The sequence below is a fragment of the Lactuca virosa genome, chromosome 8 (genome assembly GCF_052849685.1).
Source record: "Lactuca virosa cultivar CGN04683 chromosome 8, Lactuca_virosa_CGN04683_v6, whole genome shotgun sequence".
In the NCBI taxonomy this organism is placed as follows: Eukaryota; Viridiplantae; Streptophyta; class Magnoliopsida; order Asterales; family Asteraceae; genus Lactuca; species Lactuca virosa.
In genome coordinates this window covers 3,682,701-3,754,789 of record NC_136433.1, presented here as the reverse complement: position 1 = coordinate 3,754,789, position 72,089 = coordinate 3,682,701, and the positions used below count along the sequence as shown (strand labels likewise).

The 72,089-nt window shown below is 38.6% G+C and overlaps 4 protein-coding genes across 9 annotated transcripts; 2 read left to right on the top strand and 2 right to left on the bottom strand.

The window, feature by feature from the left end:
* Window positions 1–38,068: 38,068 nt before the first annotated feature.
* On the top strand, window positions 38,069–48,862 carry LOC145132257 (protein METHYLENE BLUE SENSITIVITY 1-like). Of its 3 annotated transcripts, none has more exons than XM_079066974.1 (3): window positions 38,069–38,543; window positions 39,760–39,812; window positions 48,536–48,862. In XM_079066974.1, the coding sequence occupies exons 1-2, from the start codon at window positions 38,227–38,229 to the stop codon at window positions 39,782–39,784; spliced, it is 342 nt and encodes a 113-aa protein (XP_078923100.1). In that variant the 5' UTR covers window positions 38,069–38,226; the 3' UTR covers window positions 39,785–39,812; window positions 48,536–48,862. The 3 variants fall into 3 exon arrangements, with proteins under 3 accessions (XP_078923100.1, XP_078923099.1, XP_078923098.1); XM_079066973.1 differs by having other exon boundaries at window positions 39,760–39,817; XM_079066972.1 differs by lacking the exon at window positions 48,536–48,862 and having other exon boundaries at window positions 39,760–39,938.
* LOC145132256 (phospholipase A(1) LCAT3-like) lies at window positions 46,707–50,555 on the bottom strand. 2 transcript variants are annotated; one of them, XR_013717961.1, is made up of 11 exons: window positions 50,279–50,555; window positions 49,467–49,558; window positions 49,192–49,319; window positions 48,973–49,108; window positions 48,722–48,874; window positions 48,420–48,599; window positions 48,195–48,352; window positions 47,908–47,962; window positions 47,673–47,726; window positions 47,285–47,543; window positions 46,707–46,916 (listed from the first exon to the last, which is right to left on the bottom strand). XR_013717961.1 is itself a non-coding variant. In XM_079066971.1 (10 exons), the coding sequence occupies exons 1-10, from the start codon at window positions 50,496–50,498 to the stop codon at window positions 47,379–47,381; spliced, it is 1,341 nt and encodes a 446-aa protein (XP_078923097.1). In that variant the 5' UTR covers window positions 50,499–50,555; the 3' UTR covers window positions 47,191–47,378. The 2 variants fall into 2 exon arrangements, 1 of the variants encoding a protein (XP_078923097.1); XM_079066971.1 differs by lacking the exon at window positions 46,707–46,916 and having other exon boundaries at window positions 47,191–47,543.
* Window positions 50,556–52,519: 1,964 nt separating this feature from the next.
* Window positions 52,520–55,001, top strand: LOC145133570 (uncharacterized). Of its 2 annotated transcripts, none has more exons than XM_079068501.1 (3): window positions 52,520–53,315; window positions 53,387–53,853; window positions 53,924–55,001. In XM_079068501.1, the coding sequence occupies exon 3, from the start codon at window positions 54,189–54,191 to the stop codon at window positions 54,846–54,848; it is 660 nt and encodes a 219-aa protein (XP_078924627.1). In that variant the 5' UTR covers window positions 52,520–53,315; window positions 53,387–53,853; window positions 53,924–54,188; the 3' UTR covers window positions 54,849–55,001. Both variants share the same exon structure in this region, with proteins under 2 accessions (XP_078924627.1, XP_078924628.1).
* Window positions 55,002–58,005: 3,004 nt separating this feature from the next.
* LOC145132254 (phospholipase A(1) LCAT3-like) lies at window positions 58,006–61,581 on the bottom strand. Of its 2 annotated transcripts, none has more exons than XM_079066970.1 (10): window positions 61,215–61,578; window positions 60,787–60,878; window positions 60,523–60,650; window positions 60,278–60,413; window positions 60,003–60,155; window positions 59,716–59,895; window positions 59,461–59,618; window positions 58,657–58,711; window positions 58,407–58,460; window positions 58,006–58,293 (listed from the first exon to the last, which is right to left on the bottom strand). In XM_079066970.1, exons 1-10 carry the CDS (start codon window positions 61,429–61,431, stop codon window positions 58,120–58,122), a joined length of 1,347 nt encoding a protein of 448 aa, XP_078923096.1. In that variant the 5' UTR covers window positions 61,432–61,578; the 3' UTR covers window positions 58,006–58,119. The 2 variants fall into 2 exon arrangements, 1 of the variants encoding a protein (XP_078923096.1); XR_013717960.1 differs by having other exon boundaries at window positions 58,239–58,293; window positions 58,576–58,711; window positions 61,215–61,581.
* Window positions 61,582–72,089: the final 10,508 nt, after the last annotated feature.

Here is a 72,089-nt window from a genome sequence, read left to right as displayed (position 1 = left end):
TTAGTAAAGATAACAGATATTGGCATATCGTGCACTCACACGTTCTACTTATCTTCTCTACTTGCCACATTTTCAGGTTTCAAGGCTTCCTGTTGAGCCTCCTTACTTTGTGTGGAGAGATTTGAATGGGTTATCATAGTCCATGATTAGCACTATGACCTGGGTACTCTTTCCGACTTAGGGTGTCAGCTACTATATTGGCTTTTTCGAGATGATAACGAATTTCAAATTCGTAGTCATTTAGTAGCTCGACCCACTGTCGTGGTCTCATGTTGAATTGTACCTGGTAGAATACATAATGCTGGCTTTTGCTCCGAAGTTCATGATTAGACTCATACTTGGCTTATCCACCAATACCTCGTGTATACAAGTCGTATATAATTTAGATTTCACAAAACGTTCGGATGGGTGACTCTGCCCCAGGTCCACAACCAAACAAGGAACAGGAGATGGGGCGGAATCACACATCCTTAATCTTGTTAAGTCTAACTTATATACCACCCTCGTGTATACACTTAGCAGCGATAGATTAACTCAATGAGTTCTTAGTCTCTATTCTTGAACTTGACCTATGGTTCGATGATTTTCCTATGAGATCTATTGAGGTACTTCGGTAGTTACTGACTTCCAAGACTACTTCGGTGCTTTTCGTTTGAAGTTTCCTGTCTACTGAGTAGGCTAGAATGGTGTAGTACTCTTCGCATGGGTACTTCTGAAGTTTTGAAATGTGAGACAACCTAAGGGTTTTACGTTAATGATTGGAGGAATTTCATCTTATGGCTGATTAAGGAAAAATTTCTCTTATACAGCATAAGAATTTTCACATGGTAAGGACCATGCCAAACCAAGTCGAATGAGGATGTCAGAATTTTCTCGATGAAATAGGTATTAAGTCGTCCTGGGACGAATGATTACTAGAATGATATCCTATGCACCTAAGTTTTCAGCGCTTCTGGTTTTATTCTGTTATTATCACTACGAACTCCTTTTTGATTCGAAATTGGCGGGTACTACCAATACGAGAGTTCTGATAATTTGAAATTATGAACTTTCATGAAACGATCCTTACTAGGTGTCTCTATAATCGCTTGGTGTATACAAGTCATGTATAATTAAGATTGGTAAGACTTTTAACTGAGCAACCCTGCCCTAAATCCACAACCAAACAAGGAACAGGAAATGAGGCGGGATTACTCACTCTAAGTCTACAAATCTTAATTATAAATGACCCTTATGTATACACTAAGTCATCATAGCTTACCTGTTAGGGTTTCAAATTTTTATATAAGCGTTATGATTTAATTTAAACGGAAGAGTAATCATAATTATAAATATTTATCGGGGTTTGGAAGCGTACCAAAATATAGCAGGGTTCTTTGATGCTTTCCCATGTATTGGGATCAAAATCCTCCTGCTCCCCCGTCGTTCTTCTCTGTTGGACAGTCCCTCTTGTAATGTTCTATTTCACTACAAAGGTGACATATGGGAATGGTTCCAACATCGGTAGTTGAAGTGATGAACTCGACCGGAGTTCTACAGATGCGGGCAGTATGCCCCTTCATGTTGCATCTATTGCAATGCAGCTCTCGGCAAACTCCATGATGATGATAGTTGCACTTGCTGCAGTGTGGGAGATTTCCTAAGTACGACTTGGTTGGTGCTAGAATAACAGGGCTGACGGGGGTATTGACTGCCCCAGTTCGTTGCCCTCTGTTAGGTTCTTGAGTTGAACAACTCCCTTTCGTGTTCTCGAAATTTCGTTTAAGGATATTAGGCTTAAGGTTCGAGGTGTCCATACAAGTAGGTGCTCGTTGTTGTACTTGGCCATCACCACGATCGGGGTTACCGATAGCATTACTACTAACATTTGCATTGTTAGCATTAAGGTGTGCCATGACAGCTGTTACAGCTGCTGTGACCGCAGCTTGAAACGTAGCCGCATCTATCTGAAGGATTGGTGTTTCGCTGGTAGGTTGGTTACACTTCTTTGAAGGCATGATTCTGTTACATGATAAGAAAATGAGCTCGTGAGCGACTATCGTGTCTCTAGATGTATTCTAACCATTTGTATCTATGTATTAATCTTTTGTTTTGTTATATTGTTCTTAATGATTTGATCTGCATCCCTATGATCCCGCCCTGGTAAGGAACATAATTAAGTTTCTAGAATGGTTAGAAACCGAGTATCATCCGAACTAAGTTACCTTCGTTTGGTGGATATCGTTTCCCAATTTTTGAAAATATTCGAAAATAATTCATAACAGTGTCTATATAAAATAGACTTATGAATTTGAGAAGTAATCACTATCAATTAAGATTCCGTGATCTGAGTTATTGTTATTAGCTGTGACCGGAAAAGAGGATGAGCTCAAAACCTAATGTGAGTAATGAAATCACTAACTCACTAGGTTGAATCGATTTACTAGTTATTACTTAGATGAAAAGATGCTTAAACACTTCACATGAATCATGCGTGGATTTCCTTTGTTCTCTGTTCTATTCTGAGTGGTAATGATTTGCTTCCTCCTGGTATCTATAGGGTGTCCTTCTCCTCTGTAGGTATATTGAATTCCCGGGCTGTCTTACTTCCGATACTGATACTGATCCCCATTACTTCGTAATGAAGATATTGAATCTCGAAAGTTCATGTGAATCTCTCATTGGTGTCCTTAATAGGGTAAGGGCACTAAATGATTTCCATCGGATAAGTGGTTTAATCCATAAACCGTTCTCTTTGTATTACTGTTTTGTATTTGTATTCCTTTATGAAAACTTGAAAATGAGAGTGTGCCTGGCTCCACCAGGTGTTAATGAAAACTGTATTAAACCATTGTATTTTGTATTCTATAAACTGGTACTTTGAAGGTGTACTTTCGTTTATTTATTTATACACTAACGTATTGTTAATATCTTTTTAATGAGTAGTTATTATAACCATACTATGACGGATGGCCTGAAACAAACGCTTTGTGGGCGTTTAAACTGGTGATAACAATTGTCACTCATCGGCGTGTACGCCGAACTGTAGCTAGCAGCCTGAGTGCGGGGTTGTCAATCCCGATATAGATCTACACAAACTTGTTTCGATCCCCGGCTGGAGATTCTGGTTATGATGTCAGGACTTTCCTATGTTGTCTAAAATGAATTAAACAGCCTGAATATAGAGTCTCATAAAAAGCATATTAAACGTTACATGTATATTAGTTTTGAAAACCCAATCATTCTGAAATAATGATTGACAGTATATTCTTGAATCAAAACCCTAGTTTCTTGTAAAACAATGTATTCTAGTATACTTGAATTATGAATTATTACCTCGTGTTTGCTAACTCGGGTACTCTGTATAGTACCTTTGCTAATGCAAACCCGGCAGAATGTATTATTACCTCGTGTTTGCTAACTCGGGTACTCTGTATAGTACCTTTGCTAATGCAAACTCGGCAGGATGTATTATTACCTCGTGTTTGCTAACTCGGGCACTCTGTATAGTACCTTTGCTAATGCAAACCCGGCATTACCACGTGTTTGCTAACCCTGCTACTCTGTATAGTACCTTTGTTAATGCAAACTAGGTATGATGTATCTTTACTTCTTTAATATGTTGTTCGTATATTAAACGTATTATACATATCTTGGTATAGTTGAATGAATTTTGGTAATTTCCTTGGAAAGTATACAGTTGTGAATCATACTTGTATATTTAGTTTTGAATCATAAATTATACCTATTATAATTTATATGTTCTATCTGTTTAGCATGAATTCTTATGGAATATCACCTTTGCTCAGCCTGATACAAAGGTAATGATACTAAAATGAGTAACCTTTTAGACTCATATATGTATAATATATATATATATATATATATATATATATATATATATATATATATATATATAATTAAGAAGGAAACGACCTTCGGACAAATAACACAACCTTAATTCCACATCCAAACAAGGAAAAGGATATAAGATAATTCATTAGTCCTAAGCCCTTCAAGTCTTATTTATATATTTATACATATATAAACATGACTTTGGCATTTATATTTTGAAATAGCTTATAAAATATTTTTCAAAGAATTTAACATGGCTTTACGTTATTTTGGAAGTATTTGGTAATTCTTAAAAGCATACAGAAACTTTTTGTGTGATTATTATCACACACAGTTATTAACACAATTTAATATTGTGTTAAACTTGTATTCCCCCCCCCCCCCTAAAAAGCATATAAAACCATTTAAAAAGGTATATTAAAGGGGTATGAACTCACTTTGATAAGCGGTGATTCGGGCAGCGTTTCGTTTCCCGTAAAGAGTTTATTTAACGAGAAACCGGCTCAAACCGGCCAGAGTTTCGACAGGAGAGAGGATGAATTCTCGAGAATTCCGGGGCTCCGGGGCTTGCTTCGGGCTTTAGACGTGATACCGGGTCCTTCGGGGGTCGTGAGAAAGTCGAGGGGGGTGAAATGGTGCAAAATGGGTGAAAAATGGGGTGAAAAACCCTTCCATCCGAGAAGGCTCGCACCCTTTATATAGGGGTGCGAGGGTTCGGCCGAAGGGGTAACAGGTGGCGAGGCTCGGACAGCTGGCGAGGCGAAGACGAGTCAACAGCTACGTGGCAGTCAGCAGCGAAGCCACGTGCGAAGTCTGAGGCGGTGCAGCTTCGGACCATGTGCGAGGCACCTGATTTCGGACACATGGAGCCTCCTGAATGAACCGGACTTCGGTCCAATGGGGAAAAGAGGTGACGACTTCGGACCTATCAGGAGACGACACACGAGGCTGCGGTCTAATGAGAAGCGAACACGTGGAGGCCTCGCATGCGAGGTGACGTGTCCGAGGTGACTCATGCGATTTTGTCCGGTTTTCCACATTTTCTTGATTTTTGTGCCAAAAACTTGCGAAAATCATAACTTTCGCATACGAGCTCCGTTTTTGGCGTTCTTTATATGCACGCGTAGGTAAAATCATACTCTACGACTTTTTTTTAGACTTCGTCGGCTAATTTTGACTTTATTTTTAATATTATTATTTTAAACAGACCGGGACGAGAATCCGTTAAAAATTCATAACTTCTTCATCCGACGTCCGTTTTTGTCTGTCTTTTCACCGTTGTGCTACTTTTGACGAGACCTTCGATTCTCGTTTAAGTTGCGTCGGCTAGATATCGATCGATTTATATTTCGAATTTTATGAATGTTCTTGGTTTAACATATTCTACAACTTTCATTTAGATTGTTAAGGCTAAAAATCCTTTTATCGAAAATTAATTTTTTCACTGGACAATGTTTTGCCGGTTTTATCGCGGATTTTCGATTGGTCATAACTTCTTCGTTATAACTCGGATTTCAGTGTTCTTTATGTTTTTGGTAGCCTTGTTACAAACTCTACCACTTGGTTCATCCCAATTACGATTATTGATCAATTTATTTTTGACCAAAATTTGACTGGTGTCACACTTCACCTTGACTTCTTCAGGGCATCTGCATATCTCGAACACCGATTCCACCTTTTCAATCCATCTCTTCAGGGTTATCATTCCCCCTGTGCCAGTAAAGGTTGATGGTTTGGCGTTGGTGAAGTCTTTGTAAGAGCATGTCTTGGTAGGTCCTTGGTTCATCCCGTTGTTTGAACTTCCGGCCCCCTGTCCGTTGCCTCCACCATTGTTCCCATTGTGGATCTGCGCCAGTGCTGCTGTGACTGCAGCAGATACAGCTGCTTGAAATGCAACTGAGTTGATTTCCGGTGGTGTCGGTGGTTGATTGTTTCCACGGTTTGGTCTTTGCGGCATCTTGTTGTTATGGAACAGAAAGATGTTGAGTACGTATTGTATTTAAGTTAGGAATTCCGTGAATCGATTGTGCATCCAAGTGATTCCATATCTTTACACCAAACAATAAGAATATAAAACACATAGCAGATAACAATATCACGATAAAACACATAATATTTTCTACTAATATTATACGTACTTTGATACATGATAATTTGCCCGGAAGAGCATACATAAGGGTACAAAGTTCGGCAGCATAACGACTCTATGAGTAGTGTAATCACTTAAACATGGAGTCGGTAGTACATAGCATGGTAAACATAACAGAACACAGCACTAGTAGGTAAAGCTGATCCTAATCACAACGAGATGTATCAGGGGTGGTGTTGTAGACGTGGATGCTCCCTGAAGTCGAGCCACCTGTCGCTCCATGTCTCGAAGTCGGGCCTCCCACATCTCCTGTATCATGTGGAATTCCCTGATAACTTCCTGTGTTTCCTGCTCGGCCCTTGCAACCCTTTCTTGCATCTGATGCATGTGGTCAACAGTGTTCTGAGCTAAGTTGCCGGTATCCCTCAATCGTCTTACCACAACAGGAAGTGCTCGGTCTGCCGGTCCTCCGTCCCTCAGATCATAGAATTCCCTCGCCATGCCGTATGGGGGTCGCTGACCTTGCTGCCTACTCCATCTCCAAATGTCAACTCCCCATGGGGGTGTAGGGCCATTAGGGCCCATCCGATGTGCTGGCACCCTAACTGGAAATGGTGGGTTGATGACTACGGACTCTGCGTCCGAGTCATTGTCACTATTGTCGCTAGATTCTTCCCCTCCAGAGTCAGCCACAGGCTCCGCAGGTCCGTCTTCGATCCCATCCTCTTGTTCCTCCTCGGGTTCCTCCTCAGACTCCTCTTGTTGGGTCAAAAATATGGTTTATACTTTACTTTTCTAGGAAAATGTATTTTTGTGTCTTGGACCGTAAACAACTTGGTGTTTACGGTCGTATACGTGTTTACGGTTGTGTTTACGGTCGTGAACAGGTTTACGGCCGTAAACCCATTCACGGCCCATGTCTACTATATATAGGGTGAGGAGTGCATATTTTAAAGTAAGGTGGAGAGCTTAAGTGTGTGAAACCCAAAGTGTTATAGAGAGAGAAACTAGAGAGAAGTTTTGTGTGTGTGAATCTCTTGTATCTGGATCTTCATTCTAATCAATTCATACATAGATTCATCATATTCTTCTTCTTCTTCTCTTCTATTTTATCTGACATCATCCGTTTGATTGAGATTCCGCACCATCAAACGGATTTGATTGATACACAAGCAGATTGGGGACTTACAATTGGTATCAGAGCTTGGATTGTATCAGTCAATTTTGTCAGATCTGGAGCTTATTTGATCGTATTTTTGAAGGATTTCTGCGTTTTTGGATAGATCTCTGAAAATTAGGGGGGGTTTTGTTCTTCGTGTTTTTGATAAAAAAGGGTTTTTGATCGAGTTTTGGAGCAAAAAGGGTGAAAAACATTGTTTTTTGTCGTAACCAGCGAGGGGGTGGCGGCGTGTACGGTCAGCAGCTAGGGTTTCCGAAGTTTGCGGCCAGAGTTTACGGCCTCGGAGTTTACTGTCCGAGATTACGGCCCTCGGTTGCGGTCCGAGGTTTTCGGTCAGCATCGCACGTGTACGGCTCGGAGTTCACGGCCAGCAGCAGCATCGCACGTGTACGGTCGACGTTTGCGGCTCGACGGTTTGCGGCTCGGACGTGTGCGGGACTTCGATCTGATCGTCCGAACTTCGCAAGCAGCTTCCTCGCAGCACAACAGCGTCAAATAAAAAGGAGGCGAAGTTGGAGGTGCCGGGGATCGAACCCGGGTTCGATCCCTACTAATCCACGCGTCTTACCAAGTCTTCTAGGCTGCATCTTGGTTCATCCCTTCCGATTTTAATTCAAACTAGGAAAGAGCCCATGCTTCGCATAGGTTGGAAATAATTTAAAGTTCCTAAAAAAAATGGTTGGAAATAATTTAAAGTTTTCTAAAAAAAATGGCACAAAAGTGAATATTTCTAAAAATATGTAACGACGAAATCCAAGAGTATATAATAAGGTTGATTACCCATTGACCAAGGAAGGGCCAAATGTGTAATAACGGAAAAAGTATGTGCAAAAAAAGTATTGAAATATAACAATGTTGGAAAAAGTATCGAAATAAAACAATGTTGGAAAAGGAAGGGACCAAATTGACAATTGAACATACTTTTGTGGGAGGAGATTGTAGTTGTAAAAACTGAAGGGATTAAACTGTAAAGCACCCAAAGAGTGGTGTCAGAAATGTAAAAGTCTAAACTTTCCTGTTGAAAGTTACCATGAGCTTTAATATATATATATATATATATATATATATATATATATATATATATATATATATATATATATATATATATATATATATATAATACACTCCCATTCGCACCTAATTTCGTCAATTTCACACTTTTAGCCCAAAATTCAAATTTCTTTTAATTTTAAATTCCATTTTCAACCCAACAATTTTATTTTTTTAATTTTTGTCTTTTAATTTTGACTTTTTACTTAAAGTTTGACTTTGACTTTTAAGTTTGACCTTTGACTTTAAACTTTGATTTTCTCGTTTAACTTTCAAATTTTCAAATTTAGCTTTTCGGTTTGACTTTTAAGTTTGACTTTTGAGTTTGACTTTTTAAATTTGACTTTTAAGGTTGACTTTTGAGTTTTTAAGTCAAAGGGCATTTTTGATAAACAATGAGTTCTTCAAACATCAATGTTAATGAACTTTCCTTGGAGAATTTACGTGAACATTATGAATTACTTCGTAGAGAGAACGAGGACCTAAAATACGAAATGTATCAACTTAGAAAAGGACAGAAACCCCTGAAGGCTGAATTAGAAGCTAAAACCAAAGACTTTAGAAAACTTCAGGAAGAGTATAGTATTAAGAGTACACATTATAGATATGTAACTGAATAACTTGCTGAGGTAACTGCTGAGCTTGACACATTGAAAAACAAATTTAAAAATGCAGATTTTACTTTTAGAAAATTTGATGTGCCAAGTGAAGTAGTTGCATCTATGATAGAAACTAATCTGAAATTCAAATAGAATCAGCAAAAGGGTTTAGGATATGACAAAGTGCCTCCTCCTTTTAATCATACCTATTCTAATAACCCTTTGACAAAAGAGGAAATGGACAGAAAGCCACATCTTAAATATGGATTTGTGTCAGGAGGTAGTATTAATGTTGAAAATACTAACGTTTCTACTTCCTATGCAGATCAACCTCTAAGTCATTGCAGGCAAGCTTCTGAAGAGAGTGTGTCTGATAATAAGATTGTATCAAAGTCTGATGAATTAAATTTTTTCGATATATTTGATGATATCTTTGATAATTCTGATGTGGTTGTGCCAGAAAGTGTTGAGCTGAACGATTCTAATGCTTATACTTCTTGTGCAGGTAAAGTAACGGAAGATGAGAACAAAGAGAAAACTATTGAACAAACAAATGTCTCCTTGAACTCTGAATCTGTTGCTTCGAATTCAGTTGCTTCTGATCAACCTGCTGTTGAGAAGTACAGGCCACCAAACCAAGTGAAACAGCCGACTTGCTGCAAGTGTGCTTGTGGGAACAATAAGAGACAAGGCAAGGATACGCCACTAGGGGCTGGAAGAAACAATTCCTACGTGAAGAAGCAGACTTGCTTTCACTGTGGAACACCTGGACACATTGCCAGAAATTGTCCAAATCGCGCATACTTTCCCTACTATGCACAAGGGTGGAAGAACGCGCCAAGAGGGAGATTTTACAAAAGAAACCCCTCAAGGTCACGTTCAGACAATGGCGACTGGAATGCCCAGAAGGCCAAGAATCAAACCCATAAGGCCAAGAATCAAAATCCAGAGGACAAGAAGGGAATGTCGGCCCAGAAGTCCAATCCAAGAGATACTCCAGTGAAATCAAGACCGGTTAGGTCAAAGTCATCTCGAAGATCGGCTTTAAGTTCGAAAGCAAGTGTCGAGGCACCCATCCGCTCGAAAAAGAAATGAGTTAAACCCGACTACAGATGGGTACCAAATGGTCAATCTCCTAAATATCCTAATGAGTCTAATATTTCTTCATCTTCTGTTTGTGATAAACAGAATATGTCATGGGAGAGAGTTCCTTGCAAAGATGAAAAAGGTCGATCCAGTTTTTCAAAATGGAATGGGTTCCAAAGATCAACTGATCCCGCTCGGTGTCGGAGCAGCTATGGAGGCATATCTTCAGACTTCGGTTTGTTGGTAGTGGTTGTTCCAGGCACATGGTAGGAGGCATCTCTCAACTGTACAACACTCAGAACATAGTTTGAGAGTATGTGTCCTTTGCGGGAAAGGAAGAAAGGAAGGGATCACTCATGGGGTTAGTGCTTAACGATGTGAAGAATTTTCGGATCTGTTCTGAGATTATGCTTGCTGTTCTCAGACCTTCTGGATGCAAATTCAATCGGCGACTTACGGTTTGAGTTTTCTTCTGGATACTCCTAAGTTTTTCTTAAGCCGATTCGCTTTAAAGACTAATTTTTGTTTTAGGATAGTTTAAATTTGTGCATTTACTTTCGTTTCTCTCCTATGCACAAATTTAGGGGGAGAAATAAAAACAAAACAAAAATTTAAAAATTTAAAAAAAAATCCAAAAACATTAGAAAATCAGAAAATCCAAAAATATGTTGGTTATGGAATGTGCTTGCAGGTGATGTGATGGGAAGTGATATAATCATGTGATACCAGACAATCTAAATCTGTGTAAGGGACTGAATTTGAATTGTCTAGGCTCTGTGTTCGATGCGGTGGTAGGCACGAGAGATTAAAATGGACTTGACTAGGCATTAATGAACTTAAGGAATCTAGAGACTTGAAAAATCTTGACCTAGATAGATTCATTTTGCCTGACAATACGACGCTCAGATAGGTTGAGCAGGGAGATATACATGATAATCCACCGGTCACATTAAAGTAATCCGTATCTAGAACTGTGGTTTAACTCTTCCTCGATGTATGGACTCTGTCCTTAATTCCGGTATTGATGGGGTGACTGGGGAATTCCGATAAAGTAGGTCTGTAGGAAATTATTTTCTTGCTTTCTTTCTGTTAGTCATATGTTGCCTCCTCTGCGTGATTGAAATACATCCGACCTGGACTGCAACATATGTAATTCTATTTCTCTGCATCTTCTATCTATGCAATTCTTCCTGTCTGTTAGTCATATGCTGTCTCCTTTACGTTATTGAAATACATCCGACCTGGTACACAGCATATGCACCATTCTACTTCTCAATCCCTCTAAATCTGGTTAGTCATATGTTTCACCCTCTGCGAGATTGGAAGAGATCCGACCTGGGTGTACAAAATATGCATTCTAAATCTGACTTCTTCCTTAATAATTGTCTGCTCATCTGAAGTAAGGAGTATTCTGGAAGTCCTTGATTATTGGGGTATACCAGGAAGCGGGAAACACGTTCTAATACAATTAAAATTGAACACTTATAGGTTGTCTGTAGATTTCGCTGCTCAATTTAGGTGGACAACAATATCTTTGGTCGTCGTCAGCTGAATGGTCCTTTAGGAATATTATCTAGGAACACAGGATCACATTGTCTTGTCACTTGTAGTATGTCCTAATTTTTTCACAATCTTTCGTGTTTAAGTGGACCATAATACCGGCGATTGACCAGATGTGTTCATGAAGGGAAAGGTACTGATAAACGGATAAAGGCTGTCTAAAAACTTTGATCCCAAATCACTCTTAAAGTTAACAATTATTTTTGTTAAATTTGTTCATAGTTTTCTTCTAAATTAAATATTAGGGGAGAATTAAAAAATTCAAAAAAAAATCAAACAAAAATCAGAAAAATTAAAAATCCAAAAATAGTGTTATTTCTGTTTTAATGTTTGTTCAGAAAATCAAAAATCCAAAAATATTTTCGTTTCTGTTTTATTTTTTTCAGAAAATATGAAAAATCCAAAAATATTGTGTGCTAAGTTTTATTTTAGTTTTGTTTCTATTTTTAGCTTTATTTGTCTTGAAAAGTGAACTCAGATGTAGATGAGACTCGTGGAGACTGTATCGAGAATTTCTGAGCCAAGGCTTCATCCGTGAGCATCGAAGAATTCTCATTCGAAGGAGCAAGAAATGAAGATTATTCTTTCAACATTCAATCCTTTAACCCCTGAAGCAAGGTGAAGCTGACTTGAAGATTATGTGTCAAGTTGCATTGAAGCCTCCTCAATCAATTTGCTGCTATCTTGTACCTGCTGAAGTGATCCAGAAGTTTCGTTCTCTATTCTCTCTGAAGATTCTCAAGCTGAAAGCGCTATCTTTCAAGAATCTAATCAAGAAGCCTCCTCACCCAACGTGCGTTTAATGTCAAATTTTGAAGAAAAGTCCAACCGCTCAAGATGAAGTCATTCATTGAAGATTCATCAAGTTCATCTTGAAGTTGTGAAGATTTGAAGATTAATGCTGAAGTCAAGCACCCAATGAAGATTAACAAGAAAAGCCAGCTACTTTTTAGGGGGAGCTTGTTGGGTCAATTAGAAAAGAAAGCTATAAACCAAGGGGAAGATTGTTGGGTCAAAAATATGGTTTATACTTTACTTTTCTAGGAAAATGTATTTTTGTGTCTTGGACCGTAAACAGCTTGGTGTTTACGGTCGTATACGTGTTTACGGTTGTGTTTACGGCCGTGAACAGGTTTACGACCGTAAACCCATTCACGGCCCATGTCTACTATATACAGGGTGAGGAGTGCATATTGTAAAGTAAGGTGGAGAGCTTAAGTGTGTGAAACCCAAGGTGTTCTAGAGAGAGAAACTAGAGAGAAGTTTTGTGTGTGTGAATCTCTTGTATCTGGATCTTCATTCTAATCAATTCATACATAGATTCATCATATTCTTCTTCTTCCTCTCTTCTATTTTATCTGACATCATCCGTTTGATAGGGATTCCGCACCCTCAAATGGATCTGATTGATACACAAGCAGATTGGGGACTTACACCTCTTCAAGTTCCTCCTCAGGTTCCTCCTCAAGCCATCCGGTATTCCCCTGATTAGGGAAATACGGATCTCCAGGATGATGGAATCCAACCATACTGTCTGCAAGAGGGTATATAATTAAACCATTATTATTCCTAAGATATTTTAGTTGTTATTAAAATTGGATTGATGTTCTCCTCTTGGTTAACAAAAGGGGTATGCCTTAGGTTTACTGACCATCGCGATCGCCCCAGGGCATGTGATAGTTGTATTCTGAAGGAAATGTAGTTGATCAGGCTACATTCATCCCTAATACAACTGTGAACAGTCCTGGCTTAACCGAGATGTCAGGATTTTTCCAAATGTCTCATTTGAATTGTTATTATGTTTATTTGTCTAAGTCGCGCAAGTAAGAGTGTTTATTATTATATTTTATTTGTTTTGTTCAGAGTTATTTAGTCCCTCTTTGGCGTTTATAGTTGCATATCAATGTGTGGTTAGATATGTCAGTTCACTATAAACAGAGCTCTGATACCAACCTGTCACACCCCCAAACCAGACGGCGGAAACGTCTGAGGGCTCGTGTGACTTAAATTGAAATATCATCACAATGAATATACATGAAACATAACATAAACATCACCATGCATTAATACATTACAATCGTCATTGTTCACATCAAGTACATTGTTTACATTACATAATCCAAAACATAAATTGTTTATCGATTGACATCACACAAAAGACGTTCAGAAACACACTTGATAATTCTTCATTCTAACGGTTACCTGAGAACACAAGTTATTTTGAAAACGGTCAATATATATAATGTTGGTGAGTTCATAAGCAAGTTTGATGTGTAAATGTTTTGTATCGTTTGTAAAACCCAGAAAATCTGATATTTTCTGTAACAGAAATTGTTTACGAAAAAGGTGTGATGATCCATAAGTATGCGTGTATATGATTACAAACCATGTAAAAGTGAAATGTCTTTCATATCAGTTTCTTGTATTATAGTTATTGTAAGTAAAAGTGAATAATGTTGTTCCCCCGAAAAGCCCGATGTTTTCCGATATAAATAGTATGATAGTTTTGTATTATTGTATCGTCACAGCGTATGAATATGATTTCTCATGATTACTTAGATGGTAATAGATCTCTATGTGAGTCGTTATAACCATGCATAATAATGACTAATTCGCCTGTCTTGGCATTTTTTCGAATGCCGGTCTTGAATTAAGATTTTGTCACCCTAGACTGGTCGAGTCTAACTGTAGCGAACAACTCAGGTGTGGGGAAGTCAACCCCGTATAGATCTATACACAAACTCTCGCTCTCCCTCCAGGAGACTCTGATTATAACTACAAACTACGACCGACACTTATTGGTGCCACCCGTTATTTCTCACTAAATCCAAAAGAAATTAAATAACATTGTTTTACAATCCCGATTTATGTTTACGCGAATATAAGGTAAGCCTAACAGACAAAGAAAAGAGGACAACGGAGGCCCACTAACTTTGTATGTTAATACAGGCTGTCGAGCATGCTATGGACACGTTATAGCCCATTAAGCACATGATGGATATTTAGGACCATATTAGCAATGCAAATGGTCCACTAGGGCCCAATAGCATATTGAAACTAATAAAGGCCCGTCGGGCATGCAATTGGGTCACCGGAAGCCCAATAAACATGTGTGAAATATATTGGGCCACAAAGACCCAATAGCACGAACAAAAGATTTTTGAGCCCAATCATTGGATCATTTATAGTTTATCGATTTTAAGTTCGTAGTGTAGGTATTTGTTGTAAGCTAAATGTTTATTCGAAGTGTTAAAATACTTTGACGTTTGATTTATAACGAAGCTTTGGTTATACGTGTATATATATATATATATATATATATATATATATATATATATATATATATATATATATATATATATATATATATATATTAAAAACCATGCGTTATAAACTTGATATTTTTAACCAAATAATTTAATATTTGTCTATTTGGCCCAAAAACATTTAGTTTGACATTTCAGCCCCTTTATCTATAAAAATGGCACTTTTAGTCCCCTTTTATGAAAATTGACATTTTTGGTCCTTAAACCGTTTTTCTTGACATTTTAGACCCAAACTTTATTTAAAAAATAATTTCAGCCCAAAACTATTGTATTTGCCATTTCCAGCCCTTAGTTGTAAAAAGTTTACATTTTTGGCTCAAATTCCGTAAGTTTTACAATTTTGACCCCAAAATCAAAAACTTTGCATTTTTAGTCAAATGTTTGCATCAAAGTCATTTTCAGCCCCTAAAATAGTTTATTCACGTTTTAGACTTATATTTTGATAAGTTTACCACTTCATCCCCCAAACTCCCATTTTTTGCAACTTTGGGCCCTAAAACCCATGAGGCCTAAATGTAAGCCCATTTAGCTATAATTTATGTTTTTGTCCCCTAGAAAAGTGTTATTTTCATAAAAGTCACATTTTTATGTGAATAATACCATTTTATCCTTATAGAACTGAAAAGATCATATTTTACCCAAATCTTTGTTATTTTTGCAAAAATGACACTTATAAGGATTTTTGACTTTGTTTTCACTTCTTGAGCCTAAAGACCCTTAGATCTTTGAAGTAAGTTGTTTATTATGTTATTTGTTTATGTATCCTTCACACTTTAGCCATAGATTTCAAGATTTAGCAAATAATATCATATTTTCTCAACATAACCCAAAGAAATCACATATAACAAGCATACACACATAGATCAACACATAGTACTTGTATTCTCCCCCAAAAACATGTAAAAACCGAAACCAAGGGGTATGAACTCACCTTGGGTTTGTTGTTTTGGTTTTTGTGAAGAAAAGATGGAGGTTTCGGCCTTGATCACTTCTTGAAGAGAGTTTCGAATCCAAGATGATCTTTAGAAGCTTAAATCACGAATGAGAGTGGTTTAAAGAGAGATTTCTAGACTATACTTGAATCAAAAGTATTGGAGTTACACCATAACTTACCAAATATTGGAAATACTTGATGAAGATCCTTAGAACTCTAGCAAAATTTCGAGATCTTGGAAGAAGAAGAGAATGATCTTTGAGAGTGTTTGGAGAGGATTTGAAAGAATGTATGTGTGTGTGTGTGTTTGGTTCTCGGCCGAGAAGAAGAAAAAGAGAGGGGATAGAGGGGTGAGGTGACATTGCATGGGTATATGAGATAGTTACCTTGTTACATGGTGGATAATATGGAGGTGACACCTCCAAAGTCAACTCCCCTCCTTCCATTTCATTTTTTTTGCTGAATAGTGTTGGGCCGAAATGGGCTAAAGAAAGAGGAAAGGAATCATCTTGGGCCCATTCTTGGTCTTGCTCGTAAATGTGAAGTCCATAGAAAAGTTTTCGGCCCATTGGGCCTTTAGGGTAGTTCACGGCCCAATTTTTGTATAAAAGAATGGATTTATGGCCCATTAGGGCTAATTAGATTTGTTATGGCCTAATAAGGCTTGTTGGAGTAGTTTATTCCATTTTAGGCCCAATATGGCCCAAAATGTTAAATCTCATGAAGGTGGGTTGAATTAGAGCCCAATTAAGAGTTCTAAGCCCAAACTAGTCAAATTGGAGACTTATGGGTCCATTAGGCCCAATAAGAAAATCCTAGTCCATATTGGACTCAAACCGGGATTTTTAGGGTTTCCAATCATTTGTTGACTATTTGAAGTGTTTGTATAGAGTGTTTGATGGAATTTCGTTGTCATTGAATAAACATCATGCATGATTTCAAGTTTTAGTTACAAATGTTATCATTATTATTGTTACAAAAGCATAGAATCCCTGGTTGTGACACTAAGGCACCAAGGCCGACCCATTGGATATGTTATCCTAGCAGTGGTTATGTTGAGTATGAGTTAGTGTTGCATGCTAGTGGTTATGCAAGTTAGGTAGATCTGTAGGACTACCTGTGTTGTTATATGAATATTTGCATGCTCAGTAGTTATGTTATATGTTGATATATTATGTGGGATGGGTTGAGGTAATACCGCTCCGTGCGGTAACCAACAAACCCAAGAGCATTCCAGATACGAGCTAATGGAGACTCATACTGTGGGCTCGATGGCAATCCAGATGTGAGTTGTGGGCCCGGAAGGCAATCCAGACTCACACTGTGGCCCCAGTGGAAATCTAGTAGGTGTAGCATTCGAGATACGAGCTGAGGGAGACTCGTACTGTGGTCTCGATGGCAATCTAGATGTGAGTTGTGGGCCCGGAAGGCAATCCAGACTCACACTGTGGGCCTAGGGGTAATCCAGTCTGTAAAGTTGTGGACCCGAGACATGTTGTTATTTGTATATGTATTATGTGCTGTGTATCGGTATTTTGGGGGAACTCGCTAAGCCTCGGGCTTACAGTTTCAGTTTTATTGTTTCAGGTACATCATGGGATCGCGGCAAGGAGAAGGCGTGATCGTACAGCTCCTCGTGTTTTATTTATGTTTCTGGGATGAACTCTGATATTAGGCTATTTTGAAAACAAATTTGTAATGACTATTGGTTTTAAATGTTTTGAAAAGTTTTAAATTGGCTTGAATTTTTATGGGTGTTTCAAGTTGGTATCAGAGCCTTGGTTTGAGTGAATTGGAGGAACACTCATGTAACTCCAGTCTCAAATCAAGGAAAGGGTTTTCAAAATGATTTTTTTCAAAAGGTTTTCAAAATAAGTAAAGGAGGATGCAGGGTGTACGATCAGCCAGAGCCAGTAAGTAGATCCCAAAATACCATACAGTTAATTGATATTGCAATGTGTTAGAACATCATGCTAGTACTAGGCTAGGGATCTTCAGTAATTGCATGATAGAATTGCCTGATTGTATGATGCCTGATAGCCTAGGGTTTTCCTTATATGAAATTAACATCATTATTGTAGTTGCTTAGTGTATGCATTACGGTTGTACATAATTAAGATATTATAGCCTGAGAATATTTGGTTTGGCCTTATTTCCTGTTCTTGTTTGATGAAGGGCTTAGGGTAGGATCAGGTATTCGAAAGTCTATAGGGTCCAGCGTTATGTATGGTTAGCATACACGAGTGCTACGGGGTTGGTGGAAGTTTCATGGGTGGGTCGTGGGAGGCCGGGAGGCCAGTTATGAGATATTCAGTATTGATCTAGGAGTGAGGATTGAGGATTGAGCGCTTGCCAGATTATGTATACATATAGGGCGTTGTGGTGATACTTGAGACAAATATGGGTAGGTGTGGAATGTAGTATGGGCCCGTACTACTGAAAGCACAGGACCCATACGCGTATCAAGGAAGTCACAACCCCTAGGGTTTAGTCGGGAGTTGGTTTCCAGTTCTTATATGGATTATCTGATATCTTGTGGTATGTTTCAGAATGATGATGACGAGACGCTTTGTGACTGGATCCAGTTCAAGATCAGGATCAGGAGACGGAGGCCAGGAGGGGCCAACAGCACCTGAGCCTGTTGTGCAGATGGGTATAGAGGAGTTGGATGCCAGGATTCGAGAGATCCTGCATGATGAGATTGCTGCCATGTTCCGGGCACAACTACCGGAGATGTTTGTGTCTATTAAGACCGCTATGGTTTAGTACTTTGACGAGCGTTATGCAGCCCTTGCAGAAATAGCTGCCGCTGCAGCTGCATCGGCTGTAACAACGGCAGGAGGAAGTGGAGCCAGTCGGGGCTTCCAGTACCGGGACTTCGATAACACGAAGCCCCCAGCATACGATGGTACCCAGGATCCGATTAGAGATATGAGATGGTTATCTGACGTGGAGGGTTGTTTCTTCACGTGTTCATGTCCTACTGACCAAAGGGTCAGATGTGCCCTGAACATGCTGAGGCTCGAGGCCAAGCACTAGTGGAGATTGACGACAGGGACGTACACTGATGATCAGAGAGCTGTTGTTACGTGGGAGCAGTTCAGGGATATGTTCTGCGCTCGATACATTCCTTGGGTTGAGCGGGAATGATTGGCACATGAGTTTTTGAGTTTGAGACAGGAGGGAGAATCAGTGACGGAGATCACCCGGATGTTCATGGAGAGGGCGATGTTCTGCCCGGAGTTCGCATCGGAGCAGGCCCAGATGACTCGTTATCTGAGTATGCTCAAGACTGACATTCGCCAGTTTGTTGCTACACAGCGATGTGATACTCTGTTGGAGTTACAGGAGGCCGCTAGGCGGTGTGAGTTGGAGATTGAGCTACAGACGAGAGAGCAACGACAGGCGCCGACACAGTCACAGCCGGCGCCACAACGGCCTAAGACCGCTGATTCTAGGGTTTAGAGCCAGCAGAGCCGCACTTGTGGGAAGTGCGGCAAGGGTCGTTCTGGGGTTTGTCGAGCTGGTAGTGGGTGCCACAAGTGTGGCAAGGAGGGGCATTATGCGAAGGATTGTCGCCAGCCTGTCACTGTTCCGAGTGTGAGGTTGTGTTATCACTGTGATCAGGTTGGCCACATGAAGGCCAACTGTCCATTGCTTGCCGCTAAGCCGGCACAGGCTCCTGCTCCAGCTACATTGAGGATTATGGATGGGAGGTCAGGTAGAGCAGAGCCCCCGAAGGCTCAGGGGCGCGCCTTTCAGCTCACATCAGAGGAGGCCAGGGCCGCACCGGATGTGGTTGCTGGTATGTTTCTATCCCTTATCTTATTGATCTTATATGTTTTATGCTTATCTGTTGTACCTGTGATTAGGTACGTTTTTAGTGAACTCCTTTCCTGCATTGGTTTTATTTGACTCAGGGGCGAGTCGGTCATTTGTATCACAGAAATTTAGTAGGGAGTTCAGTATACCAGTGGGCGAGCTAGAATGTCCGTTGCGAGTTTCGATCGCCAACGAGCACGAGGTTTCTGCTTCTTCGGTCTATCGAGGATGCGAGTTGGAGATCTTCTGAGTGTCCTTTCCGATAGATTTGATACTGATTCCCATGGGGGATGTGTGCGTGATCGTAGGGATGGATTGGCTTAGCCGTTTTGGTGCCATGATATATTGCGAGGGCCAACGAGTGGTAGTTCGAACCCCAAGTAGGGGAGAACTGATTGTATATGGCGAGGGCACCAGAGTGGGATCAGGGTTTTGTTCAGCTGCCATGGCTCGGCAGTACATTCAGCACGGGTGTGTGGGTTATCTAGCGTACGTGGTTGATATGTGGGCCAGGGGGCAGGTTTCAGTTTCAGAGGTTCCGGTGGTCAGAGAGTTTACTGATGTGTTTCTGGAGGAGTTACCCGGAGTGCCTCCGGAGAGGCAGGTCGAGTTCAGGATCGACCTAGTACCAGGTGCGGCCCCTATCGCCAGGGCGCCGTATCGGTTGGCACCACCAGAGATGCAAGAGCTGTCATCACAGCTGCAGGAGCTGCTGGGAAAGCAGTTCATTCGTCCGAGCAGTTCCCCATGAGGAGCACCGATCCTCTTCATCAGGAAGAAGGACGGCTCGCACCAGATGTCCATTGATTATAGGGAGTTGAACAAGTTAACGACGAAAAACCGTTATCCACTCCCGAGAATAGATGATCTTTTCGATCAATTGCAGGGTGCGTCTTGGTTCTCTAATATAGATTTGAGGTATGGGTATCATCAGGTCAGGGTCAGAGAGGAGGACGTGGAGAAGACCGCGTTTCGGACTCGTTATGGTCATTACAAGTTCGTGGTGATGCCGTTTGGGCTCACCAACGTGCCGGTGGTATTTATGGACCTGATGAATCGAGTCTGCAGACCGATACTGGATCACTCGGTCATCGTATTTATAGATGATATCTTGGTGTATTCCAAGACTCGAGAGCAGCATTAGGAGCATCTCAGGGAGCTGTTGGGGGTTCTGAGATGAGAGCGGCTATATGCCAAGTTCTCGAAATGCGAGTTTTGGTTACGAGAGGTCCAGTTCCCGGGACACCTCGTTAACCAGGAAGGGATTTTGGTCGACCAGGCCACAATCGAAGCAGTTATGCAGTGGGAGGTTCCGAAATCTCCCTCAGACATCAGGAGCTTTTTAGGATTAGCAGGGTACTACCGGAGATTCATACATGATTTCTCCAAGATTGCAGTACCTCTCACTCGTCTGATGAGGAAGGGGGTGGATTTCCGGTGGGGCCCTGAGCAACAGAGGGCGTTTGAGACCCTCAGACAGCGTCTATGCGAGGCTCCAGTCTTGACTCTTCCGGAGGAGTCGAGGATTTTGTGGTGTTCTGTGATGCATCCATCACGGGACTAGGAGCGGTCCTCATGCAGAGGGGACGGGTGATAGCTTATGCATCGCGACAGTTGAAGCCGCATGAGACGAGATATCCTACTCACGATTTAGAGTTGGGAGCGGTGGTGTTCGCTCTCAAGATATGGAGGCATTACCTTTATGGGGTCCGATGTACCATATACACAGATCACAAGAGTTTGAGACACATCATGGATCAGCTGAACCTGAACATGAGGCAGCGCAGGTGGCTGGATGTAGTCAAGGACTACAATTGTGAGATCCTTTACCACCCTGGTAAAGCGAATGTGGTTGCGGATGCTTTGAGTCGCAAGTTAGTTGGGACTTCCACCCCAGCGAGATGTATGAGGATAGCAGTGGATTCCCTGCTGGTGAGTTTGATCAGAGATGCTCAGGTGAAGGGCATGCGACCATAGAACTGGAAACTGGAGAGGATCAGGGGCGAGAACGTCCGGTTTGTGCAAGATAGTCGGGGGTTGTTGACCCGATGCGGTCGGGTATGGGTACCGATGTCTGGTGGGGTCAGACAGACAGTCATGGAGGAGGCTTATAAGTCTCACTTCTCTATTCACCCGGGGGCCACCAAGATGTACCGGGATCTGAGTTTGAGCTACTGGTGGCCGTGCATGAAGCGAGAAATCGCTTAGTACGTCGAGAGATGCTTGAATTGTAGGATGGTCAAGGCCGAGCATCAGAGGCCGCATGGAAAGCTGCAGCCCCTTGAGATCCCCATGTGGAAATAGGAACATATCACGATGGATTTTATTACCAAGCTGCCAAGGACGACGAAGGGGTTTGATGCCATATGGGTCATCGTGCATCGATTGACCAAGAGTGCCCATTTCTTGGCCATACAGGAGAGTTCATCGGCCGAAAAGTTGGCCGATGTGTACGTCCGCGAGATCGTTGCTCGCCATGGGGTTCCCGTCTCCATTGTCTCTGACCGGGATGTTAGATTTACCTCCCATTTCTGGCAGAAGTTCGACGAGGAGCTGGGCACGCGGTTGCATTTCAGCACAACATTTCATCCTCAGACAAACGGTCAGAGCGAGCGGACCATACAGACCCTCGGGGACATGTTGAGGGCTTGTGTTATTGACTTCGGTGGGAGCTGGGATTCCCACCTACCCCTTGCAGAGTTCGCCTACAACAACAACTACCATTCCATCATTGACGCTCCGCCTTTCGAGCTGTTGTATGGTCGGAGATGTCACACCCCGGTTTGTTGGGGTGAGATCGGACACAGGGTGATGGGACGGACGGAAGTAGTCTTGCAGACCGCTCAGAGTCGACAGAAGTGTTACGCTGACAGGCGCCGATCTGAATTGGAGTTTCAGGTGGGCGATATGGTACTCCTGAAAGTCTCACCCTGGAAAGGTGTGATTCGCTTCAGGAAGAGGGGGAAATTGGGTCCCCGCTACATCGGACCATTCAGGATCATTTGTAGGGTGGGCAAGGTGGCTTACAGGTTAGAGCTACCAGAGGATCTGAGTCGGATCCACAACACTTTCCACGTGTCGCAGTTGCGAAAGTGCATTATGGATCAGGAGGTAGTGGTGTCATTGGATGATATTCAGGTCGATGAGCGCCTGAATTATATGGAGCGACCTGTGGCCATACTGGAGAGGAAGAGGAAAGATCTACAGAGCAAGGAGATACCTTTGGTGAAGGTACAGTGGGAGCATCGGAAGGGGTCCGAGTGGACGTGGGAGCCAGAGGCAGAGATGCGGGAGCACTATTCGGAGCTGTTCGCCGCGGCAGACTTCGAGGACATATAAGGATCGCTTATTCCCCCTTAGCCTCTCTTACTGCTCCCCTCGAATTCAAGAAAACCCTAATTTGTGCTTGTACTCCATATTGGTGTCCTACTTAGCTTGGAAGAGGGATTTTTGGTGAGGAAAGGTTTGAAGATCAAGAAGCTTGGAGCAAGGAACAACTGGGGATCTGAAGTTTACCTCAGTTTAGCATCATTTAGAGGTATCTAGTCATCACCTTGAGCTTTTTCTAATTATACCCTTCTATATTTGAGTTTTGGGACCATTTTGGGGCATTTGGTGTTGCATTTCGAGTGATGAACCAAGATCTGAAGTTGCAACTTCAGATCTAGGCTCATCTTGGCCCCTATCATCATAAAGTCTCAGTCTTTGGCAAGTTGCAACATAAAGCCCCAGCTCCACTTCGAGTCTTTGCCATTTCGATCTATACACCAAATTAGGTGGATTTAGATCTTTATTCACGATAGACGTTTAATGTCCCCTTATCACTCCGAAACGTTACATGCTAGTTCTAATATCGTACTCGTACGCTTAGAATCCTAAACACATAAGGTTTCCAGATCCGGTCGGCAACAGACCATAGATCCGAACAAATAATAGCACATAAGGAAAGTATAAAGCATTTAGCACATAAAAGCATTTTAGGCATCTTTCCTAAAATAAACTAGTGTTCGTGTCTAAAATATGGAAGACACTCATCTCACGATCATCGCTTAGCATTCTAAGTTTAAGTCTAGAAATCCTACAAATTCCTAGTTCGCTTAAACTAATGCTCTGATACCAACTGTGACATCCCCATTTTTACGGCCAGAAAAGACCGATTTCGTTTATGCTTTTTAAATAAAAATCAGAGTAACTTCTTAAGAAAAGTTTTGCGGAATTTGTTCCCAAAACAAAATATTATATAAATTTTATCAAAGGATTTCTTAAAGAAATGTATTTCCATTACATTGCAAAAGCTCGGGATGTCAATCATCGATACAGACCATAAGCATAAACTAAAAAGAAATAAACACCTTAGGCCACAAAACACTATCTGGCCTCAAATCCGTAATCTCTTGCCAAATCATCCAACTATGCTTTTGCCACTACCTGTAATACAAGAAACTGAGTGGGTCAGGCTGGGGAGCCTGGTGAGCATATAGGGTTTTCAACCCACAATAATAAGTTCATTATTTTTTTTTCATCAAATTGCTAACCCGATTACCCGTTCCCGTTATCCTCACTTTACGTCCCTAAAGCATCTATTATAAGGGACCTTATCCTAAGGAATTTCATCGGGATGGACACTACTGCTAAGGAGATTCCTCTGCCATATGTGTCCGTAAGGCAACCATGGGGGGGATGGAGTACATCTTCAAAAACACCTACAGGTTGCGAGCCTGCTAGCGTTCCACTGGACTGCCTAGAAAAGTCCGTGGTCGTCATCTATACTCCGCTAGACGACTGGATCATCTTAAACATTGTAAACATCGAGGCCTCTCATCATTTTAACACACATCATCTATTTCATCTACCCATTGTTCTAGCCAACATATTTGTAGATACAAAATACATACATGATCCAGATCTGTAAAACAAAGCTTACATCTTTCATCCAACATACTTTCAAAGCATAAAATATTTATACGGTCTAGATCTGAAAAATAATGTTTACATCTTTCATCCAACATGACTTTCAAAGCATAAAATATATATACGGTCTAGATCTGAAGAAAAAGTTCAGATCCGAAGGAAATAAGTTCAGATCTTTCGTAGATCTCAAAGTACACAGTTTAGAACTAAAGAAAAAGCTTAGATATGAGGTGAGAAAGTGTCAGATCTGAAAGAAAAAGTGTCAGATATGAAAGAAAAGTGTTAGATCTGAAAGATAAAGTGTAGATCTGAAGGTAAAAGTTTCAGATCTGAAAGAAAGAAGCATAGATCTTTCATTCAGCAACATCTCAAGTAAATAGCTAACATATACCTATATACATAGCACATAAAATACTTCATATCTATGTGTAAGATGAAAGTGACTATACACTCACCTGATACGGAGTGATTCGGACAGCACTTCGCTTCTAAAAATAATCTTCTTTGACGAAACCGGGAAGTTTGCTTGAAAACCGGGCTCCACGCGGCCAGAGTTTCAAACCGAAAAACTCTTTTTCTCGGAGACTCCGGGCTCTCCGAGGCTTTCTTCAAGTGCTAGGGAAGTTTCCTAGGCTTTTGGGGGAGTTTGGGGAGTTAGAGAGAGAGTTTAGAGAGAGAAAGTGAAGGTTGAAGGTGTGAGAGAAGTGTTGAACCCGGCACCTCTATTTATAGGATGTGAAATAGCTCTACTCGATGAGTTGGTACTTCTACTCGTCGAGTCCAGGCTAGGTGTCACCATTCTGGTGGCAGAACGCGGGTGGCCTACATTGTGCCACGTCACCCATTTCGATGCAGCACCCTGCCGACTTCTAAACCCCGTAACGTTTGCATACGCGCTTCGTTTTCGACGTTCTTTATATCCACGCGTAGGTAAAAATAAGATCTACAACTTTCCTTTTGACTCCATTGGCTAATTCTCGACTGATCTTTAATTTAACAGTAGGAGGAGATTATACTGTTAAATGACCGCGTAAAATTCATAACTTCTACATACGGGCTCTGTTTTCGTCTGTCTTTTTACCACTGAGTTCCTATTAATGAGATCTTCAACTCTCATTTAGGTCGCGTAGGCCAAAGACCGCTCGAACTAAAATTCGAGTTTCGGGCCGTGCACTGCTATGCCGAATCTTAGAAAATTCATAACTTCCTCATACGAAGTCAGATTTGGGCGCTCTTTTTTATGGATGTTCTCGGTTTAACATACTCTATGACTTTCGTTTAGATTACTAAGGCCAAAAAGTCTTCTATCGTAAATTCACTATTTACGCTTTCCGGTGCCGTGACGGTTTTGCCGTAAAACTTCGACGGGTCATAACTTCTTCGTTATAACTCGGATTTCGGCGTTCTTTATATCCTCGGAATCCTTGTTGCGACCACTACAAATTTATGTAAGGATATCGGGCTTATATCACACTTTAATTTTAACGCTTATTTTTATCCTTATTAATTATATCTTTATAATTAAGTATAAAACACATAAATTCACATAATTCATGTAATACGTAAATAATTCATCTTTATCGCTTCAAAAAGAGTTACAATAGTTGACCTAGATTATTACATCATCTACTAATGCTTAGCCCCTTAACACGGGCGTTACAATTCTCTCCCCCTTAGGATGATTCCATCCCGGAATCATGCGTCAGCAAACAGATGCGGATAGCGACTCATCATGTCACTTTCTGTTTCCCAAGTGAGATTCGGCTCATTCGTATGTTTCCAACGGACTAGCACTAAGTCGACCATCTTGCGTCGTAACTTCTTAGTCTTACGGTCAACGATAGCCTCGGGCTCTTCGATTAGCCTCTTATTCTCATCCATCCTTAACTCTGAGATTGGAATTATGTCGGGAACTTCTCCTGTAAATTTCCTCAAATAAAACACATGGAAGGTGTTATGAATATTGTCTAGTTCTTCGGGCAATTCGAGCTTGTAAGCTTGGTTCCTAATCTTCTGAAGAACTTTGAACGGTCCAATAAACCTTGGACTCAGCTTTCCTCGTTTCCCAAATCTTATAAGTCCCTTCCACGGTGAGACCTTAAGCAAAACTGAATCCCCAACTTCGAATATCACCGGTCGCCTCTTCTTGTCAGCATAGCTCTTTTGACGATCTTGAGCTGCTAACATCCTTTCCCTAATCACCTTTAGCTTTTCAGCAGTCCGATGGACTATCTCGGGGCCCATAAACTGCTTTTCTCCGGCTTCAAGCCAACAAGACGGCGTACGACACTTTTGTCCATATAAGGCTTGATAAGGTGCCATCTTGATGCTCGAATGGTAACTATTGTTGTAGGAAAATTCTACCAGAGGTAAGTGTTCATCCTAGTTACCTTGGAACTCTAGGGTACACGCTCTTAGCATAACCTCCAACGTTTGAATCGTTCTTTCGCTCTGACCATCGGTTTTGCGGATGATAAGTTGTACTAAAACACAATTTCGTACTCAATTCCTCTTGTAGACTCCTCCAAAACCTTGACGTGAAACGAATATCACAATCTGATACAATCATTAAAGGAACACCGTGAAGTCTTACCACCTCCATGTAAGCATTGGCGAGCTTATCCATCGACCATCTTTCATTAGCTGCTATGAAGTGTGCACTCTTAGTGAACCGATCAACGACTACCCAAATCATGTCGTGAGCGCCCTTCGTTCTGGGCAGTTTAGTGACAAAATCCATGGTAATGTCTTCCCATTTACCCATGGGTATAGGTAAAGGTTCTAAACTCCCATATGGTTTCTGATGTTGTGCCTTAACTCTCGCACATGTCACACACTCGGCCACATACTTCGCAACATCGAGCTTCATCGTCGGCCACCAGTAGTAGGGCTTTAGGTCCTATACATTTTAGTGCTAACGGGATGAATCGAGTACATGGTCTTGTGCGCTTCCTCTATCAGAAGATCTCTTATTCCTCCCGTCTTAGGTACCTAAATCCTATCTTGGAATACCTTTAACCCTTGATTGTTTGTACCGAACTCCAACGTTTTGCCCAAACGTTCTTCCTTTCGGTCATTCTTATCTGAAGCTTCTTCTTGAGCTTTCTTAATACTTTCCACGATCGTTGAGACAATTTCAATTCTTAACGCTCTTGGCCTTCTCCTTTCAAGGCTCACTTTTCGGCTTAAAGCATCGGCTACGACATTTGCTTTACCAGGGTGGTAAAGTATCTCGCAGTCGTAATCCTTAAGCAACTCCAGCCAGCGTCGTTGCCTCATGTTCAACTCTTTTTGATCAAAGAGATACTGAAGACTCTTATGATCCGTGTAAAGCTTGCACTTCGTGCCGTAAAGATAATGTCTCCATATCTTTAGTGCAAATACCACCGCAGCCAACTCCAGATCATGAGTGGGGTAGTTCTTTTCGTGTTCTTTCAATTGTCTCGATGCATATGCTATCACCTTATCCCTTTGGGTCAGAACGCAACCTAACCTAACTCCAGATGCATCGCTATAGACTGCGAAGTCTTCAACTCCATCGGGTAGAGAAAGAATCGGTGCTTCACACAACTTCTTCTTTAACTTCTCAAATGCTTCTTCGTGTTTCTCATTCCAAGTATAAGCGGCTCCTTTATGGGTCAAAGCTGTCAATGGAGCAGCTATCGAAGAAAATCCTAGGATAAACCTTCTGTAATATCCGGCTAATCCCAGAAAGCTTCGGATCTCTGTAGGACTTTTCGGTCGTTCCCACTTCATCACCGCTTCGATTTTTGCTCGGTCAACCATTATCCCTTCTTGGTTAACCACATGACCCAAGAACTGGACTTCTCGGATCCAAAAATCACATTTGGAGAACTTTGCGTACAGCTTCTCCTTCTTCAAAACTTCTAGCACCTCTTGTAGATGCTTGCCATGCTCCTGCTCTCTTTTTGAGTAAACCAGAATGTCATCTATAAAAACTATCATAGATTTATCGAGGAATGGTTTACAAACCCTGTTCATCAAATCCATGAATGCTGCTGGAGCATTGGTTAGTCCAAACGACATAACCAAGAACTCATAGTGTCCGTATCTTGTTCTGAACGCGGTTTTCTCAATATCTTGTTCTCGCACCTTTAGCTGATGATATCCTGACCTAAGATCGATCTTCGAGAAATAGCTCGAACCTTGCAGCTGATCGAACAGGTCATCAATCCTCGGCAATGGGTACTTGTTCTTTACCGTTGCCTTGTTCAGCTCTCTGTAATCTATGCACATTCTCATGCTTCCATCTTTCTTCTTCACGAATAACACCGGAGCTCCCCAGGGTGATGAACTAGGTCTAATGAAACCGTTGTCCAACAAATCCTGAAGTTGCATCATAAGCTCCTTCATCTCCGTCGGTGCTAATCGGTATGGTGCTTTTGCTATTGGTGTCGTTCCTGGTAACAAGTCTATTCGAAATTCCACTTGTCTATCAGGCGGTAATCCGGGAAGATCTTCGGGAAAGAATTCCGGATAATCACACACCACTGGTATTTGCTACATCTCCTTCTTCTCTTTCTTAGCATCGATCACAAATGCCAAGTATGATGAGCAACCTTTGGACAAACATTTTCTGGCTTTCATCAGGGAGATGATTCCAGAATTTACTCTGCGTTTGTCCCCATACACCACGAATGACTCTTTTCCAGGCGGGTTTACTCTTACTATCTTCTTCTTGCATAGTATATCGGCATCATTGGCGCTAAGCCAATCCATTCCCAGTACGATATCGAAACCATTCAGCTCAATAGGTAACAGCTCCTCATGGAATTCGTTTCCGTTTAAGTCGATGACGATATTCCTAATGCAATTGCTAACAGGTATGAATTTGCCACTAGCAACTTCTACAACCAGGGAATCATCAAGTTTTTCTATAGGCAATGCTAGTCTTCCACCAAATTTATGTGATATAAAGGAGTAATTTGCTCCAGAATCAAACAATATATTGGCAGGCAATCCATTTACAAGAAAGGTACCTGAAGCGACATCTGTTGCTTCCTTCGCGACTTCCAGGGTTATCTGGAAAGCTCTGGCTTTTGGCTTCGGTGGGACATTGGGCTTTGCCGCCTTCTTCTTCTTCGGGCAGTCCTTAGCGATGTGCCCTTCTTCATTGAATCCATAGCACACCCTCTTGTTGGATGTGCACTCGTTGGCGTAATGCCCTGTCCTTCCACATTTGTAGCAAGTCACCTCCTCGCTACATTTCCCCGAGTGTTTCTTTTTACACTTCTCGCACCGGGGGTTCCACCTGACTGACAGTGCGGCTGTGATTCCCTTCTTCACACTCTCCATCATTTCGTTCTGGTTGTTCAACAGGCATCGAAGGTTCACTTCTGTTATCCAGCAACAGTTGTCTCATTTCTTCCCTCTGTTCCGCCATCATAGCCCGAATCATGGCTTGAACTCCAGCCATTGTGACTGGCTCAGGTGCAATTTCGACTATCGGCAATTGCTCAATCACTTCGGGATGCGGCCACTGATTCCTGTTTTCATTTGCGTTTCCAGCTCCACTTCGAGTCTTTGCCATTTCGATCTATACACCAAATTAGGTGGATTTAGATCTTTATTCACGATAGACGTTTAATGTCCCCTTATCACTCCGAAACGTTACATGCTAGTTCTAATATCGTACTCGTACGCTTAGAATCCTAAACACATAAGGTTTCCAGATCCGGTCGGCAACAGACCATAGATCCGAACAAATAATAGCACATAAGGAAAGCATAAAGCATTTAGCACATAAAAGCATTTTAGGCATCTTTCCTAAAATAAACTAGTGTTCGTGTCTAAAATATGGAAGACACTCATCTCACGATCATCGCTTAGCATTCTAAGTTTAAGTCTAGAAATCCTACAAATTCCTAGTTCGCTTAAACTAATGCTCTGATACCAACTGTGACATCCCCATTTTTACGGCCAGAAAAGACCGATTTCGTTTATGCTTTTTAAATAAAAATCAGAGTAACTTCTTAAGAAAAGTTTTGCGGAATTTGTTCCCAAAACAAAATATGATATAAATTTTATCAAAGAATTTCTTAAAGAAATGTATTTCCATTACATTGCAAAAGCTCGGGATGTCAATCATCGATACAGACCATAAGCATAAACTAAAAAGAAATAAACACCTTAGGCCACAAAACACTATCTGGCCTCAAATCCGTAATCTCTTGCCAAATCATCCAACTATGCTTTTGCCACTACCTGTAATACAAGAAACTGAGTGGGTCAGGCTGGGGAGCCTGGTGAGCATATAGGGTTTTCAACCCACAATAATAAGTTCATTATTTTTTTTTTCATCAAATTGCTAACCCGATTACCCGTTCCCGTTATCCTCACTTTACGTCCCTAAAGCATCTATTATAAGGGACCTTATCCTAAGGAATTTCATCGGGATGGACACTACTGCTAAGGAGATTCCTCTGCCATATGTGTCCGTAAGGCAACCATGGGGGGGATGGAGTACATCTTCAAAAACACCTACAGGTTGCGAGCCTGCTAGCGTTCCACTGGACTGCCTAGAAAAGTCCGTGGTCGTCATCTATACTCCGCTAGACGACTGGATCATCTTAAACATTGTAAACATCGAGGCCTCTCATCATTTTAACACACATCATCTATTTCATCTACCCATTGTTCTAGCCAACATATTTGTAGATACAAAATACATACATGATCCAGATCTGTAAAATAAAGCTTACATCTTTCATCCAACATACTTTCAAAGCATAAAATATTTATACGGTATAGATCTGAAAAATAATGTTTACATCTTTCATCCAACATGACTTTCAAAGCATAAAATATATATACGGTCTAGATCTGAAGAAAAAGTTCAGATCCGAAGGAAAGAAGTTCAGATATTTCGTAGATCTCAAAGTACACAGTTTAGATCTAAAGAAAAAGCTTAGATCTGAGTTGAGAAAGTGTCGATCTGAAAGAAAAAGTGTCAGATATGAAAGAAAAGTGTTAGATCAGAAAGATAAAGTGTAGATCTGAAGGTAAAAGTTTCAGATCTGAAAGAAAGAAGCATAGATCTTTCATTCAGCAACATCTCAAGTAAATAGCTAACATATACCTATATACATAGCACATAAAATACTTCATATCTATGTGTAAGATGAAAGTGACTATACACTCACCTGATACGGAGTGATTCGGACAGCACTTCGCTTCTAAAAATAATATTCTTTGACGAAACCGGGAAGTTTGCTTGAAAACCGGGCTCCACGCGGCCAGAGTTTCAAACCGAAAAACTCTTTTTCTCGGAGACTCCGGGCTCTCCGAGGCTTTCTTCAAGTGCTAGGGAAGTTTCCTAGGCTTTTGGGGGAGTTTGGGGAGTTAGAGAGAGAGTTTAGAGAGAGAGAAAGTGAAGGTTGAAGGTGTGAGAGAAGTGTTGAACCCGACACCTCTATTTATAGGCTGTGAAACAGCTCTACTCGACGAGTTGGTACTTCTACTCGTCGAGTCCAGGCTAGGTGTCACCATTCTGGTGGCAGAACGCGGGTGGCCTACATTGTGCCACGTCACCCATTTCGATGCAGCACCCTGCCGACTTCTAAACCCCGTAACTTTCGTATACGAGCTCCGTTTTCGACGTTCTTTATATCCACGCGTAGGTAAAAATAAGATCTACAACTTTCCTTTTGACTCCATTGGCTAATTCTCGACCGATCTTTAATTTAACAGTAGGAGGAGATTATACTGTTAAATGACCGCGTAAAATTCATAACTTCTACATACGGGCTCTGTTTTCGTCTGTCTTTTTACCACTGAGTTCCTATTAATGAGATCTTCAACTCTCATTTAGGTCGCGTAGGCCAAAGACCGCTCGAACTAAAATTCGAGTTTCGGGCCGTGCACTGCTATGCCGAATCTTAGAAAATTCATAACTTCCTCATACGAAGTCAGATTTGGGCGCTCTTTTTTATGGATGTTCTCGGTTTAACATACTCTATGACTTTCGTTTAGATTACTAAGGCCAAAAAGTCTTCTATCGTAAATTCACTATTTACGCTTCCCGGTGCCGTGTCGGTTTTGCCGTAAAACTTCGACGGGTCATAACTTCTTCGTTATAACTCGGATTTCGGCGTTCTTTATATCCTCGGAATCCTTGTTTCGACCACTAAAACTTTATGTAAGGATATCGGGCTTATATCACACTTTAATTTTGACGCTTATTTTTATCCTTATTAATTATATCTTTATAATTAGGTATAAAGCACGTAAATTCACATAATTCACGTAATACTCAAATAATTCATCTTTATCGCTTCAAAAAGAGTTACAATAGTTGACTAGACTATTACATCATCTACTAATGCTTAGCCCCGAAACACGGGCGTTACAATTATCATCTTGCATGCACGTAAAGTTTGCAACTTTACGTGATAAACATGCCTTGGGAAGCTGGATCTACAATATGGAGCCTTAGCATGGCCTAAAAAGCATCTGTATGGTTGAAGGATTGAAGGGACTCGGCGAGTCGCAAGGTCGACTCGGCGAGTCATATGAAGATGGTCATGAACTCGACGAGTTGGATGAACAACTCGGTGAGTCAGTCGAATGACTCGGCGAGTCGGCTAGGGTTTTCCCAACCTTTGGGCACGTATGAACCCGACGAGTTGTAAAGGGGAAACTCAACGAGTTGGCCAAGGAGTTTGCGGCCACTGGCATTAGGAACTCGACGACTCGCTCAAGTGACTCGGCGGACCAAGGGCTGACTATTGGACTTCTGGGGCATTTTTGGAAATTGGAAATTTACAAGCATGGTTCTATGGTGCATTCAGGTGGTGGAGTTGTACCGGCAATCCAAGAGCTTGAGTGTACCTTCGAGTCGACAGTGCGAGGTGAGTTACCTCACTATACTAAGGGGTCTAAGGCACCAAGGCCGGCCCATTGGATATGTTATCCTAACAGTGATTATGTTGAGTATGAGTTAGTGTTGCATGCTAGTGGTTATGCCAGTTAGGTAGATCTGTATGACTACCTGTGTTGTTATATGAATATTTGCATGCTTAGTAGTTATGTTATATGTTGATATGTTATGTGGGATGGGTTGAGGTGATACTGCTCCGTGCGGTAACCAACAAACCCGGGAGCATTCCAGATACGGGCTAAGGGAGACTTGTACTGTGGGCTCGATGGCAATCCAGATGTGAGCTGTGGGCCAGGAAGGCAATCCAGACTCACACAGTGGGCCCAATGGAAATCTAGTAGGTGGAGCATTCGAGATACGAGCTGAGGGAGACTCGTACTGTGGGCTCGATGACAATCCAGATGTGAGTTGTGGGTCCGGAAGGCAATCCAGACTCACACTGTGGGCCCAGGGGTAATCCAGTCTGTACAGTTGTGGACCCGGTACATGCTGTTATTTGTATATGTATTATGTGCTGTGTATCGGTATTTTGGGGAAACTCGCTAAGCCTCGGGCTTACAGTTTCAGTTTTATTGTTTTAGGTACATCAGGGAATCGCGGCAAGGCGAAGGCGTGATTGTACAGCTCCTCGTGTTTTATTTATGTTTCTGGGATGAACTCTGATATTAGACTATTTTGAAAACAAATTTGTAATGACTATTGGTTTTAAATGTTTTGAAAAGTTTTAAATTGGCTTGAATTTTTATGGGTGTTTCATGTAACGTCCCAAAAAAAATCATGACATAATTTTTTTTTGTTTTTAGATTAATAAATCATTAGTACAAACGAATCCCATAAAACCAAAGTAATTCAAAGTTAATCAAAACATCATCAATCAGAGTAAATCATGGAATGCGGAAACTTGTGGTGTGTGCTCTGCAATCATCCCGAGCTCTTCCAATTGAAACCGAAGTACCTGAAACATAGACTGAAAACCGTAAGCACAAAGCTTAGTGAGTTCCCCAAAATACCATACAACATACAACCACAGATAATGATGCAATACACATATAGGTGCCATGGGCTCCCCCATGGTCTTTATCTAGTATGCCATGGGCTCCCCCATGGTCTTCACATGGAATGCCATGGGCTCCCTCCCATGGTCTGATATCCAAATGCTATAGGGCTCCCCGTGGTCTTCCATGCAAGTATCATAGAGACAACTAGCATACCACATAACACGTAATGGGCCACATTGGTGCCTTCGACCCATGGATATTGTGAAAAGACTCACCTCACACTGCCGAATCACACAGACGAACCCCGACTGCTGGCTGACAGATCCCCGAACTGTCAAACATCAAAACAACACCCAATTAACAATTGGGCGCCAATGCATAACCATAAATCCATACTTGGGGTAAGAAGACTATTTTACCCCTAACCTAGCTTGGTCCAAGACCAAGGCCCAAGCTCAAACTCTGGAGGTCCACAAGCCAAATAATCAAACAAGGCCAAAGTATGGCCGAATTTTCCAAATTGGGCCCAAACCCTTTACATGAGCCTTACCTTAAAGCCCATTCAATTTTCCTAGTCCATACACTTGTTCTCAAATGGCCCATCAAGAACCCAAACACCTAAGACCAAAAGAAAGGCCCAACTCGAAGCCCAAACACAATTAGGGTTTTCACATAAAATGACGATTAGGGTTAAGTAAGAAAACTTAACCCATTAAGGACTTAATCCATTAAGCCCATCACTCTACTAGGTCAATCATACAATGTGGTCAGGCATAACTCATAATTCCAACCCAACGGTCCAAAATGCGGGTCCCGGCAGGTCCCAAGCAAAAGTCTCCAAGATTAGGGTTTTCTAAACAATAATGACAAAAGAATTCCAAACACCAGTCCAATCACGCACATAAACACACAACCACCGGAGATGGTGGCTAATAGTGACAAAACGGTGGCAACCGAGGTGGTGACGGTGAGTTTTCCTTGGTTTTTCCGGCCCAATATTGCTCATACAACAACACAAATACCAAAAACAATATATATACTCGAACACTCATACACTCAGCCACCTACTAGGCAGCTGACGACGTCGGAAAAGACAAAAACAGCGGCCAAAGGCCATCGGTGGCAACAATGACATACCTGACACCGAACATATAGGGAGGAAAGAAAAAGTGAGACGCGGTTAGCCTTACCGAGTGCCTTCCAGTCGCTCACGACCCACAGGTGGTAGGGTGACGGTCGGTCTCGACAAGGCAACGGCGACCGAGAAGACTCCATAATGGCGGCGACTGGTCAAATGAAACTTGGTTTAGTGTTTGCATTAGGAAAACACAGGGGAAGGGGGCACCGGGTTTATCCAATGTCTCATTCAAACGTATTACATTTTTTTCAAGTTTGGTCCCTCTCCACAAGATCTTTTTCAAACTAAGCCCACAAATTACCAAACAGCCCCCAACATCCAAAATTCATCACAATTCAAGTCCAATTATTTTAATATAGAACCCCAAAACTCCAAAAATTATATCATTTAACTTCTCATGGCTAACACTGATAAATTATTACGGATTTAGGACTATTATTTAATTATTAATTTTATCTATTTATTATTTTTAACGGAATGTTATAGATTGTTCTTTATCAAAAGATTTGTAGGGCAAACTCATTTAACGATAAGGTGACGTAGAATCTTAGTTGACATATTTTTAAATGAGGCGAGCTTAAAACCTAGTGACTAGGACAGGGTTTATCGGCTCACCCCTTCGGTTTGAACATAATGACTTTAAGAATAGGTAAATTAATAAGTTGTTCCCCTAAAATGCAAAATAAAAAAAAGACCTTTTAAATCATAACATGTAACATGGTTGGGCTACAGTGATATTACCCAACACTTAAAGACTTTTATTTCATTTGCCCAAAAAGCTATAATTAACAAAATCTTATTCTAAATTAATCCTTACTAATGGACTTATAGCCTAACGGTATCCGGTGTTGCCTCCCTTATTGAGGTTGACGATTTAAGTCATGTCGTGGACATAAATATATTTAAGAAATGAATTTAAGGAGTTGTTTATGAGTAGGTTAGATTTACCGTTAAAAAAAATTTAACAGATCTCTATATCGGATCATGGTCCAATCGGTATCTGGTGTTGCCTCCCTTATTGAGGTTGATGATTTAAGTCATGTTGTCGACATAAATATATTTAAGAAATGAATTTAAGGATTGGTTAATGAGTAGGGTAGATTTACGGTTAAAAAATAAAGGGTAAATTACACGAATGGTCCCTGTGGTTTGGGGTAATCTGCGTAGTTGATCCTTAAGAAGAATTTTTAACTCGGACAGTCCCTATTGTTTGGTTTTGTTGCGTCGTTAGTCCCTATTTGACCTAAAATGACTTTTTTACCCTTATTAATTTCTTTTTTAATTTGTTTATTTATTAATTTTTATTTATAATTTATAATTCTAAAAACAAAAATACCCACCCACCACAACTTCACTGGTTCATTCCTATCCCATTGCTCTCTCTCTCTCTCTCTCTCTCTCTCTCCCTCTCTCTCTCTTTCTCTCTCTCTCTCTCAAATCAATGAAAACGTAGAAGTCCTAGACCAAGCTTCCGACAACCTCCACAACCCCTCCGGTAGCCTCCACAGTCCTCTGCCACCTGAAAAAAAAGGCAGGACCAATACAACCAACTCGTCTTCTTCCCCCTATGCTAAAAGATCAGGTGACAATCAAAATAAAATCAAACCTGTTAGTAATGAAAATCAAACTCGAAGGAAATTGAAACCAAAATCGATGTTAATCAAAACTGGATTTGGTGATAATCAAAACAAAATCAAACGATCAAGATGAAAATCAAAATCAGAATCCGATTCATGAGGTTGTTGAAACGATTTTCAAACAAGGTGTAAAAATCAAAGTAAGCTCCGATTCACATGGTTTCTAATACAAATGCCAATGGTTGGGGTGGCTCTAGTTCACTTTAGACACCGGCGATTTCAATCGGGAGTTTCAACGGTCCCTTCACCCTATGAATCACCAGTTTCAGTGAGAAGAGAAGGATGTTAGGGTTTTTGATATAAGGTGTCGAAAGTAAGGGATAAATGGGTGGGGTGAGCGACGGGGTGGGTTTAAGGACAACCCATCAGACTCTCTATTTTCTCCGGCTTCCTCCCCCTTCTCCGGCGATCTGGTTTCTGTAAGCTTTTCCTGATCTGATTTCTCCGACGATTTTCTTCCGGTTTGATTTCCACATTGCTTCAGATTTGTCAGTTTTTATTCCTGGTTCCTTCGACGTTTTTTTTTCTGGTGGAGGTTTTACGACAGCCTTGCTGAAGAAGAAAGAAAGGTTGATGGTGGTTGGGTGGAGGATTACCGGAAGAAGATGGTGAACGGCGGGAGGAGTGAAGGGGTGGGTTGGATTAGAGGAGGAGGTAATGTAATTATGTTTTTCAATAATAATAATAATAATAATATAAATAGTGAAAATAAGAAATAATTATTAAAATGAATTTTAAATATAAAAAATAACAGTAAGGGCAAAACAGTCTTTTTAAGAGTGGTAGGGACCAAATACGCAACAAAACCAAACAATAGGGACCGTCCGAGTTAAAATTTTTTCTTAGGGACCAACTACGCAGATTACCCCAAACCACAGGGACCATTCGTGTAATTTACCCAAAAATAAAATAAAATTTAACAGAACTCTTTATGGATCATGGTCCAATCCGTTCAACCAACGAGATCGACCCATATTTTAAAACAGTGGATATAAATGACAAAATGTATGTGGAATTTAGACCAAGGTCCAAAGCATCAATTGTCGCCATCCCTTCAAATTAGGGTTCTTCACGTGTTTGTTTTTAAGGATTCTCCATTTATTCCTTTTTTTCTTCATCCTAATCGTCGATCGAAACCCTAACATTTGTAGAATTAGATAACGATGACGGGAAAAGCAAAGCCAAAGAAGCACACAGCGAAGGAAATCGCTGCGAAGGTGGACGCAGCGACGACCAACAGAGGCGGTGGAAAGGCCGGAGTTGCTGATCGCACCGGCCAGGTGAAAGGCGGTCATGCTAAGTATGAGTGCCCTCATTGCAAGATTACCGCACCGGATGTTAAAACGATGCAGGTTCATCATGATGCTAAGCACCCTAAGATTCCCTTTGATGAATCTAAAATCAGCAACCTCCATGCCATCCTTGCACCTGTTGCTGATACATCGAAACCTCGCCCTGGTGTTCGTGGCAGCCTCAAGAAGTGAATTTCTCGATTATTGCTATTATGGGTTTATTATGATAAATTGACCACTTTCGATAATGTTTCCTGGCTGTTTGATTTAGATTGTAGTTCTAGTCCCTTGTCAAATGCATGATGATGTTTGTGGGTGTATGGTTAAAATGCTATGTTATGAGTCATGTCTTATGCTTGCTTTATAGCCGTCTGATCTTGCTTTTATTGGTTTTCTCTATAGATTTTGATCATGCCAAGACTTTTCTCCATCTTTAGTTTCGATCTCTCTGATTGCTAATTCACATGATTATTTTGAGTTTGTTTTGTATACCTACTACTAGCATGTTAGTATCCTCTTCAAGCATATGTGATATAGATGTTGTGTCTTGTTTAGCGTATAAATCCATGTGCATCTTTTGCTGCTTTTGAACATTTAGTTATAACTCTAACCAGATCTTAGTGTTTTGTTCTTGGAAGAACAGAAATATACACTTTATGTCATGCAAACTTGTTTCTGCACATTTCTCTTAGAATCTTTGCCATTTGCTAGGATTATCTGTGCGTGTATATCTTTTGGTATGAAGTTGGATATGAGAGTCTAATCTAGGCACTTATTGCTTGCTGTTGCTGTTTAATGTCTGCATAGTCCATATGTATGTGTATGTTCTGGAAACTCTACCTTATGCTAATTCTGTATGAAGTTGCATTTTGACATTTAATAGAGGCAAATATTTATTGGTGTTTGCTCAAGTTTCCATTTCAATATAGTATTTTGAACAAATGTTATTATGATTACTAGAATATTGCAAATTTTGGGGAATTCTTGGTGTTTATGCATCTAAAAGTGCATGGTTCTTGTTAAAATGGTCTAGGAAACAGATCATAGTTTCTGTAGATAATTATTGATCTGTCAAAAAGGATTAGATGCCTTCTGATAATCTTCCCAAGCGATTTTAGTGTGAATGTAACCTTTTTTTTTTTTAAATGTAAATAAGTGAATACTTTTATTTTTGAAAACCAGTATATGATTTAGGACTGGATTCCTATACTTGTGTGCTTTAAAACTAGCACATAGTACATACATTGTTTACTGGTTATTAACCAAAATACTTGATTAAGTTAGTTTCTTGATTAGCATATTGGTTTGACTATTTGGTAGGATGAGAATATGATTTGGAGTTGTAAGGGCGATGATGGAAATGGAAATGGTTTTGTGTTCTAAATTCTTGATGGTTTTATATAGGAATGAAAAGATGCCTGAGAAGTGAAGGGGGGCAAAGATATCAACAAGAAATGGTGGGGTATGATTTTTTAATCAGCTTTTTGTTTGTGTGTTATAATATGCTTTGTGTGTTATTTTAATTTTTAGTCATTTTATAATATAAAAAGAATAAAAAAAATCAATAAAAGGTAGTTTATTCATTTTTATGTCTTACATATTCTAATTGCTTTAATAAATTTGCTAACTAAATAGAAACCAACAACTTATTTCATTTGATTACATGTCAACCAAACGTATTATATAAACTTCAAATTTGGTCCTTGTGGTTTTCAAAAACCTTTGGATGGGGTCCAAAATGTTTCCAGCTTGCATGGAAGGTCCAAAATCAAGGTTTTTTTTGGGTTTTTGGTCCAAAAAAAACTTAAAAAGACGATTATGCCTTTTTATTTTCTTTTTTGTATTTTTTATAATTATTCTAATGCTGTTTTAATTAAAAAATAAAGAAAAAAGAAAAAAAAAGTATCCCCACCCCCCCCCCCCCCTCTCTCTCTCTCTCTCTTCGTCTTCTCAAAAATCTCATGGAATTCATCTCTGATATCCCCAAATTGATGAACAAAATCCAAAATCAAGCAATAGAAAGAAATTGAAACCCAAACACAAAGACACACATTCTAACGCAAAGCACCCACATCGATTGGAAACAATCTCATCACAGTGAGTCTCTTGTCTCGATCGGACGAAGCAAATAAGAGGGGGAAGGCAATCACCTTCAAATTAGAGTGGTGGCTGGACAGAGAGGGTCGACGGAAGCAGCATTCGGAGGTGGCGATGGTTCACAGCAGTGGCAGCAACGAGGTGGAGGTCGGTGACGGGTGGCAAGCGATAGCAGCTCCGCTGTCTCATTCCCTTTGCGTCTGGCAACAACAATCGAGATGGAAGAAGAAGGGGGAAAAACATAACAAACACAGCAACAACAAATTTCTTGGAGTCTAATTCTGAAACTCACAAGAACATATATACACACAGATTTCTTGATTTCTTCTAAAATTCCCTTTTTTTGGACCTCCGATTTTGGATTTGCGTGTTCTTGGACCTCCGATTTTACTCTGTAACTCAACTAAATCAAGACCTTCATCCATGTTCAAAAACCATTACAAAACTGCAACTAAATCAAGACCAAGACCCATAAATTCCATGAAATCAAACCCAATGAACTTAAATCACCACATCCAACCCTTGACCTTCAACATCGAATCAATAAATCAAAGCTCTCCACCCAGAAATCGAACCATTGGACGTCTACAGTTGCATCGTGGGTAAGGGGCGAGGCTGTGAACTTCTCAAATTCAGTAGTACCCATGGATTCGCTCCAGAAACTCATTGGAAAGTACATCATTAAGAGACTAGACAGTGAACTTCTCAAGCGATGGAGAGAGAAAAGGGGCGAGTGAAGAGTAGGTGATGGAGAGGGTGAGAAAGAAGAAAGAAAGAAAGAGTTCAGGCAGATCATGTAAGGAAGAAGTCAAGAAGACGGAGGCATGTGGGATGTAGCCGATGGACAATGAGAGAAAAGGCCGAGAGGGTTAGGAAAATACAGTAACGGGTTTTTTTGACTTTCTTGAGAGAGAGAGAGAGAGAGAGAGAGAGAGAGAGAGAGAGAGAGAGAGAGAGAGAGAGAGAGAGTTTGGGTGAGATTTTATTTTTTATTTTTTATTCTTAATTATTTAAATACCAAAATAAATAAAGAAAATATAAAAAAGAAATGAAAAGCGCAAAATCGACTTTTCAAGTGTATCAGGGACCAAAAACCCAGAAAAACTTTGATTTTGGATTTTTCATGTAAGTTGGAAACTTTTTGGACCCTATCCAATGTTTTTTGAATACCACAGGGACCAAATTTGCAGTTTTGTCTATTTATATATTCAAATTTCTTTGGATTCCATTTCCTTTCTAGAGACAATGCGACCTAAATGCTTATTTAGTATCCAATTAAATGTATCAAAAAATTGGCTAATAAAATACAACTATTTTAATAAATGAAAATCTTTTTAACACATGTCACACTCTCATTGATTTGGCCACATATCATTTTGTGGTTATTTTCAGTTAAATTTTTTCCACATGACATTTTGTGATTTTTTTCATTTTATCAAATTTCATATAATACTTAAATGTAATAATTATAATAAATATAATAATAAATAAATATCAATTTCATTAATTGACTTTCCTTTTAATTTTAAAATTTGTAAATTAAAACCTTATTATTTTCCTTTGTTTATTTATCTAAATTATTTATTTAAATTAAAAAAAACACATTAATTTTAATTTTAATAATTCAATATTTTTCTAATTTTCTTATAAATTCAAACTTTTAAATGTTTATAATTTCATATTTAAATTTTCTATTAAATGAACCAATGTAATACATGGATTTTGCACCTAGTTGCTTTAATAAATTTGCTAACTAAATAGAAACCAATTATTTCATTTGATTACATGTCAACCAAACGTATTATATATTTATATATTCAAATTTCTTTGGATTCCATTTCCTTTCTAAAGATTATGTGAATTAAATGCTCTTTTAGTATCCAGTTAAATATATAAAAAAATCGGCTAATAAAATACATTATACATCATAAATCGTCAAAATACAAATTTTAATCAAGAGTTAAGTTATCATTTTGTTAAGTCTATGTAAGATCATCATCATCGGTGAGTTACCGTGACATCCTAAATTCACTGTCATTTTAAAAATTTTATTTATGTTTATTTGAGAATCAAAGTATTTATTTTTAAAGAATAATATTGCGGAATTGTTTCCAGAAAAACATGATAAATATATAATCAAAACATTTCAGAAGAAATGTATTTTGTTTATATTAAAACTTTGGGGTGTCATCGTCGATACAGAAACATAAGCATAAACAAATCTTACATTCATTTACACTAGTGATCTACATCTTCTTTAATCTCTCAGTGTAATGTAGTTTCGTATCGACACTTGTGATACAAATAAACTGAATGGGTCAGGTTGGGAAACCTGGTGAGTACATAGGGTTTTCAACCAACAATAATAAAGTTATTATGTTCCATCAGCAAACAATTAACCAAATTAGTCATCCCCATTATCTTTTGTATTTCTTAAGGATCTACCCTAAGAATCATTTATCATTCACTCATTTATTCCTAAGGATTGTCCTAAGGAATAGACATGAAGTCCATCGCTGCCAAGGTTTATTTAACAGGTACTAAGTCCATAGTTGCCGATGTTATTTGTTAGACACTAAGTCCATAGCTGCCAATATCTATTTATAGGGCACTAAATCCATAGCTGCCAACGTTCATTTGTAAGACACTAAGTCCATTGCTGCCAATGTTCATTTGTAAGACACTAAGTCCATAGCTGTCGGGGTTTATCTATTTGGCACTAAGTCTATAGCTGTCAGGGTTTATCTATCAGACACTAAGTCCATAGCTGCCATTGTTCATCTATATCATCTTTCATCTCTCATCATTCATCTACCCATCTTTACCCAATATTTTTATAGGTATAAAATACATATACAGTTTAAATCAAATAAAACATGTATATTTTGTTCATCCAGCATAGATGTCAAGAACACAGATAATATACACACATAGTACGTAATTTATATTACATATATATGTGTAAGATGAAAGTAACTATGCACTCACTTGTTAAAGTGATGATTCCAAACTCGGGCAGCGCTTCGCTTCTAACAATTCTATTTTCCTTCGGAGAAACCTAGTATCATTACCGCTAGATTTTTGTCTAATATTTATAGCGACTATTTACGAGCGACATTGTTTTATAAGTGTTAAACAATACTTTTCAACCACTATGTACAGACAGGGCCAGACATGAAACACCGGAGGGCAGGACCATTTTGACATTATAGCACTTTTGAAATCCAACAACCCTATGCGACCCTTCAAACCAGATTCTCCGTACCGCGAGTAGTTAAAAGATATTATAATAACACTTTGTATATTATATTTTATAATATATTTATGGTTTATAAGTTCATAATAACGATATTGAACTTAAACATAATGTCACGGGCTGATATGCCGTGACCGTGTTGACCAAGAAGACAAAGACCATGCCACTGGAATAGCTTGCCATTGTGTCACGGGCTGATATCCCGTGACCGTTTTGACAAAGAATACAAAGACCATGCCACTGGAATAACTTGCCATTGGGTTTAAAAGGGGGCGTCCTAGCCCATGGGACGTTGTTATGCTAGTCGTTGCTGTCTGGCCGAGTCGTTGAAGTGTGTGACAATGAAGGGGGCCGTAGCGTTCTAGAGATACAACTGGTCGGGGGCTAGTGCCGCTTCCCTGATGATCCCATGGCAGGGCGAAACCAGTTGGCATGTGTAAGATGGGAGGGCTGGTATCGGGGTTTTATGGGGAACCTCGGTACGCCGCACGGGCAAGGAGTAATGCCGAACTTGCGTCCGTGACAAGTGGTATCAGAGCCTAACGATGAAGGGACATGCCAGTATGATCGTGCATAATCGTGGGGTCTGTAGAAGTATGGACTTGCTGGTGGGTTGCTGCGAAGTCAAGAGCAATACACCGATGAATGCACTACCTCCTTGAAGGAAGTAATGGGGGTGGGCACATGTCGGGGATTCCGACTTCGAAGTACAAAGGTTGGGATCCAGTGTAGCAGTACGCGATCATACTTAGCATCAGAAGAAAGACCATTTTGAAAGGACAAAAGTTCTTCTTCCATCGCATGGGGACGTGCGGCAATTTTGCAGTGGGAGAGTGTCACGGACTGATATCCCGTGACCGTGTTGACCAAGAAGACAAAGACCATGCCACTGGAATAGCTTGCCATTGGGTTCAAAAGGGGGCGTCTTAGCCCATGGGACGTTGTTATGCTAGTCGTTGCTGTCTGGCCGAGTCGCTGAAGTGTGTAACAATGAAGGGGGCCGTAGCGTTCTAGAGATACAACTGGTCGGGGCTAGTGTCGCTTCCCTGATGAGCCCATGACAGGGCGAAACCAGTTGGCATGTGTAAGATGGGAAGGCTGGTATCGGGGTTTTATGGGGAACCTCGGTACGCCGCACGGGCAAGGAGTAATGCCGAACTTGCGTCCGTGACAAGGCTATACTCTAGGGTAAGTATAACTCACTTACTAGGAGGTTTGGCTAGGAATCGGGCTCTGCGGGGGCAGAACTTCCGAGCCGAAAGCTCTTCTTCTCGAAGCCTTCTGGCGTTCCGGGATTTGCCTCTTAGCACTTGGGAAGTACTAAGGCTCGGGAGGGGCTTAGAGAGATGTTTGAGAGAGAAAGAACGGGAGAGGTGGAAGGAAATAGAAGATTTGCGCCTCTATTTATAGGCTGGGAAATGGCCCAACTCGACGAGTTCGGAGCCTCCAACTAGTCGAGTTGAGTGCCAAGTGGCACCATCTGGTGGGCAAGGCGTGGGGAGGAAGCAATGGTCAGGATTGTGCCACGTGTCACTCACAAATTACTCCAAAAAATAATTATCTCATAAAATCCGTAACTTTCGCATACGAGCTCCGTTTTTGACGTTCTTTATATCCACGCGTAGGTGGAGACATACTCTATAACTTTCATTTACACTCCGTCGGCTAATTTTGATTTTATTTTTAAAATTATATTTAACAGGCTTAGACATGTAAAGTCCGTTAAAAATTCATAACATCGTCACCCGACATCCGTTTTCGTCTGTCTTTATATCGTTGAACTCCTATTAAAGAGATCTTTAATTCTTGTTTAGATTGTGTCTGCTAAAAATCGATCGATCTAAAATTCGAATGTCGGGCTGTGCACTGCTTTGCTAAATCTTAGAAAAATCATAACTTCCTCATACGAAGTCAGATTTTGACGTTCTTTTTATGCACGTTCTCGGTTTAACGTATAATACAACTTTCATTTAGATCGCTAAGGCTAAAAAGTATTTAAACCCAAACTCACTTTTTACGATGTCCGGTGTCGTGCCGGTTTTGCTGTAAAACTTCGACGAGTCATAACTTCTTCGTTATAACTCGGATTTCAGCGTTCTTTATATGTATGGAACCCTTGTGACATATACTATAACTTGGTTAAGATTATTTATTCTAAATAATATTCTAATCAAAAAGTCATTTTTGACGCTCATTGTCTCTAAATTGACTAGCCCGAATCTATTGGCGTTACAGTTATTTGTCTGGTTGATCGTAAAGATATATTAAAAAAAGATAGAGTAAATTACACGAATGGTCCTTATGGTTTAGGGTAATTTGTATGTTTGGTCCCTAACTTACTTTTTTAACTCGGAAGGTCGTTACTGTTTGTTTTTGTTACGCGTTTGGTCACTGTCTTACCTAAAAAGACTATTTTGCCATTGATTTTTTTAATTTATTTAACTAAACACACCCCAACTTCATCCCCCTCACCTTACCTTACCTATCCCACCATTTTCCCTATTTAAATAATAGTCTTTTTAGGTAAGACAAGGACCAAGCGCGTAACAAAAACAAAAAGTAGGGGCCAAACGTGTAACAAAAACAAATAGTAGAGATCTTTCGAGTTAAAAAAATAAGTTAGAGTCAAGCGCACAAATTATCCAAAACCATAGGGACCATTCGTGTAATTTACTCAAAAAGATATTTGCTAAAACCAAGAAGAAAATGGTCAAATACAATTGGAAAAATGACAGCAACTACTTTACTATGTATTTCGATTTTGCACATTCAATCCCTAAAGTTATTTTTGAGTCTTTTAAGAGAACAAAGTGTTTAGTGACCTGTTCATCTACTTCGCTTAACTTTTTTTAGCCGGTTAATAGACAAATGACTGCTTTTACTTAATTAAATGACGTAGTTTCATGAGGTTTATTACCTAAGGTTAGGTGATTATATATATATATATATATATATATATATATATATATATATATATATATATAGGTTTTAACCTCATCTCTTTGTCTACCCAGTTACAAAAAGTTTCTCGATCCTCCGGTGAGTCCAGTACAAAACCTTTACCAACACAGCATGCAAATTTACCTCGCTCCAAGCTCCTCTTTATGAACTCTATGGCCATACACCTTCAGCTCCCATTCTATAGCATGACAATTTGAGTGCAACTTATCTGTCTACCAATCCTATCTTCCATGCTCACATAAAGTACCTGGAAATTGATTTCCACTTTATTACAGAAAAGTTGTTGAGGGGAGTTTTCATGTACAATTTACATCCACAAACGATCAGACATGTTCACAAAACCATTGCCAACTCCTAGATTTTTCATCCTATGGTCCAAGCTACACGTCGTTGACCGCCCTTAGCTTGTGGGGGCGTATTAGAAAGGGTTAGCCATGTTTATAATAATCTTCGTGTAGAGGGTACCTATATGTAACTTTTATCTATAGAGATCCCTTGTACCTCATTCTATACAATCAATATACAATACATACTATGGTTTATTATTGTATTTGTACAAAGTGAAAAAAATCCCATCAAAGTATGATGTTTCAGCTAAAAGAACAATGAACTGACCTCTTATTCATCAAGAACATGAATTGCTAAGATACAAAACAACAACTATCATCATGATTCATGAACCAAATGCCACTACACAGCTAAACAAGCTTCAAGCCAAACCAACATCAATAACTTTGGAGGTCCTAACACGTGTACTGCTTTGTTCTTCGAGTCCTAACCACTTGCGTATGTATTCAAATACGGTTTCATCTCTTAATAGTGCCCGATGAGCACCGGGTATTCCCACCCTTTCTATTGCTGGGAATCCATCTGCCTGTACATGTAGATGATGGTGTTTTCAGTTCCAGGATATGACACAAACTTTTGGTTGAATTTGTTAAACATCATGTACATAGTACATACACACATATTACATATGAAATAAGGTAGGAATAGTGAGTACCCTTGCTGACTCAGCGGGAACTGTTGCGTCTCCATCCACACATGAGTATTCAGGCTGCGAAAAAGAAAAAAATGAGCAATAAACAAAAGTTAAGATCAAATTTGCCCCAGGCTCGAGTCTAAGACCTCGTTCCCACATTCTTATTTATTGCTAGTGCAAGCATGTGGGGATAATTAGGATATATGTCAGATATATCCTAATTATTAATAGGAATAGGAGGATTTGAATGACTTACTAATGTATGGCATATCTCAGATGGGTCAATGACTGGATCAGTTTCAGACCCATAACTGCAAAATAGTATTCGTTTGAGCACAAGCAAGTTTTTAATCACAAAACACAACATAACACAGAAGCATTTCATTCTCCCCATTTATGCAACAGAGTAGTTTTTCAAGTTTCATTCCTAGACCAAAATATTTAACAACTTATCTGTAAATTCTTTAATTGGTTATAATTTTGGTACATAACTTGTGTCGGTTGCATAAACATGTAAAAGTGAAACATAGTAGCAACACATACCAAACATCAAAAGGGGTATCCAATGATGTTCCATAAATGTTATAAAAATCAATCCCTTGGGGAAGCTGCACACTGTTTAGCATCTTGCGTGTAGTAGCTGCCCATTTGTAGATGGAAGAATTGAATGGCAAAGGTATTGTCTTCTTGTTGTACTCTATCTGTCAAGCTTACACAAAATCACTCAGATTATGTTGTTGACTCGTTTTTGGGACATATGTAAATTACCTCATTGCCCTTCAATGCTTCTTCAAACAGCCCCACACAACCAGATGTGTCATAAGTTTCCAGTTTGGCTGAATCTTGTCCGTTTTCTGAACGGTTTCTCCATACGAAAATTTCAGGTTGCTTTTTCCATTGGAACTCGGGATTTGGGAGCATCTCATATATTGATGGGCATTCCACCAACTGAAAACACAAAAGGAGAGAACTGAATCGCCTTCATTTTTATAGCTAATGAATCTTTTGTTTCAAGTCACGATTATTTTAAAACAGGAGATGAATGACAAAAAAAAAAAAAAAAAGAATACCAGTTGATGCATTGACCACCTTGACACAAAGAAGTAGCTTTCAAGTCCCTCCACAAACTGTAATCCGGTTAACAGAGAATCATTGACATATCCGGGTGCACCTTGGAAAGGGGTTGCAATGGTTATCCATTTTTTCACATACTTGGAAAATGCCTATATTATATATTATATATACAAAGTTTATATTAATTCATCACATATACGCACAATGAAAAAAATAAATAAAAAGTTCATTGGGTGTGTGTTCATACATCGGAATGGAGGGATATGAAACATGATACTAGCAACCCACCCATGGAGTGTGATATAAGGTTGACTTTTCTACCCCCTGAAGCCTTATATGCAGCCTCCAGCTTTTCCTTGAGACCATCCATGGCCTGCTCAATTCTGCCAATAATACATGACAATATTTTTTTTAAACACATGTCCAAACAAACCCCTTAATTACCAAACACTAAAGTTATCTCTACCTATTGCTTTGGCGGAAGTCATATCCATATCCAAACAATGTTGTTCCTTTCTTGTATCCACACTTAATAAGCATGTCGATCATGTCATGAAAATGGTATACATCCGTCACTTGTAACAATTTTATCCACTGAAAACTCGGAATATACAAATAATATATAAATTCTTGTCTGCCTTTGATAGATGAAAGAATAAATAATAAATAAAACAGTTTTTTTTTTTTTTTTTAAAATCTCCAATATGGCGAAAACAGAATAGATGATGCTACTGAACTTACAAATGAGGGATCTAAAATATCGATAGCATAAAGCCCATAATCATCTTGTGGAACCACAATATCAGAACTATCATCCAGTTCTTCTGTGTACCCTGAAAATCCAAAAACACATCAACTTCTATCATAACTAAAGGGATGTTTTATTTATTTATTTTATTAAGTTCTGAATGAGTAAAATGAATGAACAGGAAAAGAAGCCTGGCGGGAGAAAGTGTTGCATACAGGAAGTATGTTTTTTTCTTCTAAACCAATGATACTAAATGATTATTTCATCCTAAGATTCCTAAAGGCAAATTTCACAGTATTTATTAATTATAACAATATTCATCAATCTTGATGAGAGGAGTTGGGAGCAAAAAAGAAGGGAAAATAGGTAAATTGGTCAGTATCTTAATACGTTAAGCCAGGTTACTTTTGACTTAATCCATTAAGTCATTCTATCCAGATTAAGACAAAAAAAAATTACGTCCCCAGTTGTCCAAATTAAGTGCTTATAACGTCTATCAAAAAGCAACAACCAAGCAGCTAAATTGATTTGATCAATACAACCAAACCAACTATTGCTAATGAGATAATTAATAATTCACTTGCCTGCTATCTAACCATTTTCCATAACAAATAAATTCGATTCCATTTCATTAACAGGAAAAAATCAGATTGATTCATAAAAATACAGAAAATTGACGTGTAATTAGAAGCTTATAATTTTTTGGTTTCAAACCCAATTAGAATATTAGCAGCATTTATGAAATGTTTAACAATTAAAGACCATAAAATAAACAAAAAAGATTTTAGCGAGAAAGAGAATGAACCAGTATCGGGATTGTAGAGGGACCAGACTCTCTTTCGGAACTCCATATCAGCAAGAAGAATACGGACCCAAACACGGGTCGTAAGCCCGAACCAGCCCTTTGGCTTCGAATTCAGAATACTCCCACCAACACCACTCACCAGAAGTATCGGGTCAAGATCAGACACATCCTCACCGGAGCTCCTCCGATCACCGAAGCACCACCAGTTTCCACCTACCATTTCTTAATTCCTCCGCTGCTCCTTTGGGGAATGTAGCACGTTATGTGAGTATAAATCCTAGAGAAGTAGTATATATATATATATATATATATATATATATATATATATATATATATATATATATATATATATATATATATATATATATATATATATACACGAAAGGAAGTAGAAAATTGTAGCCGGAAGAGGATTTGCGCTGACTTCATGATTTGATCTCGAAATAATATTCGGTTGCCATATTCTTTGGATTCTTCAATTTACGTCTCTCCCTTTTTTTTTATTTTATTTTAGGGATAATGACTTAAAAGGTAATATATTGGTTTTGTACACATTTAGTTCCTGACTTTTTTTTGTCCACATTTTACCCTTGAACTTGTTGTTGTGTATAGATTAAGTCCTTATTACCGGTTGATGCCGGTTAAGCTGGTCATTTTGTGTTTTACGGGAGTTTAAGAAAAATGAATTTAGTTACGTGGCAATTACGTGACAATTACCCTCTTTCACCCTCATTTATGAAAAAACCTCATTTACAAACGAAGATCAGTTAGGGTTCTAGTGTCTTTATTCTCACAATCCGTTCTTGCTCAGTGCCTCATTTACTCACCCTTCTCTGCTCTCAAAACACCATTCTGATTCAATGGAGGAAAATCAAGCTTTTCTAAAAGTCGATTTACACTATAATGGTACTTTTATGCCTAATCCATTAGTGTATTTTGCTCCAGAAGTACTATGACTGAATGAAGATGCAAACGAGTTTGTTTTCTCTGATTTCATCAAATATGTTGAGAAGCTTATCGATTTTCAGTGCAAGCATGTGTATTACTGTATACGTGAAGTGAGATTGAGTGAGGGGCTCCAAACACTACAAAATGAATGTGACTACTCTGAGTTTCTTGAGGTTGCAAATGCTAACAGACATGTGGATGTGTATATTGACCATGATAATGAACCTATATTTGAGTGGATTCAGAAAGAAGAACCAGACGATGAAGAACTTGTGTATTCAGAAGAAGATGTCGACTCTGTTTTGGCAGATGATGAGAACTGTGAACATGAAGAGGATGAATCTGTTACATCAAGCAAAAGAATCTTCAAAAGAACCTATAATGATAAGTTTTTGAACAAGTTATGTCCAGTAGTTGTTGCAGATGAAGATGAAGAAGGCAATGAACTTCCAGCTGTCTACCCTAGGCATGATGCTACTCAGGAATGGAGGAAGATGAAGCCTGAACTAGGTATGAGATTCTCTTCTCCTGCTGAACTTAAGTAATCTCTCAGTAACTATGCAGTTGCACATGGATACGACTTGTATTATGAGAAAAATGACAAGGATAGGTTGCTTGTAAAGTGTTGTAAAGGAAAAAGACCACAATGCCCTTTTAGACTGTGGGCTTCCTGGATGAAAGATGAGCAAACATTTCAAATAAAGTCCCTCATAGAAGACCATAGTTGCTCAAGGACATTCAAACTTGGGTTAATTGTTACCTACAAGTGGATAGGGAAACAGTTTGTCACTGATATTTTGGAGTCCCCTAAAATGAGTCTGAGGAAGATGAAAGCTATGGTATCCAAGTTATTCAACATAAATGTTAGTGTTGGACAATGTAGGAATGCAAAAAAGATTTGCATTGTGTGAAATTGAGGGTGATTTGTAGGGGTGATCATGGTGCGGTTTGGTGCGGTTTTAAGGCCAAACCGAACCGCAAACCGCATGGTGCGGTTTTTGTATTCTTAAAACCGTTGGGTGCGGTTTTGCAATGGTTCGGTTTTCCGGTTTTTAAATGTGGTTTCGGTTTGTATCGGTGCGGTTTCGGTTTTAAACCGTGTTTAGAATTTGAAACAGTTTTTTATATTTTTTGGTGCGGTTTTTTAAAACTGTAAGAACTGAAAACCATATGCATGTAAGTTTTTATTGTGCTGTTTTTTTTTAAATCATTCATTTTCAACTCAAAACAAAAATACATAAAAAAAACTGTAAGTCGCTTAAAATATAACTTGTGACTACTCAAAACTAATTAATAATTGAAGGTTGGTTGATTTTGACATAATTTGTTACAAGCTTATTACATGTAATCAATTAGTACGTTTAGCTAACAATAGAACATTTCTTTTGCACCCCATATAGTCTTACAAAAACACAAAATAAACATATAATAAATATATTATCGTTTATAAGTATTTTAAATAGCATGTATATAATATACATTGATTGATTTATTACTATACACGCTTGCGGTGCGGTTCGGTTTTGGTGGACCGGTTTTTTGGATATAAACCACACCGAACCGTTGACCTTTGGCTTTTGCAAAAATTAAATCAGCACCATTGGTTTTTGCATCGGTTTCGGTTTTTCGGTTGCGGTTTATTGCGGTTTTGTCGGTTTTTCTTTAGTCGGTTCGGTTTTTGCTCACCCCTAGTGATTTGAAGGATCATTATTCCAAGTTATGGGATTATGGAGCTGAGATTAAAAGGGCCAACCCAGGATCTCATGTTGAAGTGTATGTGCAGCCCCAAAGTAATTCTACTGTGGTGTTTGAAAGGTTTTATGTGAGTTTTAAAGGAGTGGTTGATGGCTGGTTAGATGGGTGTAGGAAGGTTATTGGGATAGATGGATGTTTTCTGAAGGGCATATGTAAAGGTGAGCTCCTCTCAGCAGTAGGCAGGGATGGCAACAATAACATATACCCAATAGCCTGGGCAGTAGTAAATGTTGAGAACAAGAGTACATGGAAGTGGTTCTTGGACAATCTAATGGAAGACATAGATGAAGGGGGACATGGTAATGGAATCACATTGATGTCAGATGGACACAAGGTACATATATACACAAATTATCTTTTACAAAAATTGCCTTTTACACAAACTAACATTCCAAATCAATGCAGGGTATAATGGAGGCTGTGAAAGAAAGATGTCCAGAAGTTGAGCATAGGTTGTGTGCTAGGCACATCCTTGCTAACTTCCATAAAAAGTTTAAGGGTGAGTGCTACATTAAACCTTATTGGAGGGCTGTAAAGGCAACTACAATTCAAAAATTTGAACTTGCAATGGAAGAGATCAAAAGCTTTGATGTAGGGGCATATGATTATCTCATTAAAAGGGACCCCAACTGTTGGTCAAGGGCTTTTTTTAAGGTGGGAATGGGATGTGATGCAATGGAAAATGGTGTTTCTGAGAGCTTCAATGCTGCTATTGAAGAAGCTAGAAAGAAGCCATTGATCACTATGTTGGAGGACATAAGGGTATTTGTGATGGAGAGATTGTACATGCAGAAAGGGAAAGGATTGGGCTGGAATTTAGCAATCTGTCCAAATATCAGAAGGAAGCTTGGTGAATTAAAGAAGTTGAGAAGGTTAGTTGTTACAAACACTTTTACTTACTTTTTGTACATGCAATTGATAACTAACTTTTTGTATTGACAGATTCTAGGCACCATATGTTAGTGGATACAAACAGTTTGAAGTTGTGCAATGTAATGAAAGGTATGGTGTTGACTTGGAGAAGAGAGAATGTGGATGCAGAGGTTGGCAATTGACATGAATTCCTTGTGTACATGCCATATGTGCCATATCTTCTTTGAATCTTGATTCAGAGGAATATGTTGCAGAGTGGTTTACTAAATCTGCATTTCTTAGGGCCTATGAGTACACCATACATCCCCTGAATGATAGTTCCTTGTGGCCCCACATGCCTGATGTTCGCCAGATACTACCTCCAATTAGGAGGAGGTTACCTGGTAGGCCATGTGTGAAAAGAAAAAGAGACCAAGCAGAAAATGAACTTAGTGGGAATACAAGGCATATTATAAGCAGGGCAGGTGTTCAACACAGATGCACAATTGGTAATGAAACTGGACACAACAAAGCTACATGTCCAATGAGGGGTCCTTCTGAAGCAGGTCCAAGTAAAGCAAGAAAGAAGATTAATGCAAAAAATTGTCCTTCACAAGCAGATCCAAGCACTCCAGCTCCAAGTGCTCCAACACATGTCAATCAAGATCCTTTGACTGAAGAGCATTTCCCTGTAAATCAAGAGCTTGTCATTCAAGAGCATGTCCCTGTGAATCAAGAGCCTGTCATTCAAGAGAATGTCCCTGTGAATAAAGAGCATGTGAATGAAGATCCTGTGAATCAAGTTCCTGTGAATGAAGTACCTATCAACCAATATCATGTGAATCCAATACCTGTTAACCAAGTGCCTGTGAATCTTGGTGTTAGAGTGCCTAAGAGCCTTGGTGTTAGAGCAAGGAAGCCTTCAGAGAGAATCAACAAGATACAAATCAGGAAGCAGGTTTTTCGAAAGGATGGCAAAGGAGTGACTGAGGACAACCCAGTTACTTTAGAGTGATTAGGGTTACTTGTTTTCTTTTGCTTTGGAAGTATGTAATAGTACACTATGTATGGTGAATTTCTTTTGTTAATTGGGCCAACTTTTGATGTAATTAACAATACTGCCCTTGCTTGTAACCTGTCAACTTTTGATGGCCTTTAAGTAATGGAATCGGATATGGTATCCTATGTCAATTGTGTTTTGTCTTTTTCAATCTTTATTGGTATTAATGCATTAGTTTATTAAGAAGGTTATAATGGGAATCATATGTCAATTGTCTACTGGGAATCATATTTGTTTCTATCAATGTCCTTGTCTTTTGGTTGTTGAAATTGCAGACAAATTCAATTATCATTGTCCTTGTCTTTTGGTTGTTGAAATTGCAGCCAAATTCAATGTAAATTACAATCAAATGTGTACCATGTAACACTTCATTCAATATGCAAACTCCATTCAATACATTCAATACAAACCATTCAATACATTACATATAAACCATTCAATCCCTACATTCAAACTACCACAATTCAATACATTATACCAAACTCTATTCAACTGTTTTCAGATAATATTACAACTGATTGCTACCCTATAACTATGTGCTTTATTCTTTAGCTCTTGAACTTCTTTCTTCAAACATGCAACATCCTCTTTAACTGCTTCAAGTTCTTGTTCTAAATCTGGATTCCCAGTCACAGGTTCATCAATCCATTCCCAATACTTACACTTCTTACTTGGTTTCTTCGAAATCAAATATAAAGATGGTAAGAAGCTCAAAATCTTTATTTATTAGAAGGAAAATCAAAAGTACAGAGGGAAATCAAGATCGACATACCAGAGAATTGGGGCAAACTTTGAACTTTTTGTTAGGGTTGTCTTTAGTCTTGGATGTGCATATTCGAACTGGGAGTCGACAATCACAAAGCACCTCTTTCTTTGCAATGGATCCAGATGAACTGGGAGTCGACATCTTCTTCTTCGATTTTGGGTATGGGTTCGAAATGTTTTTTGATTCAAGTTAGGGCTAGGCATCGTATTATAATCAATGGAACTCAGAGATGATCCACGTAGGAGTGTTTACTTTTAATGAGTGTCCACATAGGCAGCCATGTCAGCAAATATGACATCAACCGGTAATAAGGACTTAATCTATACACAACAACAAGTTCAAGGGTAAAATGTGGACAAAAAAAAGTCAGGGATTAAATGTGTACAAAACCAATAATATGTTACCCTTTTAAGTCATTATCCCTTTATTTTATCATGGTAACATAATCTAATACAGGGCCTTTACCCGGTTCCCGAGTTTATCAAAAGAAAAAAAAAAGAGTAAAGAAAAGAAAAAAAAAGAAAGAGAAATAAAGGAAAAACATTTTTTTTTGTGTTCCCTTGGAGAGAAGTGGAAGAAAAATGAATCATTTTGTTCTTTCTTTCCAAATCTTTCCAAATCGGAAGGAAAATTAGGAGGGAAAGTGATCATTCATTTCCCTCCACTTCCTCCCTTTAATGAAACTCGGGAACACCAATTTCTTTTATTTTCTCTCGTTACGGTGAACTCGGGAACGAGAATTACTGAAACTAGGTGTGATACCCGTATCTTATACGGGTTTGATAAAACAAAAAATTAAATATAAAAGTTTAAACAAAAATTTATTTAAATTTGAAATTTTAGATTTGAAATTTAAAATCTAAAATGAAACATATTAAATACTATATGAGTAATATTGTAATTTATTGGTTATTTTTAATTAAGACAATTATTAATTGAGGTGTAAATATGACGTGTTAGTTAAGAAAATATAAAAAAAATGAGAAAAATGACAAATGGAAAAAACATTTAATCAAAAATACCAAAAAATGATATGTGTCCAAATTAATGAGAGGGTGACATGTGACAAAATTATTTTCATTTATTAGGGAGGATTAGACGAGTTATTTAACTTACGGTTAATTGCATAGAAGATATTACATATATATATATATTTTTGAATTTGAACAGTTTTATTTTGTTTACAATTAAGATATTAAGTTTTTAAAAATAGTAAATTTAGCACTATATTTTTCAATTTGTTTCAATGTTTGCGTGTAGGTCTTTAATGACGTGGTGCTGACATGAGATGATGAAATAATTTTTTTGATGACGTCACGTTATGGGTGTCAAAATTGAAAAATTAAATAAAATTGAAGCCATGTAAATCTTCTACTATTATCTATTGTCCATACCTTTACTCGATTTTTCATACGAGTGATCTTTTTCAAAGATAACATACCATCATTTATTTATTCCATAATAAAGTGACGTTTCATCTAAATGAGTGTTTTTTTTTCCTATTGTGAAACATCGGTTTCTTCGTTAGATGGTCTACAGTCTAGTTGTCATAATGAAGAGCACATTTTTCTTGTTTCATGCATAAATTTTATAGGAAGTTCTTCAACCATATGAGTTCACAAAGGTGTATTTTTGGCCTTTACATCCTTCATACTGAACTTATATAACACTTTCCTAATGAACTCTTCATGGGAATGTTTAGAGTAGCTCTTGCTCAATAACACTATCATTATGCTCATGCCAAGTAGTTTTATATTTTGCTAAGTGCATTATCGATTAGTTTAGTTATGTTTATTGCAGATTGTCATTAATTAGTAAACAAGTTAAATAGATTGAACACCATATGTTCAAATCACTTTATTCAAAAAAAGTTAAATTATAGCTTTAATACGTACATATACTTTTGTTAGCATATTTAATACATTAGTCATTAAGTATTTGACAAAAAAATATGTCAAATATTTTATAACATGGTCGACCTATTATGACTCGTGATTTATCTTTACCAAACTCATTTCATCTTCACCACCTAGCAGAATTCTGCTCTTAGCCATTACACAAAAGAAGCAAATTAGATTTTCAACCAGTGCAAATTGCTACTTTGTTTTCATCCATGCATGTTTGTGTCGGCAATAATTAAGTATGTGAAAATTTTATAAGTGAGTTATCGAGTTGAAGCATAGACATGACATAACTTGCTCTGATCTCCCCATATTAGTGGTGAAACACCCATGAATGCCGTTTACCAATTACCAATCTTTTTTGTACTTTGTTATAGAATATAGATTGTATTTATACGAAGTGGAGAAATAAGTCCACCAAAGTACAATGTTATGACCACAAGAATAACTTTGAAGTGACCTCTTATTCATCAACAATGGCAATTATAACTTGGCATCATGAATTGCTAAGATACAACGTAACAACTATCATGATCAACCAAAAGCCACTACACAAGCCTCAAGCCAAATCAACATCAACAACTTTGGAGGTCTTAACACCAACACGTGTAGTGTTGCTCTGTTCTTCGATTCCCAACCACTTGCGTATGTATTCAAATACAGTTTCATCTCTTAATAGTGTCCTATGAGCACAAGGAATTCCCACCCTTTCTATTGCTGGAAATCCATCTGCCTGTTCATATAAACCATAGTTCAGTTGATGACACAAATCACAATCTTTTGGTTGCATTTGTTAAATGTCAGGCAAATACACACATTACATATGACATAAGGTAGGAATAGTACCATTGCTGACTCAGCGGGAACTGTTGCATCTCCATCCACATAAGAGTATTCAGGCTGCAAAAGGTAAAAAGAAAATGAGCATTCATGTTAAAAATTTAGATAAAAATGTTCCAGGAGAAAGAAGGTGAAGGCCAGACTTGAACATGAGACCTCACTTACGGATTCTTACCTTTTAACTGCTGGTGCAAGCATGTAGGGGCAAGTACACAACATATGTCAGATGGTTGATTGAAGGATTTGGACTACTTACCAATGAGTGGCATATCTCAGATGGATCATTAATTGGATCAGTTTCCGAACCATAACTGCAAAATAGTATTCATTTGAGCACAAAAAAGTTATCAATCACAAAGCACAGTATACATCATAATCATGGATCTAGTAGTTTTATAGTGTGATAAAAGGAATGGAGCGTAGTGCTAAAAAATTACAAGTCCAATACAAAAAAGGGTTTAAATGCTTGTTTATGTAGTGGAGTTTCACCTTTTTCCCAATTTATACAACAAAAGTGTTTTTTTAGACACAAGCACATTTCATTCTATATAAGTTGAAAATATATAACAACTCAAGTGTAACCTGCTTTTTAACCGGTTAAAACGTGATTGCATGACCTGTGCCAGTTGCCCAAACTTTCAAAAGTGAAGCATTGTCACATAAATTCTTTAAAAAAAGGGCAAATGTCAGGAAAACTTAACCTGTATATTATAGGCATTTTATTGAAAAACCCCTATATTAAATTCTCTGACTGTTTTATATCTCCCATTATTTGAAACCGTCTAATTGCATTTTCTTAAGGGAATTTTCAATACGATGTCTATAATAAGTTGTGCATTCCAAAACATTTAATATACGGTTTTTTCCGTATGGATTAAAAAAATGGGAATTTAAATTTAAATGGTCAAGAATTTAATATGGGTTAATTTTTCCCAGTAAGATGCCTGTAATAGGCTGTGCTTTTCTTATTATTATTTTTTTTAAAAAAAAAGGAAACATTGTAGGGTAAAAAAAAGAAACATTGTTGCTTAGGTAAACGTTTAACGACTTCATAACCTACCAAACATCGAAAGGGGTATCCAATGATGTTCCATAAATGTTATAAAAATCAATCCCTTCGGGGAGCTGCACACTGTTTAGCATCTTGCGTGTAGTGGCTGCCCATTTGTAGATGGACAAATTGAATGGCAAAGGTATTGTCTTCTTGTTGTACTCTATCTGTCATAGTTGAATAACTGAAGTTTAGATTAATCACTCACATGACATGCATGCAAAAGTCATATGTTGACTCGTTTTTGGGACATATATAAATTACCTCATTGTCCTTCAATGCTTCTTCAAACAGCCCCACACAACCAAATGGGTCATAAGTTTCCAGTCTGGCTGAATCTTGTCCATTTTCTGAACGGTTTCTCCAAACCACAATTTCAGGTTGTTTTTTCCATTGAAACTCAGGATTAGGAAGCATTTCATATATTGATGGGCATTCCACCAACTGAAAACACAAAAGGAGAGAACTGAATCGCCTTCATTTTTTTAAGCTAATTTTTTGTTTCAATTGTAATGATACTTTAACAACAGATGAATGTCATAAAACATTACTAGTTGATGCATTGACCACCTAGACACAAAGAAGTAGCTTTCAAGTCCCTCAACAAACTGTAACCCGGTTAAGAGAGAATCATTGATGTATCCGGGTGCACCTTGGAAAGGGGTTGCAATACTTATCCACTTATTCACATACTTGGAAAATACCTATATATATATAGCAAGTGGATCACATGTCATGGGATATATTAATTCATCACATATCATATATGTCTAATGAACAAGTAATTAATTAATAAACATGTCATTAATTGGGTTTATTTTCATACATCAGAATGGAGTGATATGAAACATGATACTAGCAACCCACCCATGGAGTGTGATATAAGGTTGACTTTTCTACCCCCTGAAGCTTTATATGCAGTCTCTAGCTTTTCCTTAAGACCATCCATTGCCTGGTCAGTTCTGCCAACAATACATGACACTCGGTCACTGCCATGCTTGTTGTTTTATTTTGAATTTTTTGAAACGTTCAGTTACTACTACTAAAAGGTAAAATTATATATGTACGTACCTATTACTTTGGCGGAAGTCATATCCATATCCAAACAATGTGGTTCCTTTCTTGTATCCACACTTAATAAGCATATCAATCATGTCATGAAAGTAGTATACGTCCGTCACTTGTAAACATTTTATCAACTGAAAAGCCAAAATATACGAGAATTTATATTACTATACAAGGCAGTACTTATTCTTGTATGCATTTGATAAAAGAAAGAATGAATAAGATTAAAAAACAAGTTCTCTTCTTTATCATGCTACTAGACTTAAGTACCAATGAGGGATCCAAAATATCGATAGCATAAAGCCCATAATCATCTTGCGGAACCACAATATCAGAACGATCATCCAATGCTTCCGTGTAGCCTGAAAATCCAAGACGAACAGAATTTCCAAACTTAATATTTACAAATTTCATCGCTATATCTTGATTAGCATAACTAATTTTATTTGACCAATACAGCCATATATGCATCTGTTGTTATGAAATAAGTAACAATTCACCTGCGAGCTATCTATCCATCCCCCATAACATATAAAGAACCCATAAACAATCCATTAAGACGCAAATGTACCACCATGCAATTAACAGACAAAGATACCATCTTGATAGTATAGCTTATGAAACGTTTGACAAATTAAGGCCATTATATATATTACAGTATATAATAAAAAAAGATTTTATCGAGAAAGAGAATGAACCAGTGTCGGGATTATAGAGGGACCAGGCTCTCTTTCGGAACTCCATATCAGCAAGAAGGATACGGACCCAAATACGGGTCGTGAGCCCGAAGCAGCTCTTTAGCTTCGAATTAAGAATAGTCCCGCCTATGCCACTCACCAGAAGTATCGGGTCAAAATCAGCCACATCGTCACCGGAGCTCTGATTACCGAAGCACCACCGTTTTCCACCCACCATTTCTTAATTCTTCCTCCTCCTCCTTCTCGAAGTGTACCACGTTCCGTGAATAGTTGGAGTTTCTAGAGAAGTAGTAATTTAGATTATTTATTATATACAGTTGATCAAGAAAAGAAAGGAAAGTCGGAAATTGTAGCCGGAAGATTTGCGATAAGTATTATAATTTAATCCTAATATAATATTCGGTTTTAATATTCTTCTGGATTCATCGATATACGTCTTCTTCACCCTCCTTTTATACTTTCCCCATACTGAAAACTCATACTATATCTTAAAATTAAACGTATTTGCTACATTTTTACCGTTTTCCATCTTTTTCGTTTAAATGTAAAAATTAATAGTATACTCTTACTTTATTCAATTCCTTATCATACTCTGTTTCTTTCTTTAAATTTTAAAACACTCACAAAATAAAGAAAACATAACCTTTTTTTATTTTTATTTTTATTATTTTTTTTATTTTTTATCGTCCATCTATCGCATCCATTTTTTATAGCGATTAAATTGTTATAATCGTTCAACACGTTTATGCTTTTCAATCATATTTCTTAATAATCAAAGGTAACTTTAAATGTCTCAGAATTTGGTTTTCTTTCAAATGAAAGATTCATACTCAAAGCAATGTGTGAATACTTTATTTTTTGGGAGAATTTTCTATATGCCCTTTCTAAACAGCTAAATATCGTATTTGCCCGGCCTAAACTTCAAATATCGTATTTACCCTTCCTAATGTTTTTTAATATCATATATAACCAAATCTATTTTTTTGGTAATTTTTATTGATTTATAATTGTTTTTCATAATATTAAATCATTATAATTAAAATACAATTTGAATGGACAATATTGCCCCTGCTTGCTAACGCCTGACAAATAAGGTTTTCTCCCCATATCACGATCGAACCTTCCCTGCCTATACTTCCGATCGTTGCTTACAATCGATCGATGTTTCCCCTGTTGTCCGCGCGCACACACACATCAGGTAAATAATATGTGATTCCATTCCCTTTCCTCAATTTCGATTATATTGTTGTTTGATTTGTTCAACAAGAACTCAAAAAGACTAACATATTCTAAACCTGATTGAAAGCTCTTAGGTACAGTATGCTGAAAATCCTTAATTACCAGCTACAAAGATTCCCCCAAAAATCAATCAGATGCTCAACCTGTCAAGTAATTAATTTTCTTCAATCAAGGATACATTAATTTTAAAAACCATTTTAAGTGATTGATATAAAATAAGATGAACTTCAATTCATCAGAAACTGATACTACGTATCATATACTATACCTGATCGGGGTTAATTTCAAATGAATGAGCTTCTTTTTCTTCAGCTGCAGCTGCCAACTGTGCTTCTGTTAGCAGTTCCTGATGTCTACCTTCAACTTCACCTACTAATCTACAAACAGCAAACCCATCGCCACCCTGAAGGTGAGAATATACAGAATGATCAAGATCAATCCCTCATATAAAACAACATAAAAAGAGGAACAATAATAATAATAATAATAATAATAATAATAATAATAATAATAATAATAATAATAATAATAATAATAATAACTGCAACCTGTTTTGAAATCTTTGCTCGAGATATGACTTCAATCCTACAAATTTGGTGAATGGTGAGCCTGCGTAGTTTATTTCCAAGGGGTAATTTAGTCACGTGAGTGTGTGTGACACGGGGGAAGCAGCGATCGGAAGTATTAGACAGCAACAACCTCAATCGTGATTAACTTCAAACATATGATGCGTGAACGTGATGCAATAACAGGTGAAGACAGCTACGATTGGAACTACAACAGGTTTACCTGATGTGTGTGTGTGCGCGCGCGACAACAAATGAATGATCGGAAGCAAAGATCGGAAGTATAGGCAGGGAAGGTTCGATCGTGATATGGGGAGAAAACCTTATCTGTTAGGCGTTAGCAAGCAGGGGCAATATTGTCCATTCAAATTGTATTTTAGTTATAATGATTTAATATTATGAAAAACAATTATAAATCAATAAAAATTACCAAAAAAATAGATTTGGGTATATATGATAATAAAAAACATTAGGAAGGGTAAATACGATATTTGAAGTTTAGGCCGGACAAATACGATATTTAGCTTTTTAGGAAGGGCATATACGAAATTCTCCCTTATTTTTTTTATATGTATAAATGTTAATACAACTTTATTTCTATTATTGTTAACTTAATATAAAATCGTCATAATAAATAAAGAACTTTTTGACACTTGTCAATTTCTTATGCATTTGGACACATATAATTTTGTGGTTAATTCTTATAAATTAATTTTCACTTGTCATTTTGTGGTAGTTTTTGATTTTCTTAATTATCTAATTTTTAGGTTATAGAAAATAATTAATGTGTCGTTAATTTGTTTCCTTATATTTTCAAATTTTAATATTTTCTTTCAATATATTTAATTCAAAACTGACATGTTTCTTTTAAAGTTCATTGTCATTTTAGACAAAATGGTCTATATAAAAAAAATAGTCAAACTTTGTTGTTTTTTATTGAGAAACTAAAAAAAATGTTATATGATCAAAATATAATTATTTTTCTGTAGTTTGTTTTATTAATATAAATTGAATTATTTATTTATTCATCATTTTGTTTGTATATATATTTTGAAAGTTTATTTTAAAAAATACTTAATGTTTACACTTTAATATTTAATGTTTTCTTTAAAAAAATATTTAAAATTTATATCTTCATATATAATTTTTTTAATCAACCCGTGTAATACACGAGTTTCACACCTAGTTACATCAATAAATCACAGTAATAAAACACTAAAGAGGACAAAATATAGAAATAATCAATATACTTTTACCACTTTATCCATGAACTTGTCGAAATTGGAAAACTCTTATATTCAAAAAAATAAGAATTACAATAAAAGGAGCAACTCTCACATTCAACTATTATAAAAACCCAACCCACTATCTAACACTCTCACTCTAAGTGTTTTACTTAAACTCTCTCAATTTGGGATGCCTCACAATTAAAGATAAAGCCTCTATTTATACCCATGGCAGCCATCATTTGTACAACCTTCATTATGTTGAGTGACAACAAAACAAGTTAAGCACTTCAAACAAAAACAAAACAAACTTAGGTGACCTTGCGGAAATAAAACTTCTGAAAAAGTAATCAATTGAACACAATATTTAACATGGTTCGGTCAAGGTGACCTACATCCACGGGAGAACAAGAGAGAGAGAGAGAGAGAGAGAGAGAGAGAGAATTTTATTAACTTCCAAGAACAATTACAATCACACACAAGATTACACCTCCCTTGAGCTCTTAAAACAAAAGAATATCTCTTGCTTACTAACTGCTCCAAATGAGTGCTCTCAACCTCACAATGATTACTCTCTTGAAATTTATGCACACCCATAATAATGGAGATATTAGTCGATTTATACTTGAGGGATCATACCTAAAACCCTAATGGACCAAGCCCATTGGCCCATAGGCCCATGAAATGTGACAACCAATCATATCATGCCATGCAACATCTTCTGGAACATTCTTCCATGTCATGCAAGTAATGAGCATCAACAATACACATGATGGACCACCTTGACCATAGTGGAGCATCATGATGCATAGGTGGCGTATCATGAACACTAATGGTCCAACATCCATCATGGTGGCACAACATGGTGTAATTCTCGAGCAATACCAACTTCTGAGCATCCTTGAATGATCTTGAGCATCATAGAGGACTTCATAGCATACTTGGCTTATCAGGGATACCATGGCTCATCAAGGAACCAAAATGGCCCATCTTGCACCATGATGGCGCAACATGTGCAAGGAAGGCGCAACATGCATCAAGTATGGCGCAAGAACTTCTAGGTTGGAGCGACATCACCATCTTAGCACAACAACAACATGCATGACACAACAAGGCCATGCTTAGCGCAACAACATACTCCATGGAACAATAAGAGTACCTCATGACGCAAGAGGGAGTATCTTGGTGCAAGAAGGAGTGCCCTTGGCGCAACATCATCCTTCTTAGCGTAATTCTTCAGCAGATGGCACAACAAGGTCCCCTTGTTGCTCTATATCACTCCTAAGCAAGGTTCTAAAAAGCTCGTCATGGCTCCACCATGGCGCGCCATGACTCCAAGGCTTGTACCTGCCGCCAAGCTTTATCAAAACGCCGCCTTAACTCATATATGTGTATAAAATAGAATAATAGTTGAATATATATATATATATATATATATATATATATATATATATATATATATATATATAACTAACCACCCGCATTTTATTATAAAATAAAAGTCAACCCATTAAAATAATGCTAAAGGCATTACTAGACAACATCATGGTGTTTACTTACACCTTTAAATAAAATAACCTCTTTCCTATACCTTAAAGATCTCACCCATAACTCTAAAATTCAGCCATCCCATGACCTACAGACCCTAGGACATTCTGCCCTTTAAATACCCCTCCATTTCCACTCTTTCTCTTCTCCATTCAAGATGAAACAAAGCAAAACTCTCTCACTTTCTCTTCTTTTTCTTCTTGGCCGAGAATTGCATCACCACCATCACTCTCCAAATTTCTTCATCTCAAGCTAAATCTCTTGTTTATACAACACACACAACTCAAAACCTTGGAAGGAAGGCTCAAGAACACGGAGATCCAAGCCAAGAACCACCATCTTCAAGTTCGTTTAACCTTTGGACAATAACACAACAAGTGAGTTCATACCCCATTTTCTACTAGTTTTCACTCATTTTACACTTCCGGGGGAGGTTACATGCCATGCTAACAAACTACATTTTGGACAATGACTTTACACAAAGGTCATAGATCTAATATATGCTGGATAAAACTTTTAACATTTGGATAATACTACATTATACAAGATTATATCCTATTTATAAGAGTATATTTACACATATTAGTATTTTCAAATGAAGTATACAAGTTTTACTCTCTTATATGCATGTTAGATAAGATTTCTAAGTCTAGATCTAATATATGTTGGATGAAACTTTTAACCTTTGGGTAATACTACATCATACATGTTTATGCTCTACTTATCAAAATATATACATACATTTATATTTTCAATGGAAGTACACAAGTTTCGTTCCTTCATATGCATAATTTTCTCAGTTTAGATCTATTTTATGATGGATAATACCTTTACCCATTGTATAATACTATTACACATTGGATAACCGCAAACCAACATTTTTACCAAAAGTCTAACTTTGAAAGATTAAAACTTTGTGTTTGCACATTAGATAAAACTATTACCCATTGGATAATACCATTATCTATTGGGTAATACTATTACACACTAGGTAACTGATAACTTATTTTATTTCCTTATTTTTATTAGTTTATTTTAGTATTTTAGCTCTTTTTATCATTATTGCATTGTATTTTATTTATTTTCGTTATTATGGATCATACCGGGGACTTTTTATGTTGCATGAGGTATTTTGCAGGGTTTTGGAGCTTGTTGCGGTTATGGATTAGCTTGTAAATGGGCTTTGTGGGCTTCCGAGGCATTATTGGGATTTTCGGATCCATTAAAGGAGATTTGGGCTTAAAAAGGCTAAAGACTTGGATGAAGTGGGCTTGTGAAGATGGATCATGGATTGTTATTTTGGGCTTGGAGCATCCATATTTGAAGCTAAAAGATGATTGGTTAATTTGAATCATGTGGGATATGGAGGGGACCGGGGAAATCCTTGGTAGTGGGATGGTTAGTGGAGGAAAAATGAGCCAATAACATTCCAGCAGCACTTGCACGGGTGGAATCTCCGTCGCGCGGGTACCCGCGCAACTGCCCAGTTTTGGGCATTTTGGTCATTTGGCTTGCCATTACCTTGGGGAATTGGATCTATCAGCTATGACTTCGATTTTACACCATTGGACACCAGAGGAAGGCGATTTTGGAGCTTGAGACTCATTTCTTTTCATCTTTCCAAGTTATTGGTAGTTTCTTTATGCAATTAGACTTTTGTGATTGTTATTCTATTGCCATGAGTGGCTAAACTCTCTATTTTGATTAACTTTGGCTAAAACCTTTGAATGTTTGTGGGTTTTTGAAGGATTCATGTTTATTTATCATTTATCTTATGTTTATGGTTCCACTTCATATTTCTTATGCTTGTTTAACACTTTGATCATGAGCTTGGTGCTTGAATGAGAAATTGTTGGTTTATTTCTTTGGTTTAGCATTGAATCATTGAATTTACTTAGAACAAGAGCTTTATGATGGTAGAAATCATCTCTAGCTTATGAATCATAGCTCCTTTATGGATGTGTAAGCATTGACATCCTCTAGGAATTGGGGATTCCTTCATTCTTAAGGCTAATCAATTTCTTAGGTTCAATTGCTTCAATTGGATCTTTGATTTTGATTAAGAAGGTGTGTTGTAGGCTTCCCCAACCTCCATACTACCTATGAGGAATCTTGGCATATTATGCTTCATGATTGCTATAACCAATTTGGGATGAATGATAAGCTTCATGTTGAATCCTAATGATAAACACACAAATGTTCATTGTGTTGAATTGCCTTGGTTAACCAATTATCTCCAATATTTGAGCATCTCACCATCTTGCTTAATTGCAAGCTTTTTAGTTATTCAAGTCTTTTAGTTTTCAAGCAACCATAACCCCGCGTTTAGTTTAATTGTAGTTAGTTAGTTTATTTACACTAGTTCTTTTAGATTGCATTGGTGATTGAATACAACCATTTCCCCAAGGATCGATACCCCTTTTTACCGTTATATTACGTTTTATTTGCAAACAAAGGGTGTAATTTTCTTGGTGGACTTGACATCCCACCAAGTTTTGGCGCCGTTGCCGGGGAAATTGGTTATTGTTATTTGATTGTTTATGCCTAGGTCTACAAGAACCGGTGAACTACTCTACAATCCGGAGATTGAAAAAGAAGCAAAAAGGTTGAAAAAGTTGGCCAAACAAGCAAAGCAACAACAAGTAGTTCAAGCTTCATCCTCTTCTCCACTAATCAACATAGAAGATCAAGTTCATACTTCAAGTGATACCGACACCGAGCCGAGTTCTCCAATTGTTGGTAATTCCTTTGAAGACATTCCGTTTGAAAACTACATAGTCATGAATCACACTCTACCTCACAATCCCAACCCAAACCCAAACAATCAAGATGCCAATACCCCACCCCAACAACCAAGACAACAAAACCAAGAACCTCTCATAGATATGCCACCTTGGAATCAAGCCCCTCCTTAAAACCAACCCAATTATCAACAACCACAACCACAAAACCAAAACTTCCATCAAAACAACCAACCTCAAAACAAGGATTTTCAAGTTCAACAACTACAAGCACATCAACCAAATCAACCTCATTACCCACAACCTCTAATGTACCAACAACCAATGTACCCCGAATAACAGCCTCCCTACAACCAATACCCTAACTACCAACCTTATCCACCATAAATGTACAATCACCAAAAATACCCATACCTACCTTACCAACAACCTCCTAATTACATGCAACAATATCCCAATAACCCCAATCCACCCAATCCCCCTCAAGAGTTGACACTTCGACAAATGATGGAGACAGATGTTACTCACACACCCCTTGTTATTGTTTATCCCGCAAACCGCCGAGGGATTGAATTAAAGTCAAGTTTCATACATCAACTCACCAAGTTCCATGGTTTGGATAGAGAAGATCCTCAAAGGCATTTGAAGTCCTTTCATATGATATGTGTTAGCATGTTGCCCGAACATGTGACCTTGTATGATTTCAAGTTAACCGCCTTCCCGCTCACCTTGGAAGATAAAGCTAGATAATGGTTATTCAACTTACCACCGGGATCTATTCACACATGGGAAGAGTTACTCAAAGCCTTCAATAGCAAGTTCTATCCCACCCCCCAGATATCAAGTCAAAGAAGTGACATTTTGGGGATTCGTCAAGGGGAGAATGAGACTTTTCATGATTTTTGGGAGCGATTCAACAACTTGTGTACAAGTTGTCCTCAACACAACATACCCGAACAATTACTTCTTCAACAATTTTATGAGGGTATGAATGAAAAAGATCGAAGGATGATTGATGCTTCAAGTGGTGGCGACATATTCAACAAGACACCTCAAGAGATAAGATCACTTTTTGGAACCATTTCTCAAAATCAAAGGAACTTTGGGACTCAAAATGAAATGAAGAGAAATTCTCCACAAGTGGTCGGTGAAGTTAGCAACACCCAACACTTGGAATCAAAGCTCTTGGATTTGACTAATGTGTTAAGTCAAATGGTGGTGGGAAGTGGTCAACAATTAATGGTGTGTGGAATTTGTGCAATGACGGGACATTATACGGATAAGTGTCCCTCACTTGGTAGTGAACCGAAGGATGTTAATGGAATGGGAGGATATCAAGGTCAACCATGACCCATGGGATTTCAAAACAACTACAACCCAAATTGGAGGAATAACCCAACCAACCCATACCCACCAAAGCAAAACCCATCACATGTTATGATGAGACCCCAATTTTCTCAATACACATCACAAAAACCTCGATATCCCCAAACATCTCATCCCACTCCAAATTATCAACAACCTCCATAACAAGGCCAATCAAGTGGTAACCGTCAAATGAGCCTTCAAGAACTCGTCACTTCTCTTGCTCAAAGTCAAACCCAATTTCAACAAGAGACCAATAACACTTTCTCCAACATCCAAGAACAAATTGGAGACTTGCCCACCGCTCTCAACAAGATGGAACAAAGGGGTAAACTTCCTTCTCAAACCGAGAAGAACCCCAATGTGAGTGCAATAACCTTGAGAAGTGGAAAAACACTTGGAGAAAGCAACCCTAAAAGAGTTTCAAGAGAAGAAGAAGATGAAGTTATTATTGTTGAACCTCCGAAAGTTGTAGCTACTCCAAAGAACCCGATTGTGCCAAACATTGACCAACCCGGCTCTTCCAACAAGACCATCAAACCATTGGTCATACCACCACCTTTTCTTTCCCAGTTGGCAACCTCAAAGAAACAAGAGGAAGAGAAAGAGTTTCTTGAGACTTTCTGAAAGGTCTAAATCAACATCCCACTATTGGATGCCATAAAGCAAATTCTGCGCTATGCCAAGTTTCTTAAAGATTTGTGCACCAATAAGAGGAAATTTAAGGCAAATGAGAAGATTCAAGTCAATGAAAATGTGTACGCGGTCATCCAAAAGAAGTTACCACCCAAATGCAAGGACCCGGGAATGTTTGATATCCTTGCACTATTGGTGATTTGCATGTTGAAAGTGCCATGCTCGATCTTGGAGCCTCGATCAATGTGATGCCATACTCGGTTTTTCAATCTCTCAATGTTGGAGCTTTGGAAGAAACCGGAGTAATCATTCAATTAGCGGTCAAGTCAAGTGTATTTCCAAAAGGCGTGTTGGAGGATGTACTAGTGCAAGTCAATCAACTAGTATTTCCCGTGGACTTCTATGTCATTGACCTTGAAGAAAAGACTCCTTCCAAGTCATCTATGATTCTTCTTGGAAGACCCTTCATGAATACCGCTCACACGATTATTGATGTTCATAATGGGAAAATCACCATGGAGTTTGATGGAGAGACCATTCACTTCAATATCTTTGAAGCAATGAGATACCCTAGCAACATTTCTCCATTGTATCGAGTTGATGTGATTGAGCCAATCACCCAAGAACTATTCGAGTTATCACATGGAGACATTTTGAAGATGGTGCTCAACATGAGTCTCGATTGTGAGAGTTTGAAGAAAACATTGGATACATATACATTGGACCCCGAAGTTGAAGAGATTGTGAAGACTTTAGAAGTTAACAATTCCACAAAGAAGGATGTTTCTCAAGTTGCCCTATCTCATTCTCCAAACAAGATGCCCCCTTCCATAATCCAACCACCCACACTTGACTTAAAAGTCTTACCTAGCCGTTTGAAGTATGCTTATCTCGGTCACGACGAAACTCTCCCGGTGATCATCTCCTCTCAATTAAAAGACTTTGAAGAAGATCAATTGGTTGAAGTTTTGAAAGATCATAAAGAGGCCATGTGGTGGACAATAGCGGACATCAAGGGGATAAGTCCTAATGTATGCACTCACAAAATTCTCATGGAAGACAATTGTAAGCCTAGGAGGGAAGCTCAAAGATGATTAAATCCCCCTATGAAGGACGTTGTCAAGAAAGAGATAATCAAGCTCCTCGCTTGGCATTCCAGCGAACCTTCACTATCGGGATACGACTTTGCTTCGTTTGCTTGACCTCTAGGTTCATGATCTCTACAGGTTCTTCCACGAAGTTGAGGCTCTCGTTGATCTCGATCTCGTCGAGTGGGATTACAAGAGTCTCGTCGGACAGACACTTTTTCAAGTTCGAGACGTGGAAAGTAGAATGTACGTTACTAAGTTCGCGAGGTAGTTTGAGTTTGTAAGCTACAGGGCCGATACTGGAGAGAATCTCGAAAGGCCCTACGTATCTTGGATTTTGCTTTCCACGCTTTCTGAAGCGTATCAAGCCCTTCCAGGGTGAGACCTTCAATAGAACACGGTCGCCCACCTGGAATTCCAATGGTTTCATTCTCTTGTCTGCATAGCTTTTTTTTCGGTCTCTAGA

Excerpts from the sequence above, each read along its gene's own strand:
- LOC145132254 (XM_079066970.1), bottom strand. The coding sequence starts at position 61,431 with ATGGTGGGTGGAAAACGGTGGTGCTTCGGTAATCAGAGCTCCGGTGAC. Across the intron at positions 60,651-60,786 it reads ATATTTTGGATCCCTCATTG|TTGATAAAATGTTTACAAGT; the intron begins GTACTTAAGTCT and ends TTGGCTTTTCAG. Across the intron at positions 58,294-58,406 it reads TTCCCGCTGAGTCAGCAATG|GCAGATGGATTTCCAGCAAT; the intron begins GTACTATTCCTA and ends TTATATGAACAG.
- LOC145132256 (XM_079066971.1), bottom strand. The coding sequence starts at position 50,498 with ATGGTAGGTGGAAACTGGTGGTGCTTCGGTGATCGGAGGAGCTCCGGT. Across the intron at positions 49,320-49,466 it reads ATATTTTAGATCCCTCATTT|TGGATAAAATTGTTACAAGT; the intron begins GTAAGTTCAGTA and ends CCGAGTTTTCAG. Across the intron at positions 47,727-47,907 it reads CTGAGATATGCCATACATTA|CCTGAATACTCATGTGTGGA; the intron begins GTAAGTCATTCA and ends TCTTTTTCGCAG.
- LOC145133570 (XM_079068501.1), top strand. The coding sequence starts at position 54,189 with ATGCCTGATGTTCGCCAGATACTACCTCCAATTAGGAGGAGGTTACCT.
- LOC145132257 (XM_079066974.1), top strand. The coding sequence starts at position 38,227 with ATGACGGGAAAAGCAAAGCCAAAGAAGCACACAGCGAAGGAAATCGCT. Across the intron at positions 38,544-39,759 it reads GTTCGTGGCAGCCTCAAGAA|GAATGAAAAGATGCCTGAGA; the intron begins GTGAATTTCTCG and ends GGTTTTATATAG.